The following is a 72089-nucleotide window of genomic DNA, read 5'->3' as shown; positions in this document are numbered from 1 at the left end:
GCCTGTTGGGCTGCAAATCTTTCAAGACGAGGAGAGCTTCATTCGGCTGGCCGAGAAAATGGCCTATCAGTAATGAGAAATGGGTGTACATTTTTAAAACACATCAAACCGGCAATTAGTTTCAAATTTCTTTTTTTCATTTCGAGATTTTAAATTGCATTGATTTTTATGCATGGAAAATTTGTTGGATTTTATATTGATATACATTTATTTTTAAAATTAGTTTGAATGTGACTCGAAATTTCGGGATTAAAAACAATTTGGACCGCACCGAAATATGCAAAATTTCGTATTATTTTTTAACCGTGGCCACAATATGGGCTGTAATGCTAACAAAAAGAATATGGGCTCTAAAAAAACCTTAAGAATTAGCAAATGGGCTGTAAATTATTAGAAATAATGGCAGATGGGTTGTATGATGTTTTCCATAGATTTGAGGCTTTCCTAAAAAAAGGTTGACGCATAAGCAGTGACTGTTGGATGTCCATCCAACGGCCGTTGTGCTTCTTCAATCTCTGCTGTTCCTGCTCCAGCCGCTCAAACAAACACCGGCGGGACTGCCTGCTCTCTCCTCCCCGCGGCCGGCTGTGCTGCCGCGCAGGCCTCACCGCCCCACCGTACTCCCATCACTGGCCTAGCCATCCCTCTACTCACCCACACCTGCTGTTATTCTCCGGCGATGGCAAACAAACCAGTAAACCCTCGTACAGTCGTACTCCCCTCCGCGTGGGAAACAACTGCCGAGTCTTCCCTGCCTCCGTGTCGTTCCCTTCCTAGGCCTCGCCGTCGTCCACCGCCCTAGTGCTCTCGGCGCGGCCTGGTCAACGTGGTCAACGACCGACATGCATCTGAAGTGGACTGTACGTGGAGAGGATGAGAACTGGGTCCACGGCCGCACGAAAGGAAATGCCTCCTTATTACGCGCAAAATAATGATTCCTCCACCTGACATCTGGGGCCCACCGAAAGGGCCTCTGTATTTCGCGAAAAAAACATTACCGACGCTGATAGCTTGGACCCACCAGCTATATCTTCGCACGCAAGGAAGTGCCTCCTTATTACGCACAAAAAAATGAATACTCCCCCTGCTAGCTGGGACCCAGTATAGTGGCAGGCTGACTTGTGGGCCTACTAAGTTGACGGGGACGGAGGGCTCTGTCAACTTAGTCAATATGCACAATTCTACCTCCAGTGACCGTACGATGTCCATCCAATGGTCGTAGTGCTTCTTCAACGTCTGGTCTTCTTGCTCCAGCCGCCCAAAGCAGCGTCGGTCGTGCCGCATGCTCCTGCCTCCCGTGGCCGGCTGTGCTGCCGCGGAGGCCTCACCGCCCCTACTATTCCCGCCGCTGGCCAGGCCCTGCGGCGACGGCAGCCTCACACCGCAGCCGAACCAGTGAACCCTCGTACTCCTCTCCACGCGGGCTTCCACTGCCGCGTCTTCCCCGGCTCCACGTCGTCCCCTTCCTAGGCCCCGCCGTCGTCCACCGCCCTGGTGCTCTCGGTGCGGCGTGGTCAAGGAATGACTTCCATTGAAAGAGTACTGTACGTGGAGAGGCTGACAGCTGGGTCCACGGCCGCAGCAAGGAAGTGCCTCCTTATTACGCGCAAAATAATTATTCCTCCACCTGACAGCGGGGACCCACCGGACGGACCACCGTATTTCATGAAAAAATGTTTCCCCCTGACTGCTGGGACCCACCAGCTACATCTTCGCACGCAAGGAAGTGCGTCCGGGCAAAAAAAACATGATTCGCCCCCCTGACTGCTGGGACCCACTAGCTACATCTTCGCAGGCAAGGAAGTGCCTGACAGTCAGGACCCACCTGGTCGAAGCGTACGTAGCGTTGTCATTCTGGTCGCGAACGTGTACGTACATACTGGTCGATGTAGAGGCGCGCACGTGTCGTAGTAGAGGCGCGCACGTCATGTACACGTATGTACAGCGGCCAGTGTGCAAGAAAGAAAATACGGCCACGTACGTACATACGGGCAGGGTCTCGAATGCCTACTCGCGCATACGTACAGCCAGGGCTCGTGTACATGGCTGGGTCGGAACGGAGAAACTGCGTCGTCGTCGTGTTTGTGGGGAGGCAACGAAGTGCGTCGTGTTCATCGGGAGGCAACGGAACGCGTGGGAGCCAACCGGCTTGGACGGAACAGCCGATGGAAACGAGGCCTGGCGTACCACAGAACGGAGGAAACGGCCTTGTGTTCGACCGTCCATGTTCGAAACGGGATCCTGTTCATCGGGAGGGGTCTGGCGTACCGCAAAACGGAGGAAACAAACCTCCTACGGTCGAAACGGGGGTCATGTTGATCGGGAGGGGTGTGGTGTACCGCAAAACGGAGGAAACGGACTTGTGTTGGAGTGCTACAGTCGAAACGGGGGTCCTGTTCATTGCGAGGGGTGTGGCGTACCGCAAAACGGGACTCCACGGGATACTGTTCATCTCCACCGTCGACCCCCTCCAGCCTCCACGGGCTACTGTTCATCCACCGTCGACCTCCTCCAGCCTCCACCTCCGACTGTTCATCCACGGGCTCATGTTCATCCAGCCTCCACCGCGTGCTACTCCACCGGCTACTGTTCAACCAGCCCTCTCCACGGGCTCCTGTTCAACCACCCCTCCACGGGCTACTGTTCATCCAGCCCTCCACCGTCTACTGTTCATCCAGCCCTCCACGGGGTGGTCCTGTTCATCCAGCCCTCCACGGGGTCCTGTTCATCCAGCCCCAACCGGCATGATCGATCGGGGTCCTGTTCATCCAGAGGCAACACCACGGGGTCCTTTTCATCCACCCCCATCGGGAACTGTTCATCCACCCCCCCCAGCAACGCTCACTGTTCATCCAGAGATAACATCGATCGGCTTCAGTTAGCAGCAGTAGCGAAGGAATCGCTCGATCGGGTTCAGTTAACAGCCATGGATCGATTGCTCGGGTTCAGTAACGCATAGCCTGCAGTGCAATCGCTCGGGTTCAGTTAGAGCCCAACGCCTCGCTTGGGTTTAGTTAGAGCCCAATGCCTCGCACCCACGCGCGTGTGTGTACAAGAGAAACGCGCATCGCTCGGCCCCGGCCACCCACCGTAACCGGGAACACCTCGATATTTTCCTCGCCCTCGCTTCTACCACAGTTTTTTCCGTCATGGACGGCCCAAAGAATGTCATGCAGCTGCATCTCCGGCCCGCCCAGGACGAAAAGCCCATTTTCTGTCATGATTTTTTGTCATAGAAGTAGGAGCCCACCACATCTATGATGATACCGGGTTTTGTCACAATTATCGTCATAGAAGTGTCATAAGTATGATAGAAAAAAAATTGTTCGGCCCAAAATGTCACGGATGTGTCTTTTTTTGTAGTGATTATAACTAACCATGTCAACAATTACTCTTAAAGATTATAATGACTCATATCAATGACATAATCAGCTAGCGAGCAATAATAAGATATCTCAAGCAGCAACACGTTGTCAAAACAACCATGATATAATATGACAATAATGGTATCTCGCTAGCCCTTTCTGAGACCGCAAAACATAAATGCAGAGCACCTCCAAAGTTCAAGTAGCGACTAAACATTGTAATTCATGGTAGAAAAGATCCAGTCATGATGCACCCAACATTAGCTATACACAATGCATGAATCATGACAACTGTGCTCTACTCAGTTTCTGGCGCTTGTTTGAGAAGGTGATGACACAACATAAAAGTAAATAGAAGGTCCCTTGGCAGAGGGAAGCAGTGATTTGCAGAGGTGCCAGAGCTCAATTTTTAAAGCAGAGATAAATGATATTTTGAGACATGCACCCTTCTCATTCACTTCACGACCATCAGTTATCAACATCTTCCATGCTAAGCACGCTAGTGGCGGTTCACAAGCGATAAAAGTAAAGGTTTACTCCCCCTCCACCATCAATCACACTCCACGGCTTGTCTGATACAACGGATGTCGTCCATACCAACATCAGTCCTGGGGGAGTTTTGTTTAGTTATTTGCATTTTTGAGTTCGGGACTGGGAATCCCTATTACCGCCCATTTTGTCATGCGATGGCGAGTGAATAAACACTCGACCTGAGAATAACCCGCTTAGCATGGAAGATACCGACCACCTATCCAGGCACACAAAAAAGGATAATTTTTAGAAGTTTTTAGAGGTGGCACATGCAAATTTACTTAGGACGGCAGGGTAATACCGCATATAGGTAGGTATGGTGGACTCATCTGGAATAACTTTGGGTTCAAGGTTTTTGATGTACAAGCAGAGTTCCCACTTAGTACAGGCGAAGGCTAGCAATTAAGATTGAGAAGCGGCCAGCTAGAGAGCAACAACGATCATAACCTGGCATGATGCATAAGTAACATTGGACACTAGCATGAGTAGGATACGAACACCATGAACATAAATATCATAGAGGCTATGTTGGTTTTGATTCAACTACATGCATGAACATGTGCCAAGTCAAGCCACTCGAACATTCAGAGGAGGATACCATATCATCATACTACATCACAATCATTTTAATGCTATGTTGATATCCAAGATAAATCATTATTCACTCCTAGCTACTTATGCATGGCATGAGAAACTATAATCTCTAATTGTCATTGCGAACATGTTTAATCATAACGGGCTGAATCATGGGCACTAGGTTAAACATATATACACAAACAGAACAAGTCGAGTTCATACCAGTTTCTCTCTGCCACGGCCAGTTCATCGAATATCATCATTATTGCCTTTCACTTGCACGACCGAATGATATGAAAATAATAATAGTGCAAGAGTGTCGTGGACTAAGCTGGAATCTGCAAAACATTTTATTCAACAGGAGAAGACAAGGTAAAATGGGCTCCTTATTAGTTCAACAGTTATTCATATGAGAGCCACTCAACATTTTCATCGTGGTCTTCTCCTTGGTACAACTCAGATAAAAAGAAAAGAAATTTAGAGAAACACACTCAAAGATTTTTGGAGTTTTTGGTTTTCTTCAACAAGCAAATAGAACCAGAAACGAGAAAAACTATTTACACGGGAAAGCTCCCAACAAGCAAAAGAAGAACAAGGAAATATTTTCGGGTTTTCTTTTTAGCGCTACTACTAAGCATGCATAGAAAATAAATTACTACAACTAATTTTTGGTTTTTCTAAAGTTTTTCAAACACACAAGAAGAAAGCAAGAAAATAAATCTAAGCATGGATGATACAATGAAAAAGTGTGAACACCGACAAATGGAATGATATGTGAACATGAATATAATGTCGGTGAGAAACATGTACTCGTGGCCTAACTTGGCAGTCGATCAGTAGCCTGGAGGGTAGTAGTCAGCGTGGTAGCTCACAGAGGCTCCCGGTGCAGATGCCTCGGCATGCTGTGCCGCCACCACTGCTACGTTATGAGCTCGGGCCTCGCTCTCAACAACAAAATATCTTCCCTTGCTGTTATAGTCAAAAAGAGCAGGTGTAGGCAAATATGTGTCCACAATAGATGATTGGTTAAACATCAGATTATAAGTGAAGTCATGAATCCTTCCTTTAAGGATTTTATGCTCTTTTAAAGCATCAAAATCTAAATACCGAGTGGGTAAGATAGGATCAAAGGGCAAAGGTGAAACACCCAGCCCTCGTGCTAGACATGTGGAATTAATTCCACCATAGAACCAGCCACTTTTGGTGTTATGCTGAAGTCTACGTGCAACAATCGCTCCAAGGTTATAATTCCTTTCACCAATGAGAGCGGTGTGAATGAGGCTCAAGTCTGGCGCACAAAGTATGCTACAGTCTTGCTTACCTACTATGCATTTCCCATTAAATAAAGCAAAATACTGAATTGTGGGAAAGTGAATGCTCTTTATTCTTCCTTATCTCACTCCCCTATTTTCACCATAACAAAGGCTAGTCAAGAAAGATTCATACTCAACCGTTGGTGGCTCATCAAGCGAACCCCAAAATGGAAGGTTGCAATGATAAGCAGAATTCTCTAATGGAATAGTATATGGATTATCATAAAGCATAAACGACACCCTAGACTCACGTGGAAAATATTTAAATCGTTTGACAAATGATTCAGTGAGAAGTTGGTGTTGTTCACACTTATCTGAAAGGTAGGGACCGAGACCGGCATTGTGAACATATTGCTCAAATTCCTCCTTAATGCCCACTCGCATCATATACTCATTGTAGGGCCATAAGCATGTTTTGGTAGCGGCACGTCGTGTGGAACTTTCACTTGGTTCAACATAAGACCGGCGGACATAACTATCACTAGAAGATGCCCCCGAGGATCGTCTCCTCGAAGAACTCCTTCCAGATAGGTTCATAATGTCCGCGTACAATTTTCTAAAAATAAAATTTTTGAGGTGACAAAAATTTGTCAACAAAACTTTATGAAATTGATAGCAACTACTCATAGGGATACATAGAGGCCATAGCAAGCATTCAAACTACCTAGAACACTAAGAATTCAACATGCAAGCACATCTATAGCAGCACCTAGAGTAGATAATTATTCAAAGTATAAACCACTGAAACAAAAACTAATTGGACAAATGGTGGAGTCACGTACCAAGTAACAATCCCCCGAAACAGTTTCGGAAACGGAGCTTCGAGCAAAGAGATCGAAATCCGCGGGATTGAGCTCAAGAACACGAGAGAGAGAGCAACGGGGATTTTTTTCTGGAGGTAAGTGACGATGTGGGATGAAGAGGTAAGTGAGGGGGCCCACGTGGGGACCACAACCCACCAGGGCACGCCTGGGGATCCTGGCGCGCCCAGGTGGGTTGTGCCCACCTGGTGCACCTCCCTCTGGTATTATTTGCACCAAAATTTTAGAAATATTCAGAAAAAAATCATGTTCAATTTTCAGGGCATTCTGAGAACTTTTATTTTTGGGTCATCTTTTATTCAACGGGAAATCCAGAAAATAGAAAAAACATGGCACTTTATTTTATTTAACTAATAAAAACAGAGAATAAAAAGGTAAGGACAGAAGGTACTGCTTACTAAATTCATCAACTTCATACCTCTCAAAAATGATTCATTAATAAGGTTGATCAGGTCTTATTAACAACCACTTTCGATTAGCATGAAACCGAAGAACTTCCGTAAATCACTAAGTTACCTCAATGGGGATATGAATTTCCCCAACAATAAGCATTTCATATTTCTCTTTGACAGTAGGTAGAGGTATTTGAAAACTTCCAATAGTGATTGTCGGAAATTTTTCAATAACATTAATACCATTCACTTGGAACTGTTTCTTCGGAAAGTGCACCGTATGCTCATTACCATTGATATGAAAAGTGATCTTGCTTTTATTGCAATCAATAACAGCCCCTGCAGTATTCAAGAAGGGTCTACCAAGGATAATCGACATGTTGTCGTCCTCGGGCATCTCAAGTATAACAAAGTCAGTCAAAATAGTAACATTAGCAACAACAACGGGCACATCCTCACAGATACCGATGGGTATGGAAGTTGACTTGTCAGCCATTTGCAAAGATATTTCAGTAGGTGTGAGTTTATTCAAGTCAAGTCTTTTATATAAAGAGAAAGGCATAACACTAACACCAGCTCCTAAATCACACAAAGCAGTTTTCACATAGTTCTTTTTGATAGAGCAAGGTATAGTTGGTATTCCCGGATCTGCAAGTTTTTTAGGTATTCCATCTTTGAAAGTATAATTAGCAAGCATAGTGGACATTTTAGCTTCCGGTATTTTTCTCTTATTTGTGATGATGTCTTTCATATACTTTGCATAGGGAGGCATTTTAAGGATATCAGTCAAGTGAGTACGCAAAAAGACTGGCCTCAGCATTTCAGCAAAGCGTTCAAATTCTTCATCATCTTTCTTTTTGCACCCACGGTTCTCTTTCTTTATCGTGTTTTCTAGCAACAAAGTCTCTTTTATCATACTTTTTATTCTTAGGTTGTGGGTTATCAAGATCAACAGGTGGTTCTATCTCAACATCATTATCTGGTTCTTTTTCATTATTTGGTTGAGTGTCTTCATGAACATCAGCATTATCTTTTTCATTATCACTAGGTGGATGTTCATTACCAAATTGAGTTTCGGCATCAGAGATAGAAGTTTCATTTTCATTATCAGGAGGTTTCTCTATTTCAGGTTCACCAGAAGTGTGCAAAGTCCAATCATTTTTCTTCTTCTTTTTCTTTCTAGAAGGACTAGGTGCACTAGTGTTATTTCTTTGTGAGTCTTGTTCAATTCTTTTTGGGTGTCCCTCAGGATAAAGTGGTTCCTGAGTCATTTTACCTCCTCTAGTTGCAACTCTAACAGCAAAGTCATGCATATTATGATTCATTTCATCAAGTAATTCTCTTTGTGATTTAGCAACTTGTTCTAACTGAGTTTGTACCATAGAAGCATGTTTTCCAACACCTCTAACATCATTTGAGATTCTAATTAACAATTCACTCAAGCGAGCAATCATATCAGAATTATATTTCAACTGTTTCATAACATTTGCATTGAAGTGATCTTGTTTTCTAATATAGTTTTCAAACTCATAAAGGCATTGACTAGGATGCATATTGTGAGGATTATCATTTTCGTTGAACTTCATAAGAGAATTTACCTCTAGCACCTTAGGCAGTGGTGGTGTATTAAGCCCATGTATTTCTTCAATAGGAGGCAATTTTTTAACATCCTCAGCTTTAATACCTTTTTCCTTCATAGATTTCTTTGCCTCTTGCATATCTTCAGGACTGAGATATAATATACCCCTCTACTTTGGAGTGGGTTTAGCCGGTGGTTCAGGAAGAGTCCAATCATCATAATTTTTCAATATGTTATTCAATAATTCTTCATCTTGTCCAACAGTTTGTTCCCTGAAAACACAACCAGCACAACTATCTAGGAAGTCCCTAGAAGCATCGGTTAGTCCATTATAGAAGATATCAAGTATTTCATTTTTCTTAAGAGGATGACCAGGCAAAGCATTAAGTAACTAGCAAAGCCTCCCCCAAGCTTGAGGGAGACTCTCTTCTTTAGTTTGCACAAAATTAAATATTTCATGTAAGGCAGCTTGTTTCTTATGAGCAGGAAAATATTTTTCAGAGAAGTAATAAATCATATCCTGGGGACTACGCACACAACCAGGAGAAAGAGTATTGTACCAAGCTTTAGCATCACCCTTTAATGAGAAAGGAAATAATTTGAGAATAAAGTAATACCGAGTTTTCTCATCATGAGTAAAAAGGGTGGCTATATCATACAACTTAGTAAGATGTGCCACAACAAATTCAGTTTCATAACCATGGAAAGGATCAGATTCAACCAAAGTAATTAACTCTGGGTCGATAGATAATTCATAATCTTTATCAGCAATAAATATAGGTGAAGTAGCAAACTTAGGATCACATTTCATTCTAGCATTCAAAGATTTTTCTTTATACTTGCATAGTAATTTCTCTAGATCATCTCTATCCTTACAAGCAAGAATATCTCTAGTTGTCTCCTCATTCATAACATAACCTTCTGGTACCTTCGGAAATTCATATCTAGAAAGGTTAGCTCTAGCAGGTGTTTCAGGAGATTCAGTTTCAAGCTCATCATCAGATTCAACAACATCATGTTGTATTACTCTAGCAATTTGTGCATCAAGAAAATCACCAAGTGGCACATCATCATTATCAAGCAAGGTACTAGCATCATCATAAGCATCATTCATAGCAGAAGTAGCATCATCAATAACTTGTGACATATTAGAATTGATAGCATGTGGTGGTGTTGCAAGTTTACTCATAACAGAGGGTGAATCTAAAGCAGAATTGGATGGCAGTTCCTTACCTCCCCTTGTCTTTGAGGGAAATATCTTAGTCTTTGGATCCTTCATATTCTTCATAGTGATAATATGATAATAATCCCAAGTAACTCAACAAATATTGCTATGCTCCCCGGCAACGGCGCCAGAAAAAGGTCTTGATAACCCACAAGTATAGGGGATCGCAACAGTTTTCGAGGGTAGAGTATTCACCCCAAATTTATATATTCGACACAAGGGGAGCCAAAGAATATTTGAAGGTATTAGCAGCTGAGTTGTCAATTTAACCACACCTGGAGATTAATTATCTGCAGCAAAGTGATCAGTAGCAAAGTAGTTTGATAGTTTTGATAATAGTAGCAGCAGCAACGGTAACAGTAACAGTGATAGCAGTAGTTTTGTAGCAAGTGTAACAGTGATGAAAGCAGTAGTAACTTAGCAGAAACAATATAGGATAAATTCGTAGGCATTGGATCAGTGACTTGTTGGATGATATTCATCATGTGACAGTTATAACCTAGGGCGATACGGCACTAGCTCCAGTTCATCGATATAATGTAGGCATGTATTCCGTAAATAGTCATACGTGCTTTATTAAAAGAACTTGCATGACATATTTTGTCCTACCCTCCCGTGGCAGCGGGGTCCATAGTGGAAACTAAGGAATATTAAGGCCTCCTTTTAATAGAGAACCGGAACAAAGCATTAACACATTGTGAATACATGAACTCCTCAAACTACGGTCATCACCGAGAGTGGGCCTGGTTGTCACACTACTAGAAAAAGGCTTACTAGTGGCGCACCAGTTTTGCCTACTAATGGCGCATTACTGGTGCGCCACTAGCATCACACCACTAGTAATTTTTACTAATGGCGCACCGCTGGTGCGCCATTAGTATCTGGTACTCTAATGGCGCACCGCTGGTGCGCCATTAGTATATGGTACTCTAATGGCGCACCGGGCAGTGCGCCATTAGTATAGGCCACGGTGCGCCATTAGTATGCCTCCCAGGGGGCCATATATACCCATGTGCTTTGCCATACTAATGGCGCACTGCAGTGTGATGCGCCATTAGTATCCTTCGGCATACTAATGGCGCACTGCTGGGTGATGCGCCATTAGTACCCTCTGGCATACTAATGGCGCACTGCTCTGGGATGCGCCATTAGTATCCTTTGGCATACTAATGGCGCACGTTGGCGTGATGCGCCATTAGTATGTATATTAGGGATTATTTTTTTTTCTTTTCTGATTTTTGCACAGATTACAAAATATATTATTGGACAGAAAATAAGCAGCAGGACACAGCAACAGCAGATTCATCGAATACAATAGAAGATTAGTCTCCGAATACAATTCATCGTATTAGTCTCCGAATTCAAAAGACCGAACGAAGATAGAACATTACAAGTCTCGAGACCGCGAGTAGCGAGTTTGTCTTCACATTACAAGTCGATATCGATCATCTAAACTACCATCACATAGAAGAGAGATGCGGTCATCACGATGAGCATCATCGCGATGAAACTGGTCTTCATCCGGTTACTCCAACGCTCCCTCCTCTCTCCCGCTAGATAGCGCGCGTATCTAGATTCCGCCTCCGCCCTAGTGGTGTACCCTTTGTAACTGTTACCGCTGAAACGGTGAACCTGTCTCCGACACTCCTCCCAGTCGTCATAGACTCCGGGAACCTTACCCTTGTACACGACATACGACGGCATCTCTATGCACTAGCCAAACAACAGACAATACATAAGCAATATATAAGTATGCAACAAAAGGATCGGAAGAGAAAAGCAAGACATTAATAGCACGATTCATGGTCCTACTAACAAATAGCATCGATTACATCTAAGTTGAACGACTGTCCAAACCAAAGAGACATACAAGTTCACTACAGTTTAATTACAACATGAGCTAATGAATGTTTCGGAACTACACATAGCATCACAACATTCGACTCGACTCATGGGATCGGAGCGTGGATGAAGCCGCCGTCTGTCGTGATGGTCATGAAGTCGCGGGCGTTGTCAGCCTGCATTTGTAGCGCTGTGTCTATCTCGCTGTTGGACGGTTGAAACTTGAGGTAGAACTGCCCCGAGGTACGAAGGACATCTTGATGGATGATTTCTGCAAACTCCGACTGGATGCGAAAGAATTCTTGTCGGATGTCCGCGTCCTGGATTGCCCCCAAGCTTGCAGCCCAATCTTTGAGATTATTTGGTAGCAGAAGGTGATTATGGTCCCGCACGATCGCCCGCATGTGATGGAGGGCGTAGTAGGCATCCTTCTGACTGCCAGGCGGCTGCTTGACGCAGGGGAATGTCGTATTGTGGGTGAACACGTGCCTGCCGTACCTACGAACTGGCCTCTTAAAGGTGCCTCCAGATGCGGCGTAGCCGGGGAGAGCATCATCAAGAACTTTCTTGATATTTGTGTAGTCTATCTTGGAGTCACGGTCCGGGTCGAGATACGTGGCCATGGAATATTTCAGGCTTAAGAGGATGAGTGTGCAATGTGTGTCACTGCACAGAACACGGAATGTTAGAAAAAAAGAACGATCGAAATCTAAGAAATCATATGTTACGGGGCGGTTAGGAGATGACTTACTCGGGAAAGTAAGGCACGAGGAAGTTATCCTTCTCTGGGTTTGCCAGAATGACGCCTTCGAGGTGTGAACTCGCGACTTGCCAGTCCCCAGCGCTGCCCAAGATCTTGGCACGCATGTAGAAGGGGTCGACTATCACAATGTCCGAGGTCTTGTCTCTAATGATCCGCATCTCCATACTCAGCGAAAACAGCCGAACGAAGGTGTAGTGCAGCGGATGAAGGTTAAGCATAGCAAAGATGTCATCAAATCGCAGGACGATCGTACCCCCGACGGCGCTATCCACAAAGCCCTTGCCCTCTGGCACCTTGGCCACGAAAACCGGGTATGCCACATCATTCTCTCTGAGACGCCGCTTCTCCAAAGAAAGAACACTGTCATGCAGACTCCGCATAGCACCGGTTGCAGCATTGAGCATATTTGTCGGTAGCATCGGCCTACCCGCCACATGCACCCTCCTCGAGATATCCTTAGGTGAAGGTGGTCCGTCCTGAGCACGGATCGTACTCGGTGCCGGTTGGCTCGCACTGGCACCCTTGTTAGTCTTTCATTTCCGTCCCTTCTTCTTGATCTGCTGTAATGGGATCGAGTTCTGCTCACAGACCGCCTTCTTGAGCGTGTTGGGGCTGATAATATTTGGCACCTCAGCTATCTGAGGCTCGGTGAAGGCGGCAGCTGGAGGCGTCTCCTGAGAACTGAACGCCAGACGACGCCTGTTGCAATTGGGTTTCTCCGCCGTACCAGCTAGATCGCGGTCGTCTTTTTGAGGGTTGGGTTCTTGAGAAGGAGGCCCGCAGAACTCGTCACCGTACCCATGTTCGGCAGAGTACTTATCGACGTTGGTAAATGTACCATCGTTGTCCGGATCCTGTGCCATATGCATGTTCGGATCCTGTGCCATAGGAATGTCCGGCAGGTCCGGTAGCGTTGCGGCGCTCTTGCCATGGCTTGGCGCTGGCATGACTGGCGGTCTTGTCTGTGGGGTGGTGTCCCCCGCCCCCAAACGAATCTGGCTCTTCGGCCAAAGCAGGGGCCAACTTACACAGGCGCTGAGGGTCATCACATCATCTTCGTCGGCCCCAGCGGGTCGAATCGGAGGTAACAACTCGTCGCAGCCTGGCAGTACCCGAACCAGTTCAACCATATAGAAGGTGGGTGGCATCGGATTACCGTGGAACACGCGGTTGCCCGGTTGAACGATTCTGCCCTTGGCGACATCGACCAACTCGCCGCCCACGAAGTGCAGGAGAGTGCAAGGAACATCGGTGGCGCCCTGCGAAAACATGTAGGGCGTCAGGGATGCCCAGTCAAAGGCAAGGAGATGAAGTCATCGGCCGAGAGGCTTAGTTACCGTGATGCCGTCGAGCTCGGCTAATGTCGAGGCACCGCCAACGGCGGGCGTGCGCGTGCAACTGACGGAGGGGCCGCTTGCTGGCGAGGTGCCGGCCGGCGTACACCCAGGTGCATTAAGCTCCAATGCCCGTGCCGGCGCCGGAGACACGAATACCGCCTCCGCCGGAGACACCAATGGCGCCGCCTGCGCGTTGTGCGAGTTGCTGGCCGTGAAGCTGGGAACCGGGGGAGGCCCCTGTTGGCCGCCCGCAATCCACGTCGTCAGCCCCTGAATCAAGGTAGGCACAATGGCGGTGAGCGTCGTTCCCAGTTGTTGTTGCACTTGCTCTTGGACAATCTCCGGAATCCGCGCCACTTGTGCCTTGAGTTCTTGAACCTCGCGCGACTGGCTTTCCGAGCTGGTCTTTTTCTCCTTTCGCCCACCAGCGGTATAGTATGACGACCATTTTGTGGACAAGCCTTTGCCGGCCACACGACCAGCTGACGACGGCTTTACTGAGCTTATCCTTGTTTTTCATTACGTTCAACGCCCTATTTAAAGGGGTGTCAAAAGGGGAGCTCTGAGATGACCCCGCGCTACTGCTTTCAGCCTCCTGCGGAAGGAATGTGAACCATTTAGAAATTTGGCTTCATTAACTAGAATGCAACCATATATGTAGCTAATTACGCGGGGGTGTATTCCTTACCAGAACTTTCTCAAGCGCCTTGGTCTTCGGATCCGTGGTAAGCTCCTTTGTTACCGGGTCCTCCTTGTACCGGGCCCTGACAAAGTTCCTGGTCTGCTTGTCAGGGAATTTCTCGAAGCGGGGCGGTAGGCCTTGCTCGGCACGCTCCGCGTCCTCCTTGTCCCATATAGGCTCCGCCACTCTATAACCGCCGGGACCGAGTTGGTGGACCCCTAAGTTCAACTGCCGCATTTCTTTCCCCCACTGACTTGATTCGGAGGTGCGCTGCTCTCGCACTTGATCTTGAACTCCTTGTAGTCATCTTCGCTCATCAAAGGATATTTCGCCTTGATCTTCTCATAACTATCACCTTTTTCAATCATTGCCTTCACCGTGCTTCTCCATGTAGACAGGGCCGTGCTCATCCTCGTGAGGGCGGCACTGTTCACTTTATTCCCTGAGAGGCGTGTGTTTGCAAACTCATTGGGGAACTTGTATCGTTCGTGCAACTTCGTGAAGAGGAGGCAGCGCAAATTCCCTCGGTCCTTATGCCTTAGGTTCTCGGTGTTGATCGAGACGGTGCTCCAGAGAATGCACCCGAGCTGAACCGAGTACCCCATGACTACATGTTTGGGCGCCGTTGGATGCCCGTCGGAGTTCACTTCAGTAAATTCCTCCTTGACGGTGCCGAGCACGTTCGGGCGCCGGTCCTTCCGTTGCCTCTTCGGTTGGCTGCCATCTGTGCGTGCGCCGCCATCATCAGTGGTGGCATCCTCGGCGGCACCATCAGTGGTGTCATCCCCGACGCCACTAGGGGTTGTGTAGTCAGGATCGGTGTCTTCCGCGGCGTCCTCATAGCGGTGAGGTTCTTCCTCCATCTCCTGGGACAGCTCCCAGAATTGCTTGCCGCCCGAACCGCCGGCCTCATCGTTGTGGGCCATGTTTCGCTCTAAATAGGAAAAAAGTTTGGTCAAAAAGTTGGTTATTGTCAAGGAACAAGATCTCTAAGTTGACCAAATAACCTAATTCTCGAGGAATGTCGCCAAAAAGATGGTTATTGTCAAGGAACAATTGAGAGATGTTTGTGATATTGCCTAGGTGTTTTGGGATGGAACCTGTTAGTGTGTTGTTGCTAGGTGTTGTGGGATGGAACCAGTAGCTTCCTTGCAACCCACAAAAGAGAAAGGAAAAGGGGTGAAAAGGGGGAGATGGTTAGCTTTGATGAGCAGGCAACATCTTCCTAACCCCCTTCTTCTTGTCTCCTCTCACTATCTCTCTCACACACATGGCAAGCAAGGGTGTCTGAGTGTGTGAAAAAATACTAAACTAATCCAACCACTAAAGCACTAGATCACTACTATTGGTTGATGTCAAGATACATGCTGATTAATTTTTGTTTCGGTTGAGAATCGGGCACCTTCTAGGTCAAGAAAATTGGGCATGACCTTTGCTAATTTTCTTGACCTAGGAGGGCCCCAATCTCAACCGAAACGGAAATTAATCAACATTTCAGGAGAAAGGGGTAACGAAGTGATGGGGCAAATGTGCCGGGCACCACAATGTGATCACAGAAACAAAGCAGCACCACTGGTGTTGGATTCACAGTGTAAATGATGGATGAAAAGGCCACAGACCATATGGTCCTCTGCTTTCATATGGACAAAATAAAAGTTCACATGAATGGCTACTTGACTGAATGGTGCCAGGTAAACAAACTCCCAAAGTCCACTAGCAGATCCAAGATCTAATTCTATTACACACAACATAGCAATTTAAGAGAATTAGAATAAGGATAGTAGGAAATGAAAAAGAATTATGCTCAAAGAACAATGGTAACAGCAAAATATTGAAACCTTTGGTAAGCATTATATTACAAAAAAACAAGATATGTAGTACTACACAATATCCATAACCAGAAAACAAGACATGCATATTCTTAGGCAGAGTAAAATAGTCCTGCATTCTTGGCAGTTGTCTGCTAGTGATGTGCCTCATCATCATATCATAAGTAAAATTCTTATTCTTATTCTTATTTACTCCTTGCATTTTCATTCTTCTTCTTACTGTCAAAATTCAGAGTAAATTCTAGCCTTATTTGTACTGCTTGTGCTTGTAGTAGTAAGATTCAGGAGTAGGAGATCACAAAAGTACAGTCCACAGGTTACTCCAAGTTTCTGAATTTTCAGTAAATTTTCTGTAAGAAAAGAACTAAAAGAAAAGAAATCCTAGGGTTAAAAAATCTGGAGCAAGTCCTAGCAGAACCACAAAATGTTCATCTACTCCTAGGATGTCCTGTTCATAATTCTAGTTCATGTCCTAGGATGTGCTATTCATAATTGTTAATCCAACAACAGCAGATACACAAGCACTGGATTTTACAAGTGTCCAAACAGTGTCATATCTGAAATGTCACATTTTCAGTAGCAGAGATTCAAAGTCATTAGTTTTGAGTGTACATCGTGAAAAACCTAGAGGACGCCGGCGGGGAGAGAAACCTAGGGGGAAGGAGGGGAGGAGAGAGGTGGAATCACCTAGAGGACGCCGGCGTCAAGGAGGCTGCGGGCGGCGATCCGGAGGAAGGGGCCCGTGATGTCGTCGGCGTCCTTGGCCGCCTTCTTGACCTTCCGAGCAGAAGAAGGCACGGGTGGTGAGAGGAGGAGGAGGAGAAGCTAGGGGGATGGGGGAAGGGAGGGAGGGGACGTACGTGCTGGGGCGGGGGTGGAGTCCGGCGGGGGTCGGGGCGGCGGCGTCGAGGCAGCGCAAGACCACAGCGGCGGACGACGTGCAGGCGCGGCGGACGGAGGGGGCGGAGCAAGGGGGCGGCGGCGTACCGTTGGGGTCGAGGAGTGGGGGATCTGGCGAGCGAGGGAGGAAGGGAGGCGACAGTGCGAGGGGAACAAGCGATTCTAATGGCGCACCTCCCCCTGGTGCGCCATAAGTACGTCGATTCTAATGGCGCACCTCCCCCTGGTGCGCCATTAGATTTTGTTTTACTTACTAGCCCGACTGGTCAGGTTATATTCCACCTAACCCTATCTCCATCAGAACACGCCCACTAGCCCGACTGGTCAGCACGCAGCACACACACTAGGAGGTCCTGAGTTCGATTCCTAGGCTCCCCAATTTTTGTTTTTATGCATTTAAAATGTTGTTTGATATTTATTTGTGTTTAAATATGTTCAAACTTGTTTAAATCATAACAGTAATATTTTTTTATAAAAACAGTAATGATTTTTTAAAAAAATATCATCAAATTTGTTATTTGAAAATATAATCAAATTTGCTTTTTTTGCAAATTTAGTTGCATTCATTTGTGACGGTGGAGCGGGCCGGGGAGGGTGCGGGGGAGAGGGTGCAGGGGGTCGTCGGCGACGGCCGGTGGAGCAGGGGAGGGTGCGGTGGGTCGTCGGTGGCGGTGGAGTGGGGGAGGGTGCGGGGGGTCGGCGGCGGCGGCCGGTGGAGCGGGGGAGATGGTGCCCATGAAATACAATCGAGAAATGAAGGCTACAATTTAAATACAATCGATCTTAGCTAGCTATCTGTTCACAATCTTCTTGCCCTTATTTTTCGTAAATGGAGTTCTTCTCTTGAACGTACGTCCTTTAGGTAGGCTGGTCCTGCTTCTTCTTGTGGTGTATGCTAATACTTCATCGTCGTCGTCATGTTCCATCTTCGAGTCGCCGTACTTGTCGAAGTCTTGCTCATTGGCGACTCCATCCATTCCGATGATCTTCCTTTTGCCTCTCCTCACGACAACACGACTGGTCTTTGATGGGTCGGTAATGAAGAAGCATTGGTCCACTTGGGAAGCCAGTACCCATGGCTCATTTTTCGCGGTGACGTTCGCGCCTGCGGTCTTGGACTTGGCTTCGGGTATAACCATGGTGGTGAAATACCGGTCTTCTTTTATGACGCTCTTGGCCCATCTGACACGGAACATCGGGACCTTCTCTCCAGCGTAGCTCAGCTCCCAGATCTCCTCGATCCTTCCGTAGTATCTATCCTTGTCGTTACCGGTGTAGGATTCCATCGTTACCCCGGAGTTCTGATAACCATCGCTCTTCATGTCCTTGTCCTCGGTGTAGAATGTGTAGCCGTTGATATCGTACGCCTCATACGTCATCAGGTTGTGCTCGGCGCCCTGTGACAAGGCGAATATGAGTTGTTCTTCCGCGGAAGAATCCTCATGTAAAGGGTACGACAGAAGCTTCTGCTTGAACCAACGCGTGAAACATGAGTTGTGCTCTTTGATTATATCTCCGTCTGTCCTCTGTTGGCCTCGGTCATTGTACGTCTTCTCAATAAACGTTTTGTGCTCTACCACCCAAGGATCGACCACGTCTATGTGTTGTAGCGCGACTAGGTTTGCTCTTTCAAAGTCGGCGAGTCGACCATCGAAGTCGACATGCATTTCGCGGCGACCCTCACGGTGACCCCATCCAGCGAGCCTGCCGAGGTGCCTGTTGACGGGCAGACCAACGGGGTTCTCGATGCCTAGATAATTCGTGCAGTAGGAGATGCACTCTTCGGTCAGAAAGCCCCTGGCTATGCTTCCCTCTGGACGTGACATGTTGCGAACGTATCCTTTGATGACACCATTCATCCTTTCGAACGGCATCATGCTGTGCAGGAACGTCGGCCCGAGTTGGATGATATCCTCCACGATATGGACCAGCAGATGCACCATAACGTCGAAGAATGCGGGAGGGAAGTACATCTCAAGCTCGCATAGTATCACCACGATCTCTTCCTGTAGCCTTCTGAGTTGCCTCACGCCAACCGACTTCCGAGAGATGACGTCGAAAAAGTTGCATAGGCCAAATAGCGTTTCACGGACGTGCGCGTCCATGATCCCACGGATTGCAACTGGAAGTATCTGCGTCATCAGCACGTGACAGTCGTGAGACTTCATCCCGCTGAACTTCTGCTTCACTGAGTCTAGGTATCTGCTTATCTTCCCCGCGTAACCGTAAGGAAGTTTTACTCCTACGAGGCAGGTGAAAAACTGATCGATCTCCTCCTGACTTAGAGTGAAGCACGCGGGAGGGAAGTCATTTCCGGTCTTCTTGGCCTTTTTGCCTTTGCGACGACTTTCCGTGTCCTGCTTCGCCTCATCATCATCATCATCATTAGCGTGAAGCTCCTCCCTGATGCCCATTGATTTCAAGTCTGCCCTTGCTTTCGGCCCATCTTTGGTCCTCTCTGGCATGTTGAGCAGGGTACCAAGCAGACTCTCGCACACGTTCTTCGTGATATGCATGACATCAAGGCTGTGAGGCACACGGTGGATCTTCCAGTACGGCAAGTCCCAGAAAACAGACCTCGTTTTCCATACCTTCAGCAGTGGCTCTGGCGCCTTTCGCTTCTTTCCCGGCTCTGGCGCCTTTTGCTTCTTTCCCGGCAGTGGGCAATCTTTCCAATTTTTCAACAGCTCGTCTATTTCCTCGCCGCTCCTCGTACGCGGGCGTCTTCGGGGTTCGGTTTCACCATCGAACAGATCCTTGCGTTTCCTCCACGGGTCATCGTCGCGAAGCCACCTTCGATGTCCCATGAACACGGTTTTCGAAGACCCGGGATCTCTATCTAGCTGGCGATACGTTGTGTCATCCATGCACCTGACACATCCAGAAAATCCGTGGACCACCTGCCCCGCGAGATATCCGAAACCGAGATAGTCGTGCACCGTCGTGAGCAGTGCGGCTCTCATAGGGAAATATTCTTTCTCTGCGGCGTCCCACGTATTGGCTGGCGTTTTCCACAGCGTGTCTAGCTCCTCTTCCAGCAGCCCCAGATACAGATTGATGTCGTTCCCTGGTTGTTTCGGCCCTTCAATTAGCATACTCATGTGAATGTACTTCCTCTTCATGCACAACCAGGGGGAAGGTTGTACATCCACACAAACACAGGCCAGGTGCTATGTGTGCTTCTCTGGCTGCCAAACGGATTGACTCCATCGGTGCTCGCGCCCAGCACGATGTTCCTTGGATCGTTCCCAAATTCTGGGTGTTCGAAGTTCAACGCTTGCCACTGGCTCCCATCCTTAGGGTGACTCAGCATCTTGTCTTTTTTATTTATCTCCGGATCATTTGCGTCATCTTCTCGCTTCTTCTCCTCCCTATCCGCGTGCCAACGCAGGAGCTTTGCTACCTTAGGGTCCGCAAAATACCGCTGCAGACGAGGAGTGATCGGAAAGTACCACACCACTTTTCGAGGAGCTTTCTTCCTCTTCTTGTATCGAGTGACGCCGCACACCGGACATATGGTAGACTCCGTGTGCTCGTCCCGATAAATGATGCAATTGTTCATGCACACATGGTATTTCACGTGCGGTAAATCCAGAGGACACACGATTTTCTTCGCCTCCTCGAAACTGGTCGGGCACTTGTTCCCCTTGGGAAGACGTTCGTGCCAGAATGACATGTTCTCGTCGAAGCATGCGTCGGTCATTTTGTGCTTTACCTTCATCTCCAGAGCCATGAGCGTTACTTTCAGGCGGGTATCCTCGGGCCTGCATCCTTCATACAATGGAGTAACCGCGTCTATCTCCAGTTGATCCAGCTTGGCTTTCTCTCGGGCGGCAGCTCTTGCGTTATCCGTCTGCTTGAGAAGCAGCTCTTGAATATGAGGGTCCTGCACCCAGCCCATCGATGGTCCATCGTCGTCTGCTCCGCCGGCATCTTCATCTTCATGATCATGCCCTTCGTCTGCTCCCGCATCTTCCTCATCATCATGTCCGGCATCTTCTACATGATGACTGTGTACAGCATCACCGTCGTGATCATGTCCTGGAGATTCTTCGTCTTCTCGCCCGCCCGAGCCGCGGTGGTTGTCTTGCTGCCCATCCTCATTTCTTGCCCGACCCCCATGGACGACTTCATAGTCATCTTCATCACCTTGCCACCGATAGCCATCCATGAAACCACGCAAGAGCAGGTGGTCCCGCACCTGCCCGGAATCCGGGTCCGCAATAAGGCTCTTCAGCTTGCATCTTCGACACGGACATCTTATCTCCGTCTCGTTCTTTTCAAGCATCTCGGCCTTCGCGGATCTCAAAAACCTATTCACGATGCCTTCGGTCATCGTGCGGACCATGGTCACCTGCGGGGTAGAGCAAAACGATATTTTAGAACCAAGAAAAAATTTGGCATGACTTTCCCTAAAAATAGGACCAAAAAGAATGCATAGTGCCAAAATTCTCGCCGAAACGGAAATGAATCAACATTCCGGCAAAATATTGGCAACTATCGCATTTCAAATACCGGTACCTGCAAACACAAACATATATGCAACACCACAAACATATGCAACACCACAAACATACATAGATCTAGCTAGGACATAAAAAGTGCATGTGCACGTTGTTGGAGGGAGAACAACATAAAGATAGCTTCCCCCTTACTTACCTATCAAAAAAAGGGGCTTTAACCACGTAATTTGGATGAATTTATGGTGCAAATGAGGTGAGGAGGAGGAGGCAGCCGAGACAAGCTTGGAGGAGGGAGGAGAGAATGAAGTGGGGAAAGTGAGTGGGTAGGTGTGGCTGTCCAAAATATCTAGCTCGTCCCAGGTTACTAATGGCGCACCACCACATAATGCGCCATTAGTAACCCTGGTTACTAATGGCGCACCTGCTGGTGGTGCGCCATTAGTAGTTTTGCAAAAAAACACTAATGGCGCACGGGGGAGCAGTGCGCCATTACTAGCTTAAACTAGTAATGGCGCACTGCCCCAGGTGCGCCATTAGTAGTTTTGCAAAAAAGTAAAATAAAAAATTTAGTGGCGCACTATGTTGCTGGTGCGCCATTACTAGTTACAACTAGTAATGGCGCACTATGTCCTGGTGCGCCATAAGTATGTCTGGCAAAATAAAAAATTGTTACTAATGGCGCACCGCGTGTCTGGTGCGCCATTAGTGTTTTTCACACTAATGGCGCACCAGCACACGGTGCGCCACTGCTACATAGCAATGGCGCACCACATGTCTGGTGCGCCATTAGTGGCCATTCCATCTATATCCCTTTTCCTAGTAGTGTCACTCCGGGGTTGTCGGATCATAACACATAGTAGGTGACTATAACTTGCAAGAGATCTAAAACATGGATATAATGATGAATTCATAAATGGTTCAGATCTGAGTTCATGGCACCCGGGCCCAAAGTGACAAGCATTAAGCATAGCAAAGTCATAGCAACATCAATCTAAGAACATAGTGGATACTAGGGATCAGGCCCTAACAAAACTAACTCGATTACATGATGAATCCCATCCAACTCCTCACCGACCAGCGAGCCTACGAAGGAATTACTCACTCCCGGTGGGGAGCATCATGGAATTGGCGATGGAGATGGGTTGGTGATGACAAAGAACGAAGATCCCCCTCTTTGGAGCCCCAAACGGACAACAGATCTGCCCTCTCGAGGAAGAACAGGGCTTGGCGGTGGCTCCGTCTTGTGGATCGTAATAATTCTTTCTCCCTCATTTTTTCTCCAGAAATAGGAATTTATAGTGTCAGGGTTGAGGTCTGCGGGGCCACCAGGTGGGTACAACCCACCTGGGCGTGCAAGGAGAGGGGGGGCGCCCTAGTGGGTTGTGCCCACCCAGAGGCCCCTCTCCGGTAGGTCTTGGCTCCAAAAATTGTCATTTATTCCATAAAAAATTCTCGTGAAGTTTCGTTCCATTCCGAGAACTTTTATTTCTGCACAAAAACAACACCATGGTAGTTCTGCTGAAAACAGTGTCAGTCCGGGGTTAGTTTCATTCAAATCATGCAAATTAGAGTCCAAAACAAGAGGAAAAGCGTCAGAAAAACTAGATATGTTGGAGACGTATCAACAGTTCTATCTCCAGCATGGTGTCCTCGTATGCCTCGGAGTGACACTTCCGTAGGATTTGTTCCTGTTCATGCTCGGGTATACAACGTCTAATAATACTATCTGCTCCTTCTTCATAAAGGTGTGGGTTGATAACCCACAAGTATAGGGGATCAATTGTAGCCTTTTTCGATAAGTAAGAGTGTCAAACCCAACGAGGAGCTAAAGGTAGAACAAATATTCCCTCAAGTTCTATCGACCACCGATACAACTCTACACACGCTTAATGTTCGCTTTACCTAGAACAAGTATGAAACTAGAAGTACTTTGTAGGTGTAACGGGATAGGTTTGCAAGAATATAAAGAGCACGTAAATAAAAAGTAGGGGCTGTTTAGATAAAGAAACAATAAAGTTAGTATAGCGAGTGTGGAAAAGCGGTGGTAGGAGTTGCGAAATTGTCCCTAAGCAATTGACTACTTTACTAGACCGATAGTGAGTTTTATGTGGGAGAGGCCACTGCTAGCATGTCATCGCTGACTTGGAATTCTATGCACCTATGATTGGAACTATTAGCAAGCATCCGCAACTACTAATGTTCATTAAGGTAAAACCCAACCATAGCATTAAGATATATCGGTCCCCCTTCAATCCCGTATGCATCAATTTCTATGCTAGGTTGAAGCTTCTGTCACTCTTGCCCTCCAATACATAGTCCTATCAACATACAACTAACCCTATGGTGTGATCCACACGCGCGCTCATATGATGGGCACCAAAGGATAGCAACATAACCACAAGCAAATTAAACCAATCATAGCAATTCACCAATTACCGATAGGACAACGAAAATCTACTCAGACATCATAGGATGGCAACACATAATTGGATAATAATATGAAGCATAAAGCACCATGTTCACGTAGAGGGTACAGCAGATTGCGGGAGAGTGGACCGCTGTAGATAGATGGGGGGAGGTGATGAAGATGTTGGTGAAGATGACGGAGGTGTTGGTGTAGATCGCGGTGACGATGATGGCCCCGACGGCGTTCCGGCGCCACCGGGAGAGAGGGGAAGAGGGCCCCCTTCTTCTTCTTCTTCCTTGACCTTCTCCCTAGATGGGAGAAGGGTTTCCCCTCTGGTCCTTGGCTTCCCTGCCATGGGAGGGGCGAGAGCCCCTCCGAGATTGGATCAGTCTCTCTGTCTCTCTATGTTTCTGCGCTCCCTGATTCTGGCCTTTCACCGTTTCTTATATTCCCGGAGATCCGTAACTCCGATTGGGTTGAAATTTGAACACGATTTCTATCCGAATATTGGCTTTCTTGTGGCGAAAGAAGGGCACCAACCGCCTTACGGGATGTCCACGAGGGTCAGGGGCGCGCCCCCTACCTCGTGGCCCCCTCGGGCATCGTCTCGCGTTGAATCTTCTTCCCAAAAATCACATATATTCCAAAAATAATCTCCGTAAGTTTTTATCCCATTTGGACTCTGTTTGATATGGATTTTCTGCGAAACAAAAAACATGCAACAAACAGGAACTGGCACTGGGCACTGGATCAATATGTTAGTCCCAAAAATAGTATAAAAAGTTGCCAAAAGTATGTAAAAGTTGTAGAATATTGGCATGGAACAATCAAAAATTATAGATACGACGGAGACATATCAGCATCCCCAAGCTTAATTTCTGCTCGTCCTCGAGTAGGTAAATGATAAAAAGGATAATTTTTGATGTGGAGTGCTACCTAGCATAATCTTGATCACATAATCTAATCATGGCATGAATATTAAGACACGAGTGATTCAAAGCAATAGTCTATCATTTGACATTAATACAATAATACTTCAAGCATACTAATAAAGCAATCATGTCTTTTCAAAATAACATGGCCAAAGAAAGTTATCCCTACAAAATCATATGGTCTAGCTATGCTCCATCTTCACCACACAAAATATTCAAATCATGCACAACCCCGATGACAAGCCAAGCAATTGTTTCATACTTTTGACATTCTCAAACCTTCTCAACTTTCATGCAATACATGAGCATGAGCCATGGACATAGCACTATAGGTGGAATAGAATATGATGGTGGAGGTTGTGTGGAGAAGACAAAAAGGAGAAAGTCTCACATCGACGCGGCTAATCAACGGGCTATGGAGATGCCCATCAATTGATGTTAATGTGAGGAGTAGGGATTGCCATGCAACGGATGCACTAGAGCTATAAGTGTATGAAAGCTCAAACTGAAACTAAGTGCGTGTGCATCCAACTTGCTTGCTCATGAAGACCTAGGGCGTTTGAGGAAGCCCATCATTGGAATATACAAGCCAAGTTCTATAATGAAAATTCCCACTAGTATATAAAAGTGATAACTCAAGAGACTCTCTATATGAAGAACATGGTGCTACTCTGAAGCACAAGTGTGGTAAAAGGATAGTAACATTGTCCCTTCTCTCTTTTTCTCTCATTTTTTCTCCCTTTTTTTGGTGGGCTTCTTTGGCCCCCTTTTTTTATTTTGGCTTCTTTGGCCTCTCTTTTTTTATAACCACACATGGGACAATGTTCTAATAATGATGATCATCACACTTTTATTTACTTACAGCTCAATATTACAACTTGATACTAGAACAAAATATGACTCTATATGAATGCATGTGACAATGTACCAGGATGTGCAATGATCTAGAATAGCAAAGATATCAAGAAAACAACATGCTAGCTATCTTACGATCATGCAAAGCAATATGACAATGAATGCTCAAGTCATGTATATGATGATGATGGAAGTTGCATGGCAATATATCTCGGAATGGCTATGGAAATGCCATAATAGGTAGGTATGGTGGCTATTTTGAGGAAGATATAAGGAGGCTTATGTGTGATAGAGAGTATCGTATCACGGGGTTTGGATGCACCGGCGAAGTTTGCACCAAATCTCGAGGTGAGAAAGGGCAATGCACGGTACTGAAGAGGCTAGCAATGATGGAAGGGTGAGAGTGCGTATAATCCATGGACTCGACATTAGTCATAAAGAACTCGCATATTTATTGCAAAAATCTATTAGTCATCGATACAAAGTACTACGCGCATGCTCCTAGGGGGATAGATTGGTAGGAAAAGACCATCGCTCGTCCCCGACTGCCACTCATAAGGAAGACAATCAATAAATACCTCATGCTCCAACTTCGTTACATAACGGTTCACCATACGTGCATGCTACGGGAATCACAAACTTCAAGACAAGTATTTCTACAATCCACAACTACCCACTAGCATTAATCTAATATCACCATCTTTATATCGCAAAACTATTGCAAGGAATCAAACATATCATATTCAATGATCTACAAGTTTTATGTAGGATTTTATGACTAACCATGTGAATGACCAATTCCTGTCATCTCTCTAAATAGATATAAGTGAAGCAAGGGAGTTTAATTCTTCTACAAAAGATATGCCCACGCTCTAACAAATATAAGTGAAGCAAAAGAGCATTCTACAAATGGCGGTTTTCTATGTGAAGAGAAACAGGCAATCCAAACTTAAAATGATATAAGTGAAGCACATGAAGCATTCTATAAAGCCATGCTCAAAAGATATAAGTGAAGTGCAAAGAGCATTCTAGAAATCAACCATGGACTATCTCATACCAGCATGGTGCATCAAAGAAAAGTGAAAACTAAATGCAAAAGACGCTCCAAGATTTGCACATATCGCATGAACGAAACGAAACCAAAAACATACGATACTTGTTGAAGAAAGATGGGATGCCTTCCGGGGCATCCCCAAGCTTAGACGCTTGAGTCTCCTTGAATATTTACTTGGGGTGCCTTGGGAATCCCCAAGCTTGAGCTCTTGCCTCTCCTCCTTCTCCTCACATCGAGACCTCCTCAATCTTCGAACACTTCATCCACACAAAACTCAACAGAAAGCTCGGTAAGATCCGTTAGTATAATAAAGCAAATCACTACTCTAAGTACTGTTGCAAACCAATTCATATTTTGTTTTGCATTGTAGCTACTGTAATATAACTTTTGCATGGTTTAATCCACTGATAGAAATCGATAGTTTCATCAGAACAAGCAAACTATGCATCAAAAACAGAATCTGTCTTAAACAGGACAGTCTGTAGTAATCTGAACATTCACCATACCTATGGTAATCCAAAAAACTGAAAAATTAGAAGAAAAAAATAAACAATTTGTATATAAAGACAGTGCAAAAATTTTCAATACCATTTGATGTTCCAGTAAAAAAATGTAAAATCGCGCACTACAGCCAAAGTTTCTGTTTTGCACCGCACAAACCAACAAGCAATGTAAACATCCTAAAGGCAAATATTGGCACATTATTTTTGTTTTTAAACTTTATAATAGCACATAACAGAAATAAATGACTCTCTAAAACTTCCAGGTTGTCTCCCTGGCAGCATTTTCTTTAAAGCCATTAAGCTAGGCATAAAGTGCTCAAGTAATGGATCCACCCGGATCCCAAGGTATGTCAAAGCCAATTTGAATTAGCAATGATTTGGCATTTAGTAGTGAGAACAAAGTAACATATATCATGCAAAAATGAAGTCTAACTCTCTTCCTATGCATCAGCATGTCATAAAAGAACAATTCATGCACAAATAGTAAAGGCCAATGTATATTATGAGCAGTTTCTTGCAATTTTATCATATTGGAAACATGGAGAGGAGGAGATGTAGTTCCTCTATCATAATAATTGCAAGTAGGAGAAGCAAGCACATGCATATTATATCTATCAAAATCATCATGTGTAGTAGTAAAACGCAACCCATCAATATAATCCTTAATAAGGGCAAACTTCTCCGATATAGTGTAGTCGGGAGAAATCAAAAAGATAATAGGACTATCATGCGTGGGTGCAATCGCAACAATTTCATGTTTAACATAAGGAACTATAGCAAGTTCATCTCCATAAGCATAATTCATATTGGCATCTTGGCCACAAGAATAGCAAGCATCAAGTTCATCAAAAAGGGATATTTCAAACGAATCAACTGGATCATAGCAATTATCATGGCATTCATCCTTCGGTAAGCACGAAGGGAAATTAAACAATGTATGAGTTAAAGAGTTACTCTCATTAGAAGGTGGGAACGGGTAGCTAATCCGCTCTTCCTCCTTTTGTTCTTCGCTCTCCTCGTCATCTTTTTCATCCAATGAGCCCATAGTTTCATCAATTCCTTCTTCTATAGGCTCCTGCAAAATATTAGTCTCTTCTTGGACAGCGGAGACTTTCTCAATAAATTCATCAATGTCATAATTGTATTTATAATTCTCATAGCAATATTTAAGGATAGCTAAATTTTCAGGTCTATAAACTGAATCATCAAAATCTTCAAACTCTTTAAACAAAGATTCAATTTCACATGCACCCTTAAAAGCAACAAATTATTCTATTTGTTCCACATCATAGTAATCATATATACCATTAGCATAAGAAGCCAAGGTTTTATTATCATTAAATCTGCATGAAAAGGGAAGGTGTGGAGCCTTCATCCTAGAGCAACAAGTATAATCATATCTCAAGCATAGTTGCCGAGCATACCAATGCAACATATGAATTTGATCCCATAATAGTTTCCCTTTTTGAGTCAAGCGATAATCCCTAAAGTATTCACATTGATCCAACGTGTCTCCCAATATATAATTGAATGGGGTTTTCTCAGGATTATTAAAGTAGGGCATAATATCTTTCACATAATGAGCATCGAGGATTTTAGGAGGTTCCCCGTCTCCATGAGTACCAAGTACACCTATATTTTTTGGTATTTCATGTTCCATATCCATAACTAAAGATAGAGAACAACTTAGAACAGAAAATAAAAACTACTTAGTGATAAAGCAAACAAGCACACACGAGAATATTCACCCCACGCTATAACTCCCGGGCAACGGCGCCAGAAAAAGGTCTTGATTGTAGCCTCTTTCGATAAGTAAGAGTCTTGAACCCAACGAGGAGCTAAAGGTAGAACTTATATTCCCTCAAGTTCTATCGACCACCGATACAACTCTACGCATGCTTAACGTTCGCGTTACCTAGAACAAGTATGAAACTAGAAGTACTTTGTAGGTGTAACGGGATAGGTTTGCAAGAATATAAAGAGCACGTAAATAAAAATTAGGGGTTGTTTAGATAAAGAAACAATAAAGTTAGTATAGCGAGTGTGGAAAAGTGATGGTAGGAGTTGTGAAATTGTCCCTAAGCAATTGACTACTTTACTGGACCGATAGCAAGTTTTATGTGGGAGAGGCCACTGCTAGTATGTCATCCCTGACTTGGAATTCTATGCACTTATGATTGGAACTATTAGCAAAGCATCCGCAACTACTAACGTTCATTAAGGTAAAACCCAACCATAGCATTAAGATATATTGATCCCCCTTCAATCCCGTATGCATCAATTTCTATGCTAGGTTGAAGCTTCTGTCACTCTTGCCCTCCAATACATAGTCCTATCAACATACAACTAACCCTATGGTGTGATCCACGCGCACGCTCATATGATGGTAACCAAAGGACAGCAACATAACCACAAGCAAATTAAACCAATCATAGCAATTCACCAATTACCGATAGGACAACGAAAATCGACTCAGACATCATAGGATGGCAACACATCATTGGATAATAATATGAAGCATCAAGCACCATGTTCAAGTAGAGGGTACAGCGGGTTGCAGGAGAGTGGACCGCTGTAGATAGATGGGGGAAGGTGGTGAATATGTTGGTGAAGATGACGGAGGTGTTGGTGTAGATCGCAGTGACGATGATGGCCCCGGCGGCGTTCCGGCACCACCGGGAGAGAGGGGGAGAGGGCCCCCCTTCTTCTTCTTCTTCCTTTCCCTTCTCCCTAGATGGGAGAAGGGTTTCCCCTCTGGTCCTTGGCTTCCATGGCATGGGAGGGGCCAGAGGCCCTCCGAGATTGGATCTGTCTCTCTGTCTCTCTCTGTTTCTGCGTTCCTGATTCTGGCATTTCACCGTTTCTTATATACCCAGAGATCCGTAACTCCGATTGGGTTGAAATTTGAACACGATTTCTATCCGGATATTGGCTTTCTTGCGGCGAAAGAAGCACACCAACCGCCTTACGGGGGAGCCATGAGGGTCAGGGGCGCGCCCCCTGCCTCGTGGCCCCCTCGGGCATCGTCTCGCGTTGATTCTTCTTCCCAAAAATCACATATATTCCAAAAAAATCTCCGTCAGTTTTTATCCCTTTGGACTCCGTTTGATATGGATTTTCTGTGAAACAAAAAACATGCGACAAACAGAACTGGCACTGGGCACTGGATCAATATGTTAGTCCCAAAAATAGTATAAAAAGTTGCCAAAAGTATGTAAAAGTTGTAGAATATTGGCATGGAATAATCAAAAATTATAGATACGACGGAGACGTATCATGGGTCATCCCAGAAGTAGTGTCTCAAATCAAAGAAAATCTTTTTCTTTTGTTGGTATGTAAATCTAGGTGGTATATATTTAGCAACAATGTAATTAGCATAGTCTGCATACCAAGGAGTATTATGAGAAGCATTTATAACAGCTAGTTGCTCATAAGGAAAACTATCATCAATAGGTAGTGGGTCATCAAGAACATTTTCTAACCTAGACAAGTTATCAGCTATGGGATTCTCAACTCCCTTCCTATCAGTAATATGCAACTCAAACTCTTGTAGCAAAAGAACCCACCTAATGAGTCTAGGTTTAGCATCTTTATTTTCCATAAGGTATTCAATAGTAGCATGATCGGTGTGAACAATTACTTTAGAATCAACAATGTGAGATCTGAATATATCACAAGCAAACAGAACTGCTAAAAATTATTTCTCCGTAGTAGCATAATTTCTTTGAGCATTGTCTAGAGTTTTACTAGCATAATGGATAATATTTAATTTCTTATCAACTGTTTGTCCTAGAATAGCACCAACAGCATAATCAGTAGCATCACACATAATTCAAAAGGCAAGTTCCAATCAGGTGGTTGAACGATATGTGCAGAAGTTAAGGCTTTCTTAAGTGTTTCAAAAGCTCCTACACGATCATCAAATGAACGGAACATCTTTTTGCAAGAGATTAGTAAGAGGCCTAGAAATTTTATAGAAGTCATTAATAAACCTCCTAAAAAACCAGCATGACCAAGTAAACTTCTTATACCTTTAATATCTTTAGGGCATGGCATTTTCTCATTTGAATCAACTTTAGCCTTATCTACTTCAATACCTCGTTCAGAAATTTTATGCCCCAAGACAATACCTTCATTAACCATAAAGTGGCACTTCTCCCAATTCAAGACAAGATTAGTTTCTTCACATCTTTGCAAAACTCGATCAAGGTTGCCTAAGCAATCATCAAAAGAAGTTCCGTAAACGGAAAAATCATCTATGAAAACCTCAAGAATCTTTTCACAAAAGTCAGAGAATATAGTAGTCATACATCTTTTAAAGGTAACAGGTGCATTACATAAGACAAAAGGCATACATCTATAAGCATAAGTTTCAAAAGGACAAGTGAAAGTAGTTTTCTCTTGGTCGGATTATGATATGGGTATTTGAGAGAAACCAGAATATCCATCAAGAAAGAAAAAGTGTGTGTACTTGGACAATCTTTCTAACATCTGATCAATAAAGGCAAGGGGTAATGATCTTTTCAAGTAGCTTTATTTAATTTTCTAAAATTGATTACGATCCTATAACCAGTTATAATTCTTTGTGTGATAAGCTCATTTTTATCATGAGGAACAATGGTAATGCCTCCTTTCTTAGGGACACAATGAACAGGACTTACCCATCTACTATCGGCTATGGGATAGATTATGCCTGCTTCAAGGAGCTTTAATATTTCAGTTCTTACCACCTCCTTCTTCTTAGGATTTAATCATCGTTAATGATCGACAACTGGTTTAGCATCAGGCTCCATATTAATCTTGTGCTGACATAAAGTGGGACTAATGCCCTTAATATCATCAAAAGTATATCCAATAGCAGCACGGTGCTTCCTCAGTTTTTAGTAATCTCTTTTATTCATGCTCTAAAAGGTTAGCACTAATAATAGCAGGATATATCTTTCCTCAAGATAAGCATATTTCAATGTATCAGGCAATTGTTTAATTCAAACAAAGGATCACCCTTAGATGGAGGAGGGCCTCCAAGAGTTTCAACGGGAAAATTATGTTTAAGGATAGGTCGTTGATTAAAGAACATCTTATCTATTTCATTTCTTTCATTCAAATGCATATCGTTTTCATGGTCTAGCAAATATTGTTCTAACGGATCAGTATGAGGTATAGCAATAGAAGCAACACCAATAATTTCATCTTTACTAGGCAACTCTTTATCATGAGGTTGTCTATGAAACTTAGAGAAATTAAACTCATGAAATATGTCACCAAAGTTAACACTGACAGTTTCTTTAGTGCAATCAACCTTAGCATTAACGATGTGCAAGAAAGGTCTACCAAATATTATGGGACAAAAATCATCTTGTGGAGAACCAAGAACTAGAAAATCAGTAGGGTATTTTATTTTTCCACACAAGACTTCAACATCTCTAACAATCCCAAGTGGTGTAATAGTATCTATATTTGCAAGCTTAATAGTAACATCAATGTCTTCTATTTCAACAGGAGCAATATCATTCATAATTTCTTGAAAGAAGGTAAATGGAATAGCACTCATGCTAGCACCCAAATCACATAAGCCATGATAATAATGATCTCCTATCTTAACTGAGACAACAGGCATGCAAACAATAGGTTTATTCTTATCTTTATCATCGGGCTTAGCAATTCTAGCAGCTTCACCACAAAAATAAATAACATGCCCATCTATATTATCGACCAAGAGATCTTTAACCATAGCAATATTAGGTTCTACTTTAATTTTTCTAGAGGGTCTAGGTGCTCTAATATTACTTTTGTTAACCACAGTTGAAACCTTATCATGTTTCTTTATCCTAACAGGGAAAGGTGGTTTCCCAATATAAACAGTAGGAACAACTGGATCAACATTGTAAATGATAGTTTCATATTTAACTGTAACAGGCTCCTCAATCTTTTCTTTAATAGGGGGTGATACTTAAACCACTTCTCCTTAGGGAGATCAACATGAGTAGCAAATGATTCACAAAAATAAGCAACTATCTCAGAGTCAAGTCCATATTTAGTGCTAAGCTTATGAAAAGCATCGGTATCTGTCGGGTGGTAGGTGCGACATATGCCAACGGGTGGCTTATCATTGTGGGAGCCAGTAAGACGTCGCCGGTGCCTGGAAACGGGATGAGGCGAAGACATGCACGCCGACGGATCTTACCCAGGTTCGGGGCTCTCCGTGGAGATAACACCCCTAGTCCTGCTCTGCGGGGTCTCCGCATGATCACTAGATCAATACAAGTAGCTACAAGTGCTCCTTGAGATGTCTGGCTAGAGGAAGAAGAAGGGCAAGGCTAGCTCTCCTTTTCTCTCTATGTGGTGTGTGTAACTCTATGAGATCAACCCTTTGCATGGGTGTCCCGGGGGGTTTATATAGGCCTACCCCCAGGGGTACAATGGTAATCTGGCTGGGCGCGGGTCCCAGCCGTCAGTGTCTATGCTCGCCGGCTTCTCCGCCGGTCATTGGGGCCCGCCGACTGGTGGGTCCCGCCGGCTGCCGGCTTCTTGGCCGGCACGCCGGCCCCACCGCTTGGGGGCTTTGTCGGCGGCTGGTTACTGTTGCCTCGCCTCTGATGACGAGGGCTTTGTCGAGGTAAGCGTGGCTACAGTGTCGCCGCCTTGCGAGCTCTCACTGTAGCCTTACCTCGTCTTGTCTCCTTAATGGGGCGCATGCTTCGAGGGAGGGAGGTAGCCGGCTATTGGGAGCCGGCCGCATCCCTGGCCGACTAGAGGAGGCCGGGCCGTCTTCAGATGTCTCTCTGGCAAAGGGGCCTGCCACCCACGGGCCGTACTGGCGCCTGTCGTGGGTGACATCGAGGCCAACATGGCTACAGTGTCGCGCCGGACGGGGGATGGCTGGCCCGTACGGCGCCCTGTGGCCATACCTGTTCCGGGATTCGGGGGTAGTGGGCTGTACTGCAGCCACGCCCCATCCTATCACCGTTATGTGGGTACAGTCTTTGTGGGTGCAGTCTTGGCCGGCTTCTGGGAGCCGACTTTCTTCATGGCCGGCTTCCGGGAGTCGGCTTTCTTCATGGCCGGCTTCTGGGAGTCAGTCCTCTTGGGGGAGGTTTCTGAGACTAGGTCGCCTTCTGGGAGTCGGCCCTGGGGATAGCCGGCCGGGGGAAGGCGGCCCTATGCTTTGTATGCTTGAAGGCTTGAATGGCCTGGTAATTTTTCGAAGAGCCAGGGGGAGTCGGTTAGGCTACCCGTGGCCATTTACTCCGACAGTAGTCCCCGAAGCTGGTTGGGCTTCGAGGCTGAGTGGAGGTCAAGAAGCTCGGTCAGCTTCTTATCTTGACGAGCCAGCAGCTAGGAGCCGGCTTCGGATGGGTGCGCCGTCTCGGCAAAAAATTTAAAGTCGGAAGGCAGGAGTCTGTTGGCGCGCGCGCCGGGCTGCGGGCCGGCCGCTCGCCGCCTGCGAACCACATGGCGTCCCCTGGCTGAAGAGAGCCTGCCAACCCACGCGCACGACAAGACGTCGCCGCAGGCCAAGGGCCCATCACTCCTACGCCTAGGCCCTGGCGCAGATCCTTTGCGGCCCAAAGCCGTCCGCACGTCTTCCGGCGGCGGTTTCCGCACGCTGTTAGGGTGCAATAATCGCGGGACGTGGGGGAGTGGGCGCAGTTAATCCCACGTTCCTCCCCACGCCTCGCCTCCTCGGCTTCGCCGCACGAGGCTATAAGTAGGGGGAGGAGGGGGAAGCAGCAGACGCTCGCACGCTCCTCCCCTCTCCGCCATCTTCTTCCTCCTGCTTTCCCTTGCAGCAGCGCCTCGCCGCCGCGCCGTCCCACCATTCTTCACTCCGCCCCGCAGCTCTGCCGCCGCAGGGCCGTGCTTTCTCCGCCGCCGCACTCTTCCTCGCTAGCTTCTCGCCACCATGCAGTACGGCGGGGACTGGGACGGCTCCAACGTCCACATGGACCACATCGAGTTCCTCCGCAAGACGCGGCGGTTGCCCGGCGCGGACCAGGTGCGGGTCCGTCTCGCGCCTGCGAGGGAGATCACGCCGGAGCCGGAGGAAGGCGAGCGGGTAGTCTTCCGCTCGCATTTCCTGCGCGGCATCGGCTTGCCGGCGAGCGCTTTCTTCCGCTCCTTCCTCGACTTCTATCAACTCCAGCCGCACCACCTCACTCCAAACACGGTGGTGCTGCTGTCCGCCTTCGTCACCTTGTGCGAAGGCTTCCTTGGCGTTCTCCCCACCCTCGAGCTCTGGGGGGAGTTCTTCCAATCTAAGCTGGGCACCCGCATGCAGGGCGTGCCGGCCCAGAGCGGCGCCTTCATCGCGATGCGGAGGCCGGCGGCCGACAACCCCTTCCCCGTCATCACGTTAATCCAGTCGGTGAAGCGCTGGCAGAAGTCCTATTTCTACGTGAAGAACGTCGCCCCGCAAGGCGACTACGTCAACTTGCCGGCTTACGTAGCCGGCCCGCCGGCTGGGAGGCGGCCCCACTGGTCCTATCGGGCCGCGTCGCTGACGCCGGCTGGAGCCGCGGCCGTCGCCCGACTGCGGGTGATGATCCAGTCGGAGGGCCTGACTGGGCCCGACTTGCTGGCCGCCTTCGTCGTGCGCCGGGTGCTTCCGCTTCAGAGCCGCCCTCACCTGATCTGTCAGATGAGCGGCCAGCTCGATCCGAGCCGGATGTGCACCAAGGACATGCCGCATGACGAGGTGGCCCACATGGTGAATTACCTTGCGAACTGCAAGCTCTCCGCAGAGTGGCGGTTTGGCAAGGAGCCATATTCCCGTGTGCATCCTCCGCCCACGGTATGTTTTCTCTCTCCTTTTCTTTCCTTAGTTTTGTTGCCGAATTCCTTCTGGCCGTCTCTGACCAGTCGGGGTGCCTTGGCAGAGCTCTCTCCTTCGACCTGCAGCCGGGTCGGAGACGGAGCGCCGATTCCTCCCCGACCGGGCGAAACATGACCTGGAGGACTACGACTTGAGGGCGGCGGGCATGGAGGACAACACCGAGACGGGTGGCGGCGAAGCAGGCGGCTCCGGTCTTGGAGCCAGCTTCGACGACTGGCCGGATGACGACGAGGCGGAGGTCGTCCCACGCTGCCAGCCGGCGTCTGGCCACGGCCCGGGTTCCTCCGCCGCGCCGCCTGCTCGGGGCGGCGGGCAGAAGCGTCGTGCCGCGTCGGGCTTGTTCGGCAGTCGGCCGAAGAAGCCCAAGGGCGGGGCGGCGGCGACCAGGCGGGATGAGGCGGCCGCGAAGGCGGCCCGCTTCCGCAAGGTGGTGAAGCAGCCGCAGACGGTGTCGGCGTAAGTGTATACTCCTTTGTGCATTCTTTCTTCTTTTCTTTGGTAGTTTCTGAATCCTTGTCCTTTCTCAAAAAATCAGGGCTCCGCTGTCGCTCGAGCGGGTTGCTGCCGCCTCCGTCGTTGGATTGCCGGGAGGATCCGGGAGCACCCGCCGCATGGACCCCCGCGCCGAGCTTCAGGCGGCGACGGAGCGAAACGCACGGGAGGCGCGGGAGGAGCGGGAGGCGGAGGAGTTGAGGGCGGCTGCCGCCAAGGCGGCACAAGAAGAGGAGGCGGCGAAGGCACACACCGACGCAGCGGCCAAGGCCCAAGCGGAGGCTGCGGCCGCGGCGATGGTGGAGGGGGCCTTGCTCGTCAGCCCTCTGCGCGTCGCGGCGCCTGAGGTCCCAGAGCCCCCGCCAGAGGAAACCGGTGGCGACCAGCCGGGATTGGAGAGGGAGGACGACATCGTCATCCTGGAGAGGGAGGCGGCACCGGCCCCGCCGACTTGGGCGACCCAAGGCGGCCGGCCTAACTTGCCGCCTGCGCAATCGGCCGGGGGCGAGCCGGCCGCAAGGACGGATCTGGTGGTCCAGTCGCCCTCGCGCCAGTGCGCGGGGAAGGCCGCATCGGAGCCGCAGAAGGCCGCGGGCTACAGCTCGTCGGCCCAGGACATGGAGGCGGCCAGCGCCAGCTCGGGGTGGACGCCGGGTGGAGGGACGGCTGTGGTGAACGTGGCAGCGCAGGACGTCCGGAACCGGCTTCAGGCCCAGGCTGCGGCGCTGAGGAAATATAATGACGAGTTCCTTGCGACGCGGGCGACCATTCGGGTTAGTCTTCTTATTTTTGCTTTTTTGATCTTGGTTTCTTCCGTGGGGGCGCGTCAGCGCACCCACTGGGTGTGGTCCCCGAGTTCTGAGTCGGCTGCTGAGCAGGCGGCTTGGAACTTCTTAGCGGGCCTTGTTTTTCTATTCTTGTTCTCATTCGCTCCTCTGCCTGGCTTGCAGGACTACCACAACCTTCGTGCGGCTGCCTTCAACTCCCAGGCTCGGGAGCTGACCCAGAAGACTGCTGACCTATCTGAGAGCCGGGGTAAGTGCTTCGTCTTTTATCTCACGTGGGGGCGCGTCAGCGCACCCACTAGGTGTAGTCCCCGAGATTCGGGCCAACTGCTGAGCAGTCGGGTCGGATCTTCCTTGACGACTTCTTCCTTATTGCTTCTTTCTTTTCTGCCCTGCAGCGGCCAACGCCAGTCTGCGGGAACAGCTGGGCGGGGCTCAGGCCGCCCTCCGCGCTAAGGAGGCCGAGTTTGCCGCCTTGGCACAGGAGCGTGACCGCCTGGCCAAGAGGTTGGCCGACCAGGAGAAGAGCCACAAGGCGGTGCAGGACAGCGAGGCCACCGTCCAAGCCGAGTATGAGACAGAGGCGGCCAGCTGGGCCGAAGCGAAGCAGATGCTGATCAATGGCTATGGCTAGATTGAAGACTTGGTTGACGGTAGGCCGCCTTCCTCTTCGTCCTTGCTTGCCGCTTGCCATTTTAGCTCATTTTCTGACTTGGTGTTTTTCTCTTCTTTCTCTTTCTTCCTTGCGCAGAGTACTTCCCTGGCTATTCTACCGCCGCCAACCAGGTCTTCGAGGCCCACCGCAAGGCACGAAGGCAGGCTGGCACCGAGATCGCGCCAAACGCTCGCCGGTCGCTGGAGGAGCAGCTCTTGGCGATTCAGGCCCACCTCCAGCCGGCTCATCGCATGCTCCGCCGGCTTCAGCGCGTTGGGGCGCAGGTGTTGGCCGCTCTCTAGCCTGGTGAGGTGATTCCCCGCACCCCCAGTCGGACTGCCGACTGGCTAGAGGTGGCGGTCGGCCGCTTCGAGGCTGGCTTCTGCGGCTCGGTCCGGCGCCAGGCGGGCGTTGGAGTTCGCCAAGGCCTGGTATCCCGAGCTGAGTCTGGACCAGCTGGCCACCTGGCGGCGGGAGGCCGACACAGAGCTAGAGCCGGCGTGGCCGGCTATCATCCAGCGGGCTTCGGCGATTGCCGACTACATCGACACCAGCGCCTTCGCTCCTGAGGTGGACGACAACGGCGTTGCCCAGCCGGAGGAGTGGTTCGGGCTGAACCCGGCAGACGGCGAGAACTCGGCGGAGGAGATCGACTCCAGCGACGAGGGCAAGGAGGAGGAGGAGGAGGGTGAAGACGCCATGCTAGATGGTGGAGCGGTTGGTCAGCCTCAGCTTGACCGTGCCTCCAGCAACAAGGCACGCGTGGGTGCACCGTCTACAGCTGGCGATGATCAAGCCGAGACCCGCCAGCCGGCCACTCCTCCAGCCGGCGGCGCCGTCTCGCCCGACCAGCCCGGCTCCCCTGCTGCGCCCTTAGTCTAGTCTGCTGCCTCTACTTTCCTGTTTTACCATTCTCGGAACAGTGTTTTGTTAAGTTTGCACAATTCCACCCACTGGGGGTTTATTCAAACTATATTGACTGCCGGCCTGTTTGGGGCCTTATGTGTAAATATAATTATGCATGCGTTTGGCTTTCCCTTGTTCTTTGCTTTTCATCCTTTGGTTGTTTCCTTTGCCGCCCTCCCTTGGTTGTCGCCTCCCCAGCCGGACAGTTGCTCTGCAATCTGTGGCTGGAGAAGTGCTTGGCCAGTTGGGAGGGCAAGTACTCTAGCTTTGTTGGATTTTAGCGAAGTGACTGGGAGGCCGGCCAGCCGGCTGTTTTGACAGCCGGTAGGCGTGGTTAGAGGCCGTCTTTGTGTTATATAAGTTCGTTAGTCCTTAGCCGTTTTTCGTGTGGGCATCCTTTCCTGCCTTTGGCTCTTGCCAGTCGGACAGTCGGTTCTTCGAGCTGGGACTTTCAACAAGAGAGGGCTCGGGTGCCGGCAAACTACTCGTCTGACTTCAGGTGGAACTTTTAATATAACTTAAGGCGGCCAGTCCCCGGGCCGACTAGTCGAACCCGGTGCCAGACATAAAATCAAATGTAATAATACATTCATGAATATGACACTCGTCATTCATAGATAAAGGAGGGCCGTCCCCGAGTGCGCCTCGGGGGGGCCGTTTGTCTCGTACTTAATACAAAAAAGGGTAGCATGATACATACTGCTTTCAACTGTAAAATCTTCTCAAGAGGTTGGCGTTCCATGGTCGTTCCGACTCCTTGCCGGAATCATCCCTCTTGCGTGCTCTTGGTTTTTGTGCGTCGATCAAGTAGTAGGAGTCGTTGCCTAGTGCCTTGCTGATGACGAAAGGGCCTTCCCAAGGGGCCGAGAGCTTGTGTTGGCCGGCTGTTCGCTGGATCAGCCGAAGCACAAGGTCGCCCTCTTGAAAAGATCTTGGCTTGACCTTTCGGTTGTGGTAACGGCGCAAACCCTGCTGGTAGATGGCGGACCAGCTGAGTGCTAACAGCCGGCCTTCTTCCAGCAGATCGACACCGTCTTCTCGCGCTTCCTTGGCCTCCACCTCCGTGTACATGGTGACCCGAGGCGAGTCGAACTCGATGTCAGTTGGGATGACAGCCTCGGCACCATATACAAGGAAGGACGGAGTGAAGCCGGTTGACTTGTTTGGGGTAGTACGCAGACTCCAGAGGACAGCCGGCAGCTCATCGAGCCAGCAGCCGGCCGATCGCTCCAGTGGTACGACCAGTCGGGGCTTGATGCCGGAGAGGATGAGTCCGTTTGCTCGCTCGACCTGGCCGTTTGACTGCGGGTGGGCAATGGACGCTAAGTCCAGTCGGATGCCCTGTGTCGCGCAGAAACGTGCCAGTGCTCCTTTGGCAAAGTTTGTGCCGTTGTCGGTGATGATGCTGTGCGGCACGCCATACCGAGTAGTGATGTCGGCAATGAATGTCACGGCAGTCGGCCCGTTCAGCTTCTTGATCGGCTTCGCTTCAATCCACTTGGTAAATTTGTCCACAGCAACTAGCAGATGTGTCAAGCTGCTGCGGGCTGTCTTGAATGGGCCCACCATGTCCAGCCCCCAGACAGCAAAGGGCCGGGTGAGGGGGATGGTCTTGAGTGCAGAAGCCGGCAGGTGTTGCTTGGAACTGAAGACTTGGCATCCTTTGCAGCTTTTGACTATCTCTTTGGCATCTTCCAAAGCAGTCGGCCAAAAGAAACCATGGCGGAAAGCTTTGGCCACAAGTGATCTTGAGGCTGTGTGGTGGCCGCATTTGCCTTGGTGGATATCCTTGAGGATTGCTACACCTTTCTCTGGCTCGACGCAGCGCTGGAAGACTCCAGTGACGTTGTGCTTGACGAGTTCTGTGTTTATTATTGCATATGCTCCGGCTCGGTGTTGCACTAGTCTTGCCGAGTTCTCATCAGTCGGCAGCTCTCTGTTGACTAGGAAGTTGAGGATGGGCTGGGCCCATGATGGAGCTGTGACTTCTTCTACTGTTAGCACGGCCACTGTGACTCGGGTGGGTGGGTTGGGTGGTGGGGAGCTGGAGTTGGCCACCGCTTCTTGTGTCGCTGCAGTCCCCGGGCCGACTGATGCAGTCCCCGGGCCGGGTTCTGAAGTCCCCAAGCCGGGTGCGACTACGGCAGTCCCCGGGCCGCTTGTCGAAGTCCCCAAGCCGCCTGCTGGGTTCCTCCAGTCGGATCCGGCTGCATCGGGGGCAGGCGGTACGAAGATAGAGTCTGACTCTGGAGACGGCTTGATAGACGGTTTGAGGAGGCGCTGGAGAGAGACACCGGTTGGTATAGCCTGTCGGGTGGAGCCGATCCGTGCCAGGGCATCTGCTTGGTCATTCCACTCGAAATGAGTGGATTTCTTCATGAGTCGGTACAGGGGGAGAGCCTTCTCTCCTAGCCGGATGATAAAGCGGTTTAGGGAGGCCAGGCACCCGGTGAACTTTTGAACGTCTCGCAACTTGGTGGGAATCTCCATTCTCTCAATGGCCTTGATCTTCACAGGGTTGCACTCCATGCCGCGTTCGGAGACCAGAAAGCCTAGAAGTTGGTCGGCTGGTACTCCGAACACGCATTTCTCGGGGTTGAGCTTGATCTGGAATCGGCGCAAGTTGGCAAATGTTTGTTTGAGGTCTTCCAGCAGGGTGCCGCGCTTCTCCATCTTCACCACAATATCGTCTATGTAGACGTGGGCATTTCTGCCGAGTTGCTTGAGGAGGCATTTCTGCATGCAACGCTGAAAAGTGGCACCGGCATTCCTCAAGCCGAATGTCATAGTCAGGTAACAGAAAGCTCCGAATGGTGTGATGAAGGCGGTCTTCAGGCGGTCTGCCGGGTCCAACTTAATCTGGTGGTATCCTGAGTAGGCATCCAAGAAACTCAACAGCTCGCATCCGGCTGTGGAGTCTATCACTTGATCAATCCGTAGCAAAGCAAACGGATCTTTGGGGCAGGCCTTGTTGAGGCTAGTGTAGTCTATACACATACGCCATTTGTTTCTTCTTCAACACCAAGACTGGGTTGGCAAGCCACTCTGGGAAAAACACTTCCATAATAAAGCCGGCGGCAAGGAGCCGGGCTATCTCTTCTCCTACGATTCTTCTCTTCTCTTCTGACAGTCGGCAGAGAGGCTGCTTGACTGGCTTCGCGTCGGCTCGAACGTGTAACTTGTGCTCGGCGAAATCCTTCGAAACACCCGGCATGTCCTTTGGGGACCATGCAAAGATGTCTTGATTCTCATGGAGGAAGTCGACGAGCTCGCCTTCCTATTTACTGTCTAGGTTTGCACCAATGACTGCAAACCTCTCCGGGTTCTCCGGGTCCAGAGGTATCTTCTTCGTCTCCTTGGCCGGCTGGAAGGAGCCTTGCGCATCATAATCCTTGGGGTTGGGGGACAAGGTCGGCTGCTTGCCGGCCATAGCCACAACCCAATCCAGCATCTTCTTCTCTTCTGCCACTACGAGGGACTCGGCCAGTCGGCTGCTGGCTGCAGCGCACTCGATGGACTTCTTGTAGTCGCCGGCCACAGTGATGATCCCCTTCGAGCTCGGCATCTTCATCTTCAGGTAGGCGTAGTGGGGCACAGCCATGAACTTGGCCAGAGCAGGTCGGCCAAGCAAGGTGTGGTAAGGGCTTTCCAAATCCACTACCTCGAACGAGATTGCTTCTCGGCGAAAGTGATCCTTGTCTTCGAAGAGGACATCCATCTTGATCTTGCCGATTGGGGAACAGGACAAGCTGGGTACGATGCCATGGAAAATGGTCCGGCTTGGCATGAGCTGCTTCGCCTTGAGGTTCAACTTCTCCATGGTGTCGCGGTACAGTATGTTGATACTGCTTCCGCCATCAATCAGAACGCGGGATAATCGGGCAGCCCGCCTCTCTGTTGCGAGGGTGACATCCAGCACCAATGCGTAGGAGCTAGGGGACGGCATCACCTCTGGGTGATCGGCCCGGCTCCAGCTGATAGGCCTTTCGGACCAATGCATGAACTCGGGGTTGCTGGAGGCGACTGCGTTGACCTCTTGGTGCTGTCGGCCCCGGCTGCGCTTGTCTTCAACCTGGCTTGTGAAGACGACGTAGGCGGCGTGCTCATCAGGGAACTCATCTTGAATGGCTCCGACTGCTGGTCGAGCAGCCGGCTGCTGGGGGGCTGGAGGCGGCGGGCCGGGAGGCGGAGGCGGCACCAGCCCCTCGCCCTTGGAGATCCGGGTGAGCCAGTGGCACTTTCGGGTCATGTGGTTGGATGGATTCGCACCGCTGTGGAACTTGCAGGGGGCATCGAGAGTCTGCTCGTAGGAGAAGGCCGGCTGCCAAGCCGGCCTGCCGCCCTTCTTCTTGGGAGCGGGCCGCTCTTCGGGCTGCTCGTCTTCGACCGTGGCCACCTGCCGACTGGTGGAAGGCGGCATTGGGGCCTTGCGCTTGTGGTCGTTCTGGTAGGGGCGCCGATTGGAGTCGCCAGCCGGCGTCTTAGGAGCCGGAGCGAGCACCTTCCCAGAGGCGCCTACTCGGAGCTCGGTCTTCATCGAGGAGTCGGCTGTGGCGTACTTGTCTGCAATGACCAGCAGCTCGTCGAGGGTAGCCGGCTCATCGCAGAGGAGTCGGTGCTTGAGGAGGGTGCCCTCTCGGCACCCGGCGGTGAAGTATTCGATGGCTTGCACCTCGTGCACCCCCTCGCAGGAGTTGCGGAGCTCGGCCCACCGCGTGAGGTAGTCGCGGGTCGACTCGTGGGGCCCTTGGACGCATAGGGAGAGCTGGCGGGGCTTGGGAGGCCGCTTGTACGTGCTGGTGAAGTTGCGGACGAAGACTTCCGTGAAGTCCAGCCAGCTGTTGACGCTGTAGGGCTTGAGGCTGTTGAGCCAGGTGCGTGCGTGCCTTGCAGCATGAGAGGGACGTACTTCACGGCTACGCGCCTGTTGCCGTTCGCTATGCTGACAGCGGTGGAGTAGTCGATGAGCCAATCTTCCGGCTTCACAGAGCCGTTGTACTTGGGCGTGTCTCTGGGGAGCGAAAACCCTTTGGGGAAGGGCTCGTCGCGGATGCGGGGGCCAAAGCACGGCGGGCCGACATCGGCTTCTTCTTCTAGCGCCAGGGATCGAGCTAGGCGGTCGATCCGGTGGCGGGCGTCGTTCTCGCCGACTCCTTCGCGGCGGCCTAGTCGGCCACCGAGAGTCGGATGTGTGACAGGCGGCGGGGTGGGATATCTCTCCCCTCGAGTCGGGGGAGGAGGCGGATTGCCTTGGCGCTCCACCACTCAAGGGCGGCCTTCCACGTCGCGCTCGATGGTGATCTGAGTCCGGCTGCGGCTAGCACCCGGCTCCTTGTCTTTTCTTGCGCGGGCGCCGCTCGTAGTCGGCGACCGGGATGTCGCGGCATGCTCTTGGTGTGGGGGAGGACTCTCAGCTTGGGCGCCGGCTTCATGCCGTTCTGCGGCCGCGTCGATCAGCTGCTGGATGCGCCTTGTCATGTAGGGGAGCTCATCAGCCCCCAGCCCATTTAGCTCTTTAGCGGCCGCCTGAGCGGCTCGCAGATTCTCGAGTGGGGTGGCGTAGACGGGGTGGTCTGCCCCTAGCATGCTGGCGATGGCCGCGCCGCGCTTTATGACGAAGCCAGCTCAGCTCGGCCCGCCATGAGGCGGCGCGGTCGACTTCGCGCTGGTGGGCCTCGGTGAGGCGTCTCATGGAGGCTATCTTCTGGCCCTCCGCGATGAGGGCCAGGCGGCGTGCCTCCAGGGTCTCGGCGTCGGCGTCGGCCGGGATGGGGACGGACAAGTCATGCATCGCCGTTTGCAGGGCGTCGTGGGCGTTCTCGCCCGAGTCGGCGACGTGGCTGATGACCAGCACCTCAGTGACAGCGCTGATGACGCTGTCAGCTCGAGGGAGAGGGTCGTTGAAGACTACCACGTCGGAGGGGTAGGCGTCGAGCGATGCCGTGTCGGAGTCGACAAGCATCGGGTCGGTGGAGCCGACCGACTCCAAGTCTACAGCAAGCTCGCTGGAGACGTGAAGTTGGTCGAGGAGGCTGACGAGGCGACTCTCGGGGTAGTCCGTGCCTGCGTCGGACGCGGTCTCGTCGGAGATGCGAGTCTCGCCAAGAAGATCGGCGAGGTAGCTCGCTGCGCAGGCGTCGTCAACGCCTTGCAGCGCGTCGGGGCAAGCGCCATCGGGTGCAGCAGGCTGGCTGCGCTCGCGGGGGAGAAAAAGGGTTCCCGTCCAGAACAGGTCTCCGGATGACGGTGCACCTGGCCCCATGGTGGGCGCCAAATGTCGGGTGGTAGGTGCGACATATGCCAACGGGTGGCTTATCATTGTGGGAGCCAGTAAGACGTTGCCGATGCCTGGAAACGGGATGAGGCGAAGACATGCACGCCGGCGGATCTTACCCAGGTTCGGGGCTCTCCGTGGAGATAACACCCCTAGTCCTGCTCTGCGGGGTCTCCGCATGATCACTAGATCAATACAAGTAGCTACAAGTGCTCCTTGAGCTGTCTGGCTAGAGGAAGAAGAAGGGCAAGGCTAGCTCTCCTTTTCTCTCTACGTGGTGTGTGTCACTCTACGAGCTCAACCCTTTGCATGGGTGTCCCGTGGGGTTTATATAGGCCTACCCCCCAGGGGTACAATGGTTCCGGCTGGGTGCGGGTCCCAGCCGTCAGTGTCTATGCTCGTCGGCTTCTCCGCCGGTCATTGGGGCACGCCGACTGGTGGGTCCCGCCGGCGGCCGGCTTCTTGGCCGGCACGCCGGCCCCACCGCTTGGGGGCTTTGTCGGCGGCTGGTTACTGTTGCCTCGCCTCTGATGACGAGGGCTTTGTCGAGGTAAGCGTGGCTACAGTGTCGCCGCCTTGCGAGCTCTCACTGTAGCCTTACCTCGTCTTGTCTCCTTAATGGGGCGCATGCTTCGAGGGAGGGAGGTAGCCGGCTATTGGGAGCCGGCCGCATCCCTGGCCGACTAGAGGAGGCCGGGCCATCTTCAGATGTCTCTCTGGCAAAGGGGCCCGCCGCCCACGGGCCGTACTGGCACCTGTCGTGGGTGACATCGAGGCCAACATGGCTACAGTGCCGCGCCAGACGGGGGATGGCTGGCCCATACGGCGCCCTGTGGCCATACCTATTCCGGGATTCGGGGGTAGTGGGCTGTACTGTGGCCACGCCCCATCCTATCACCGTTATGTGGGTACAGTCTTTGTGGGTGCAGTCTTGGCCGGCTTCTGGGAGCCGACTTTCTTCATGGCCGGCTTCCGAGAGTCGGCTTTCTTCATGGCCGGCTTCTGGGAGTCGGTCCTCTTGGGGGAGGTTTCTGAGACTGGGTCGCCTTCTGGGAGTCGGCCCTGGGGATAGCCGGCGGGGGAAGGCGGCCCTATGCTTTGTATGCTTGAAGGCTTGAACGGCCTGGTAATTTTTCGAAGAGCCAGGGGGAGTCGGTTAGGCTACCCGTGGCCATTTACTCCGACAGTATCCATAGAAGATTTAACACAATCGAACTTAAGTATTATACCTGACTCATTACCTTTGTTGAGTTTCCAATCTTCAGAGCATTTAATTCTTTCCAAAAGATTCCACCTGAATTCAATAGCTCTCTTCATAAAGGAGCCAGGCGAAGAAGAATCAAGCATGGTTTGATCATCATGAGAAAGCCGAGCATAAAAATTATGTAAGATGATTTCGTTTGGGAGCTCATGATTGGAGCATGTGTATATCATGTACTTAAGCCTCCCCCAAGCTTGAGCGATGTTTTCTCCTTCACAGGGCCAAAAATTATATATATAATTCCGATCACGATGAACCATATGCATAGGATAAAACATTTGGTGAAATTCAAATCTCAATTGGTTCCAATCCCAAGCTCCAATATCATCACCTAGCCTATATGATGCCAATGCCTTTTCCTTCAAAGATAAAGGAAAAACCTTCTTCTTAACTTCATCTCCGGGTAAACCTCCAAGCTTAAATAATCCACAAACTTCATCCACATAGATTAGGTGCATGTCAGGATATAGTGTTCCATCTCCTGCATAAGGATTAGCTAGCAGTTTCTCTATCATACCCGAAGGAACTCATAATAAATATTTTTAGTCGGTGCAGTAGGTTGAGGAGCAACTCTTTGTGCCTCCGGTCGAGGTGAAGATACCCCGAACAAACCCCTCAAAGGATGGTTTTCCATAGTACCAAGTAACAGTAAATTTCAGCACGTGATATAAATGTTTCCTTACCAAATTCCTGTTGGGGAATGTAGTATTTCAAAATTTTCCTACGATCATGCAAGATCTATCTAGGAGAAGCATAGCAACGAGCAGCGAGAGTGTGTCCACGTACCCTCGTAGACTGAAAGCGTAAGCATTTAGTAACGCGGTTGATGTAGTCGAACGTCTTCGCGATCCAACTAATCAAGTACTGAACGCCCGGCACCTCCGCGATCTGCACACGTACAGCTCGGTGACGTCCCTCGAACTCTTGATCCAGCTGAAGCCGAGGGAGAGTTTCATCAGCACGACGGCGTGGTGACGGTGATGATGAAGTTACCGACGCAGGGCTTCGCCTAAGCACTACGACAATATGACCGAGGTGGAAATCTATGGAGGGGGGCACCGCACACGGCTAAGAAATCAACTTGTGTGTCTATGGGGTGCCCCCTTCCCCATATATAAAGGAGTGGAGGAGGGGCTGGCTGGCCTCATGGGGCGCGCCCCAAGGGGGAAATCCTACTCCTACAAGGAGTAGGTTCCCCCCTTTCCTAGTCCAACTAGGAGGGGAGGGAAAGAGGAAGAGGGAGAGAAGTAAAGGGGGGCCGGGCCCCCTCCCCAATTCGGGTTGTGCTTCGGGGGGCGTGTGCCTCCACCTGGCCGCCTCCTCCTCTCTTCCACTAAGGCCCATGAAGGCCCATTAACCCCCGGGGGGGTTCCGGTAACCCCCCCAGTACTCCGGAAAATGCCCGAACCTATCCGAAACCTTTCCGGTGTCCAAACATAACCTTCTAATATATCAATCTTTATGTCTCGGCCATTTCGAGACTCCTCGTCATGTCCGTGATCACATTCGGGACTCTGAACAACCTTTGGTACATCAAAACACATAAACTCATAATACCGATCGTCATCGAACGTTAAGCGTGCGGACCCTACGGATTCGAGAACTATGTAGACATGACCGATACTCATCTCCGGTCAATAACCAATAGCGGAACCTGGATGCTCATATTGGCTCCCACATATTCTACGAAGATCTTTATCGGTCAAACCGCATAACAACATACGTTGTTCCCTTTGTCATCGGTATGTTACTTGCCCGAGATTCAATCATCGATATCATCATATCTAGTTCAATATCGTTATTGGCAAGTCTCTTTACTCGTTGCGTAATGCATCATCCCGCAACTAACTCATTATTCACATTGCTTGCAAGGCTTATAGTGATGTGCATTGCCGAGAGGGCCCAGAGATGCCTCTCCGACAATCGGAGTGACAAATCCTAATCTCGATCTATGCCAACTCAACAAACACCATCGGAGACACCTGTAGAGCATCTTTATAATGACCCAGTTACGTTGTGACATTTGATAGCACACTAAGTGTTCCTTCGGTATTCGGGAGTTGCATAATCTCATAGTCATAGGAACATGTATAAGTCATGAAGAAAGCAATAGCAATAAACTAAACGATCATAGTGCTAAGCTAACGGATGGATCATGTCAATCACATCATTCTCTAATGATGTGATCCTGTTCATCAAATGACAACTCATGTCTATGGCTAGGAAACTTAACCATCTTTGATCAACGAGCTAGTCAAGTAGAGGCATACTAGTGACACTCTGTTTGTCTATGTATTCACACATGTACTAAGTTTCCGGTTAATACAATTCTAGCATGAATAATAAACATTTATCATGGTATAAGGAAATATAAATAACAACTTTATTATTGCCTCTAGGGCATATTTCCTTCAGTCTCCCACTTGCACTAGTAATCTAGATTACATAGTAATGATTCTAAGACCCATGGAGTCTTGGTGCTGATCATGTTTTGCCCGTGAGAGAGGCTTAGTCAACGGGTCTGCAACATTCAGATCCGTATGTATTTTGCAAATCTCTATGTCTCCCTCCTTGACTAGATCGCGGATGGAATTGAAGCGTCTCTTGATGTGCTTGGTTCTCTTGTGAAATCTGGATTCCTTTGCCAAGGCAATTGCACCAGTATTGTCACAAAAGTTTTTCATTTGACCCGATGCACTAGGTATGACACCTAGATCAGATATGAACTCCTTCATCCAGACTCCTTCATTTGCTGCTTCCGAAGCAGCTATGTACTCCGCTTCACACGTAGATCCCGCCACGACGCTTTGCTTGGAACTGCACCAACTAACAGCTCCACCGTTCAATATAAATACCTATCCGGTTTGAGACTTAGAGTCATCCAGATCAGTGTCAAAGCTTGCATCGACGTAACCATTTACGACGAGCTCTTTGTCACCTCCATAAACGAGAAACATATCCTTAGCCCTCTTCAGGTATTTCAGGATGTTCTTGACCGCTGTACAGTGATCCACTCCTGGATTACTTTGGTACCTCCCTGCTAAGCTAATAGCAAGGAACACATCAGGTCTGGTACACAGCATTGCATACATGATAGAACCTATGGCTGAAGCATAGGGAATGACTTTCATTTTCTCTCTATCTTCTGCAGTGGTCAGGCATTGAGTCTGACTCAACTTCACACATTGTAACACAGGCAAGAACCCTTTCTTTGCTTGATCCATTTTGAACTTCTTCAAAACTTTATCAAGGTATGTGCTTTGTGAAAGTCCAATTAAGCGTCTTGATCTTTCTCTATAGATCTTTATGCCCAATATATAAGCAGCTTCACCGAGGTCTTTCATAGAAAAACATTTATTCAAGTATCCTTTTATGCTATCCAGAAATTTTGTATCATTTCCAATCAACAATATGTCATCCGCATATAATATTAGAAATGCTACAGAGCTCCCACTCACTTTCTTGTAAATATAGGCTTCTCCAAAAGTCTATATAAAACCATATGCTTTGATCACACTATCAAAATGTTTATTCCAACTCTGAGATGATTGCACCAGTCCATAGATGGATTGCTGGAGCTTGCACACTTTGTTAGCATCCTTTGGATCGATAAAACCTCCGGGTTGCATCATATACAACTCTTCTTCCAGAAATCCATTCGGGAATGCAGTTTTGACATCCATTTGCCAAATTTCATAATCATAAAATGTGGCAATTGCTAACATGGCTCGGACGGACTTAAGCATCGCTACGGGTGAGAAGGTCTCATCATAGTCAACTCCTTGAACTTGTCGAAAACCTTCCACAACAAGTCGAGCTTTGTAGACAATAAAATTACCGTCAGCGTCAGTCTTCTTCTTGAAGATCCATTTATTCTCTATGGCTTGCCGATCAACGGGCAAGTCAACCAAAGTCCACACTTTGTTCTCATACATGGATCCCATCTCAGATTTCATGGCCTCAAGCCATTTCACGGAATCTGGGCTCATCATCGTTTCCTCATAGTTCGTAGGTTCGTCATGGTCAAGTAACATGACCTCCAGAACAGGATTACCGTACCACTCTGGTGTGGATCTTACTCTGGTTGACCTACGAGGTTTGATAGTAACATGATCAGAAGTTTCATGATCATTGTCATTAGTTTCCTCACTAATTGGTGTAGGAATCACAGGAACTGATTCCTGCGATGAACTACTTTCCAATATGTAGCGATCCGACCTCAGACGGCCAAATCTCTGTGTATAAGTGTCATCCCTGGATCGGTAATGCTGACACACACAGTACTCGAAGGATTTATAACATAGTGCAATCACACACTTATTACATCGAATGTCTCAAAAGAGAACTTATTACAATAATATGGCTTAAGGGCATCTAAATAAGATAATTGCGGAAGCATCAAAGTAAATGAGTCCATCAACTCCAATGGCATAGCTGAGTGCACGACAACGACCTAGCGCACCTTACTCTTCGCCTGAAAAGTCTGCAACATAATACGTTGCAGCCCGGAACGGGTCAGCACATGGAATATGCTGGCAAAGTAACACAGTAGAGCAATGAACAGGTAAATGCTATCACTACATGCATGTATGGCTGGTGGAGGCTCTATGGTTATCATGTTTTTGCGAAAAGCCAATTTTTCCCTACAACAAAGGAATATATTTTGTTTAACTATCATGGTGGTTGAAACATTGAGAGGGTTCCTCCAACTCAATCCCAATTAATAGTATTAAGAACCCAACAAATTAATTTAGCGTGATGAGATCATCATGATAATCCAAGAACCAGATACTCAAGTTGTCCATAACCGGGGACACGGCTAACCATGATTAGTTTGTACACTCTGCAGAGGTTTGTGCACTTTTCCCCACAAGACTCGATCTCCTGTGTTGAATTTCTCGCACTACATGGTGTTTGAGAAACGGATGACCGAGACATAGTCTTTCAGAGGCATTAACTCTTCACTCTGGGTAGACAGTTACACCTACTTTCCCCTACATCTACTAGCCTACCACTGAAAGAGGTCACGCAACATACTCAACTATGCCAGAGCCCATAATGGCTTGTGGCTGCACACGGAAGTTTCTAGCATGAATAATCTTATGATCCCTTTGAGCCTGGGTGGCGAACCATAGAATGATCACACGGGTACTCCGGGATATCCTAGGACAAACTGGATTCTCTAGGTGCCCGCAACCAATCCACCCAGATGTGTATTTAAGTAGCCACCTTAAGTTAACCATTAATTAACAATCTCACATCTGTCATGGATACACTCAAACCAAACCACGTCTACTAGCATAGCATAGCGATATAAGCATAACGTTGAAGTAACTCCCGGGGTTTTATAATAAAAGGGCAATAGGTTCTACCTCATCATCTACTTCCCAGACCCACATGTTAAGATATCCTACTCATGCAATGTTTGAGGGTTGTAACTAATGCATAAAAACTGGGTATGAAAGAAGTATGTTCAAAGTGCTACTTGCCTTGTTGACGATCTGCAAACCCTAGAGACTCGTAGTAGCACGCTTCGCACTCCGAAAATTCTATCGCAAACAAACAATAGCATACATAAGCACTCAAGCATAGATGCAAGGGTAAAACTCGGATAAGAAAGTTAAAACTGAAAATTCAACTGAAGAGCTTCGATTTGCAAAAAGAATCAACCGAATCGGAGCTACGGAACTGAAACTACGATCAAAAGAAATTCGAATTCAAATCTGCTTGAAACCAAATTTTAAATTCTTAAAACCATGTTTAAGTTGATTAACTGGAAAGAGGGGTTCGAGACGAAGATTTTGGTGTTGGTTTCACTGGATTTGGACGAACAGTTAAAAAGTTGCAAGGGTTTGAAGATCAGGGGCTAATCTGCGATAAAAATAATCGTGGATAGGTCCCTGGCCGAAAAATAAAATAAAAAGAAAAAGACTACAGCGCGAACGTCCGCTAACAGAGACAAACGACGAATTCGTTCGTTATAAGAACTAAACAAATGAACGTTCGTAAAATAGAACTAACCGAAGAAAACCGAGAAAACCGATCTAATATATGGCTGGTGGAGGCTCTATGGTTATCATGTTTTTGCGAAAAGCCAATTTTTCCCTACAACAAAGGAATATATTTTGTGGGACTATCATGGTGGTTGAAACATTGAGAAGGTTCCTCCAACTCAATCCCAATTAATAGTATTAAGAACCCAACAAATTAATTTAGCGTGATGAGATCAACATGATAATTCAAGAACCGGATACTCAAGTTGTCCATAACCAGTTTGAGAAACGGATGACCGAGACACAGTCTTTCAGAGGCATTAACTCTTTACTCTGGGTAGACAGTTACACCTACTTTCCCCTACATCTGCTAGCCTACCACTGAAAGAGGTCACGCAACATACTCAACTATGCCAGAGCCCATAATGGCTTGTGGCTGCACATGGAAGTTTCTAGCATGAATAATCTTATGATCCCTTTGAGCCTGGGTGGCGAACCATAGGATGATCACATGGGTACTCCGGGATATCCTACGACAACACTGGATTCTCCAGGTGCCCGCAACCAATCCACCCATATGTGTATTTAAGTAGCCACCTAAAGTTGACCATTAATTAACAATCTCACATCTGTCATGGATACACTCAAACCAAACCACGTCTACTAGCATAGCATAGCGATATAAGCATAACGTTGAAGTAACTCCCGGGGTTTTATAATAAAAGGGCAATAGGTTCTACCTCATCATCTACTTCCCAAACCCACATGTTAAGAGATCCTACTCATGCAATGTTTCAGGGTTGTAACTAATGCATAAAAAATGGGTATGAAAGAAGTATGATCAAAGTGTTACTTGCCTTGCTGACGATCTGCAAACCCTAGAGACTTATAGTAGCACGCTTCGCACTCCGGAAATTCTATCGCAAACAAACAATAGCATACATAAGCACTCAAGCATAGATGCAAGGTTAAAACTCAGATAAGAAAGTTCAAACTGAAAATTCAACTGAAGAGCTTCGATTTGCAAAAAGAATCAGCCGAATCAGAGTTACGGAACTAAAACTACGATCAAAAGAAATTTGAATTCAAATCTGCTTGAAACCAAATTTTAAATTGTCAAAAACATGTTCAAGTTGATTAACTGGAAAGAGGGGTTCGATATGAAGATTTTGGCGTTGGTTTCACTGGATTTGGACGAACGGTTAAAAAGTTGTGAGGGTTTGAAGATCAGGGGCTAATCTGCGATAAAAATAATCGCGGATAGGTCCCTAGCCGAAAAATAAAAGAAAAAGACTACGGCGCGAACATCCGCTTACAGAGACAAACGAACGAATTCGTTCGTTATAAGAACTAAACGAACGAACGTTCGTAAAATAGAACTAACCGAAGAAAACTGAGAAAACCGATCTAACACAAAAAAGATCTAGGGTTTTAAAAAAACGGCGGCGGCTTTTATCGGTTGCTCAAAAAAAAGGCGGCAGGATCCGGCGGCGGCGCGGCACAAAGAGGCGGTGGGGCGGCTGGGCGGCGGCGGGGCTGCGGGGTTGGGGCGCGGGGTGCGGCGGCGCGGCACGGCGGGGTGCGGCGGCGCAAGGCAGTGGCGGCGACGGCGCTGGTGGCGGGCTGCGGGGCGGCGGTGGTGGGTGGAGGAGGCGGCGGCCTTGGGGCGGGTTATAAAGGCTCCCCCTGGGGTCCCGACTTGGAGAGGGGGTCGAGGCCATGGCGGCGGCGGCTCGAACTCCGGCGGGAGTCCGGCTCGGCCACGCGCTGGGAGGCGGCGGCGCTGACGGGCCGGCTGAGCCTTTGGCCCAGTTCGGTCCAAAACCTTTTTTTAATAAATTCTGCCGAAAAGGAAAAATCCTAATAAAATATTAAAAATTTCTAAAAATGCCAAGAACAATTTTCACCATCTAAATAAAATATTTAGAACAAAGTGAACATTTTTTTGGCCTAAAAATGCAATTTTGAAAAATGCATATTTTTCTAATTCAAATAAAATAGCAGTAAAAATCCAATTAAAATATTTATTTGATTTTAACATTTTTCCTCTAGTATTTCTTTTATTTTGGAGAAGTCATTTTATCTCCTCTCTTTTATTTTTATATTGGAAATATTTCGGAGAGAAAAATTATTAAAACCAAAATGATCCTCTTTTCAATTTGAGAAAAAATCAAATATGAAAATAATGAAATCCCCAACTCTCTCCGTGGGTCCTTGAGTTGCTTAGGATTTTCTAGGATCGCAAACGGGATGCAAATAAAATATGATATGAATATGATTACCTATGTATAACATTCCATATTGAAAATTTGGGATGTTACAAACCTACCCCCCTTAAGATGAATCTCGCCCTCGAGATTCGGGTTGGCTAGAAAATAGGTGCGGGTGGTCTTTGCGTAGGTCTTCCTCTCGTTCCCAGGTGGCTTCATCCTGGCTCCACTGAACTTTGCAAAACTTGATAACCTTGCTGCGGGTAACTCGGCTGGCAAACTCGAGAATCTTGACGGGTTTCTCCTTGTAGGTCAAATCACTATCCAACTGAATTGCTTCCAGGGGCACTGTATCTCTCAGAGGAATATCGGCCATCTCAGCATGACACTTCTTCAACTCGGAAACGTGAAACACATCATGAACTCCTGACAGCCCTTCGGGTAACTCCAACTTGTAGGCCACTTCTCCCATACGTTCCAAAACTCGGTATGGTCCTACAAATCTTGGGGCTAACTTTCCCTTAACTCCAAAACATGTAACTCCTCGGAGAGGTGACACTCGAAGATATGCTCTGTCTCCGATTTCATAGACTACCTCCTTGCATTTTGAATCTGCATAACTCTTTTGCCTGGACTGAGCTACCTTCAGTCTATCTTGAATCAACTTGACCTTCTCTTCTGACTCTTTGATCAAATCTGGTCCAAACAACTGACAGTCTCCAACTTCAACCCACATCAACGGTGTCCTGCACCTTCTCCCGTACAAGGCTTCGAAAGGTGCCATCTTCAAACTGGCTTGGTAATTGTTGTTGTATGAGAACTCTACGTACGGCAAATTATCATACCAACTAGATCCATAATCTAGCGCACAGGCTCTCAACATGTCTTCCAGAATCTGATTGACTCTCTCGGTTTGTCCATTTGTCTGCGGATGAAAGGTTGTACTAAACTCTAGCCTGGTACCCAAAGTCTGGTGCAGCTGATGCCAGAACTTCGAGGTAAACTGAGTCCCTCTATCTGATACGATGGTCCTCGGAACTCCGTGCAGACATACGATCCTGGTCATATATATCTTGGCCAACTTCGCACTCATATAGGTGGTTTTCACAGGGATAAAGTGAGCTACTTTGGTCAAACGATCCACTACTACCCAGATAGAATCATATCCCGATCGTGTCCTGGGTAATCCGGTGATCAAACCCATGCCAAGCTTATCCCACTTCCATTCGGGTATCGGCATAGGTTGCAGTAATCTTGCTGGCTTCTGATGCTCTGCCTTCACTCTCTAACATACATCACATATGGCTACATACTCGGCAATATCCTTCTTCATACCAGTCCACCAGAAATGCTCCTTTAAATCCAAATACATCTTGGTGTTTCCGGGGTGTATCGAGTATGGCGAGTCATGGGCCTCCTGAAGTATTAACTTCCTGATCTCTGCATTATTGGGTACATATACTCGGTCCTCAAACCATGAAGTGTCATGCTCATCCTCACGAAAACCTTTGGCTTTTCCTTCACTCATCTTTTCCTTTATCTCAGCAATCTCTTTGTCATCCTTTTGAGCTTCTCGAATCTTTCCCAATAATGTTGACTGAACCTCCATTGCTGCGACAAAACCTCTAGGGACTATCTCCAAGCAAAGCTCCCTGAGATGTTCGGCTAACTCCTTTGGTAATCCTCCGCTTATGAGGGTATTGGCATAACTCTTCCGGCTCAAAGCGTCTGCTACGACATTGGCCTTGCCTGGATGATAGTGTAGCTTCATATCATAATCCTTTATAAGCTCCAACCATCTCCTTTTCCTGAGATTCAGCTCCTTCTATGTGAAAATGTACTTCAAACTCGTGTGATCCGTGTACACATCACAATGGTTTCCAATAAGAAAGTGTCTCTAGGTCTTGAGCGCATGAACTACAGCTGCTAACTCCAAATCATGTGTGGCATAATTCAATTCATGCGGTCGAAGCTGTCGTGACGCATATGAAACAACTCTTCCGTCTTGCATAAGTACACCTCCAAGTCCTAAGCGAGAAGCATCGCAATACACTTGGAAATCCTTGCATATATCCGGCAAAATCAGCACTGGGGCTGTAACCAAACGTTTCTTCAGCTCCTGGAAACTTGCCTCACATTCATCTGTCCATTTAAACTTAGTGTCTTTCTTCAACAAATCCATCATAGGTTTCGCAATCTTGGAAAAATTCTCAATAAATCTCCGATAATATCCCGCGAGTCCAAGAAAACTGCGGATCTCTCCTAGGGAGGTGGGTGCTAGCCAATCAGTGACTGACTGAATCTTGGTAGGGTCTACTGCTATACCTTCTCCTGATATAACATGTCCAAGAAATCCAACTTCCTTCAACCAAAACTCACATTTGCTAAACTTGGCATATAACTGATGTTCCCTGAGCTTCTCTAGAACTAAACGCAAATGCTCCTTGTGTTCCTCTTCATTCTTCGAGTACACCAAAATATCATCAATGAACACCACAACAAACTTATCCAAGAACTCCATGAACACCTTGTTCATCATACTCATGAAATAGGCAGGGCATTAGTCAATCCAAATGACATAACCGTGTACTCATATAGCCCATACCTTGTGGTGAAAGTTGTCTTAGGTATATCCTGTTCTTGAATCTTCAACTGGTGATATCTTGATCGCAGATCGATCTTGGAGAATACTTTAGCTCCTTGCAGCTGGTCAAACAAATCAATGATCATCGGCAGCGGGTACTTGTTTTTTATCGTCACTTCATTCAACGCATGATAATCAACAACCATTCTCAAAGATCCATCCTTCTTCTCAACTAAGAGCACTGGGGCTCCCCACGGTGACGAACTTCGTCGAATGTAACCTTTCTCCAATAACTCCTTAATATGTTTCTTAATCTCCTCCAGATCATTTGCGGGCATCCGGTATGGTCTCTTTGATATCGGTCCGGTGCCTGGCAACAGATCTATCAAAAACTCAATGTCTCGATCTGGCGGCATGCTTGGTAGTTCCTCTGGAAATACATCTGGGTAATCCTTCACTACAGGCACTTCCTCCTGAACAACTCCTGAGAGGGAATTTACTTGGGTTCTCCTTGGCGCATGCCTGGATACGTACTTAATCCTTTTTCCCTCCGGGGTGGTGAGCAAAATTAACTTACTGGCGCAATCGATGTTTCCCCCATACATCGATAGCCGGTCCATGCCTAGTATCACATCCAATCCTTGCAACTCCAGAATTATCAGGCCTGAGGGGAAAACATGCCTACCTATGGTCAATGGCATCTGAAAACATCCTTGGCTTGCCATATACTCCGCTCCTGGCGAGCTTACTAGCATAGGTGTCCTAAGAACTGTGGTGGGCAATTTATACTTATCCATAAATCCCCTTCAAAATGTATGAATGCGATGCACTACTATCAAAAAGAACGATTGTAGTAAATGACTTAACCAAAAACTTACATATAACTGCGTCTGGCTGCTCTTCAACTTCCTCCACATTGACATGGTTCACTTGTCCCCTGTTGAAAGGGTTGGTTTCTTCCCAGAGCTTCCATTGCCATTTCCATTCTTTGCTTCAGAACACTCGGTGGTGTAGTGTCCAGTCTTCCCGCACTTGAAACAAGTAATGTGACTTAGATCCTTCTTGGCGGGCGTTGCTGGGTTGGAACGGTTCTGGTTGCTGCTTGCTCCATTTCCATTCCCATTCATGGGGCCACTATGATTATGTGAACTTCCTCCATTGTGAGTGTGGCCTCCATGGTTGTGGTGAGTGTGTCCTCCCGAGTTCGGGGCAAAACGAGGTCTCTGCTGAGCTCCTGAATTGTACTACCCTTGTCCATACTTCCTTTTGCGGCTCTCAATCTGTTGCTGCTTCCCTTCAATCATAAGTGCCCTGTCTACTAGCTCCTGGTAGTTAGCAAATGTTGCTACCATCAACTGCATACTCAGCTCATCATTCAGCCCTTCCATAAATTTCTCCTGCTTCGCGGCATCTGTGGCCACATCATCCGGGGCATAGTGTGCTAACTTACTGAACTCATCCACGTACTGCCCCACAGTACGATTTCCCTGGCGTAAGTTGCGAAACTCACGCTTCTTCATGCTCATAACTCCAGTTGAGACATGTGCAGTGCGGAACGCCTGCTGAAACTGATCCCAAGTGACATTGGCTATAGGGAAAGTGGTTGTGTAATTCTCCCACCATGAGGCTGCGGGTCCATCCAATTGATGTGCAGCAAAACACACCTTCTCAGCATCTGTGCAACCTGCGGTGGTCAACTCCCTTCCAATCCTGCGTAGCCAGTCATCAGCAACTATTGGCTCGGTGCTACTGGAAAACACCGGCGAATTCAACCTCAGAAAACTGGCTAAGTTGTCAACTGGAGGTGGTGGCGGTGGGTTGTTGTTATTGTTGTTGCCTTGGTTCTGGACTAATAGCTGCATCAAGGCATTCTGCTGTTGGATCAACTGAGTGAGCTCCGGTGGGAAGACAAATCCGGTGTCGCGTCTCGGAGGCATCTGATGGGTTTTAGAGGGGAGAGATTAGAATAGAGTGAGGTCTAGTGAGAAAGCACTACCCATATATACATGAGACAAACACATTCATATCACTCCACTCAATTCAAACAAGGGCATACAATCGATCTAACTACCGTTACAAGATACTCGGACTACTACTATATACATGGGGGAAAATACTACTGATAATATGGTGGTCATCTAGAAATTTTGATCGGTGGAAGACTCCATGATATCCGCTCCAGCTTCGTCTTCGTAATCATCATCATTACTGTCGGGGTCGGAGTCGGTGTCGTCGATGATGATGTAGTCCTTGGGATGGTCATCATCTCCTCCTGGCGTGGGGTCTGCCATGAATACTCCTAGCTTCCTCGTCAGGTCGTCATTCTTTTCTACTAGTATTGCGATTTCCTCCTCATATTCATCACGCGTAGACTTGTGTTCCTCTTCAAGCTCCATGTTCCTGGTCATCACCTTCTTCAGATCTATCATGCTTGCGCACATTTGGTTCTCCTAGCGACGAATGTGCTGGTTTAACTCCTTGATGAAGGCTGCAATGGACATGTCCCTCCTGGTGCTAATCATCTCCCATTGCTCGTCTCGGTGCCCACATATCTGGTAGATGGTGTCCTTAAGATCCTTGTGATAAACTTCGCCGATGCGTCCCAAGGCGATGTGAGCTGCCATGCTCTTTCCTAGACTCCAGGTTGGTGCATCAAAGGAAAACTCTATGGGCTCAGTAATTGGCGTGAATGTCCTTCCTGGAACTTGAACTCGAATCATCCATCGCTCTTCTTCTGGTAAAGTGGCGGTGTAGGTCCCGGTGAAGCTTGGTATTCCGATGTTCAGGTACCTAGTGACTTCCTTCAAGTGTCTCCCAAAAGGTGTGTCTTCATCCGGTTGTGCAAACTTGTTCCTTGGGTCCGCCATCTATAGAGTGGAAAATGGAGAGGAGTCAGAAATGAGTAGAGAATAGTGACCTATGGCTTATCTTAGTGGTCGTGTCCTACAATCAGCGTGTGCTCTGATACCATCTTGTAGTGATCCGACCTCAGATGGTAAAATCTCTGTGTATAAGTGTCATCCCTGGATCGGTAATGCTGACACACACAGTACTCGAAGGATTAATAACACAATCACACACTTATTACATCGAATGTCTCAAAAGAGAACTTATTACAATAATATGGCTTAAGGCCATCTAAATAAGATAATTGCGGAAGCATCGAAGGTAAATGAGTCCACCAACTTCAACGGCATAGTTGAGTGCATGACAACGACCTAGCGCACCTTACTCTTCGCCTGAAAAGTCTGCAACATAATACGTTGCAGCCCGGAACGGGTCAGCACATGGAATATGCTGGCAAAATAACACAGTAGAGCAATGAACAGGTAAATGCTATAACTACATGCATGTATGGCTGGTGGAGGCTCTATGGTTATCATGTTTTTGCGAAAAGCCAATTTTTCCCTACAACAAAGGAATATATTTTGTTTAACTATCATGGTGGTTGAAACATTGAGAGGGTTCCTCCAACTCAATCCCAATTAATAGTATTAAGAACCCAACAAATTAATTTAGCGTGATGAGATCATCATGATAATCCAAGAACCAGATACTCAAGTTGTCCATAACCGGGGACACGGCTAACCATGATTAGTTTGTACACTCTGCAGAGGTTTGTGCACTTTTCCCACAAGACTCGATCTCCTGTGTTGAATTTCTCGCACTACATGGTGTTTGAGAAACGGATGACCGAGACACAGTCTTTCAGAGGCATTAACTCTTCACTCTGGGTAGACAGTTACACCTACTTTCCCCTACATCTACTAGCCTACCACTGAAAGAGGTCACGCAACATACTCAACTATGCCAGAGCCCATAATGGCTTGTGGCTGCACACGGAAGTTTCTAGCATGAATAATCTTATGATCCCTTTGAGCCTGGGTGGCGAACCATAGAATGATCACATGGGTACTCCGGGATATCCTAGGACAAACTGGATTCTCTAGGTGCCCGCAACCAATCCACCCAGATGTGTATTTAAGTAGCCACCTTAAGTTAACCATTAATTAACAATCTCACATATGTCATGGATACACTCAAACCAAACCACGTCTACTAGCATAGCATAGCGATATAAGCATAACGTTGAAGTAACTCCCGGGGTTTTATAATAAAAGGGCAATAGGTTCTACCTCATCATCTACTTCCCAAACCCACATGTTAAGATATCCTACTCATGCAATGTTTGAGGGTTGTAACTAATGCATAAAAACTGGGTATGAAAGAAGTATGTTCAAAGTGCTACTTGCCTTGTTGACGATCTGCAAACCCTAGAGACTCGTAGTAGCATGCTTCGCACTCCGAAAATTCTATCGCAAACAAACAATAGCATACATAAGCACTCAAGCATATATGCAAGGGTAAAACTCGGATAAGAAAGTTCAAACTGAAAATTCAACTGAAGAGCTTCGATTTGCAAAAAGAATCAACCGAATCGGAGCTACGGAACTGAAACTACGATCAAAAGAAATTCGAATTCAAATCTGCCTGAAACCAAATTTTAAATTCTTAAAACCATGTTTAAGTTGATTAACTGGAAAGAGGGGTTCGAGACGAAGATTTTGGTGTTGGTTTCACTGGATTTGGACGAACAGTTAAAAAGTTGCGAGGGTTTGAAGATCAGGGGCTAATCTGCGATAAAAATAATCGTGGATAGGTCCCTGGCCGAAAAATAAAATAAAAAGAAAAAGACTACGGCGTGAACGTCCGCTAACAGAGACAAACGACGAATTCGTTCGTTATAAGAACTAAACAAATGAACGTTCGTAAAATAGAACTAACCGAAGAAAACCGAGAAAACCGATCTAATACAAAAAAACCGATCTAGGGTTTTAAAAAAAACGGCGGCGGCTTTTACCGGTTCCTCAAAAAAGCGGCGGCGGCGCGACGTCGGGATCCGGCGGCAGCGCGGCACAAAGAGGCGGCGCGGCGTCGGCGCGGGCGGCAGCGCGGCACAAAAGGCGGCGGGGCGTCGGCGCGGGCGCGGAGTGCGGCGGCGCAAGGCAGCGGCGGCGGCGGCGCTGGTGGCGGGCTGCGGGGCGGCGGTGGTGGGTGGAGGAGGCGGCGGCCTCGGGGCGGATTATAAAGGCTCCCCCCTAGGGTCCCGACTTGGACAGGGGGTCGAGGCCATGGCGGCGGCGGCTCGGACTCCGGCGGGAGTCCGGCTTGGCCACGCGCTGGGAGGCGGCGGCGTTGACGGGCCCGCTGGGCCTTTGGCCCAGTTTGGTCCAAAACCTTATTTTTTTAAATAAATTCCGCCGAAAATGAAAAAGCCTAAAAAATAAAATAAATTCTAAAAATGCCAAAAACAATTTTAGCTGTCTAAATAAAATATTTAGAACAAAGTGAACATTTTTCTGGCCTAAAAATGCAATTTTTAAAAATGCATATTTTTCTAATTCAAATAAAATAGCAGTAAAAATACAATTAAAATATTTATTTGATTTTAACATTTTTCCTCCAATATTTCTTTTATTTTGGAGATGTCATTTTATCTCCTCTCTTTTATTTTTATATTGGAAATATTTCGGAGAGAAAAATTATTAAAACCAAAATGATCCTCTTTTCAATTTGAGAAAAAATTCAAATATGAAAATAATGAAATCCCCAACTCTCTCCGTGGGTACTTGAGTTGCTTAGGATTTTCTAGGATCGCAAACGGGATGCAAATAAAATATGATATGAATATGATGACCTATGTATAACATTCCAAATTGAAAATTTGGGATGTTACACAATAAGGGAGTACGTACAGTTACCTCATCAAGTTCTACTTTCCTTCCACTCACTTCTTTCGAGAGAAACTCCTTCTCTAGAAAGGATCTGTTCTTAGAAACGAATATCTTGCCTTCGGATCTGTGATAGAAGGTGTACCCAACAGTCTCTTTTGGGTATCCTATGAAGACACATTTCTCTGATTTGGGATCGAGCTTATCAGGTTGAAGTTTTTTCACATAAGCATCGCAGCCCCAAACTTTAAGAAACGACAACTTGGGTTTCTTGCCAAACCACAGTTCATATGGCTTCGTCTCAACGGATTTAGATGGTGCCCTATTTACCATGAATGCAGCCGTCTCTAAAGCATAACCCCAAAACGATAGCGGTAAATCAGTAAGAGACATCATAGACCGCACCATATCTAATAAAGTGCGGTTACGACGTTTGGACACACCATTACGCTGTGGTGTTTCGGGTGGCGTGAGTTGCGAAACTATTCCGCATTGTTTCAAATGAAGACCAAACTCGTAACTCAAATATTCTCCTCCACGATCAGATCGTAGAAATTTTATTTTCTTGTTATGATGATTTTCCACTTCACTCTGAAATTCTTTGAACTTTTCAAATGTTTTAGACTTATGTTTCATCAAGTAGATATACCCATATCTACTCAAATCATCTGTGAAGGTCAGAAAATAACGATACCCGCCGCGAACCTCAACACTCATCGGACCTCATACATCAGTATGTATTATTTCCAATAAGTCCATTGCTCGCTCCATTGTTCCAGAGAACGGAGTCTTAGTCATCTTACCCATGAGGCATGGTTCGCAAGCATCAAGTGATTCCAAAAGCCCATCAGCATGGAGTTTCTTCATGCGCTTTACACCAATATGACCTAAACGACAGTGCCACAAATAAGTTGCACTATCGTTATTAAACTTATATCTTTTGGCTTCAATACTATGAATATGTGTGTCACTACTATCGAGATTCAATAAAAATTGACCACTCATCAAGGCTGCATGACCATAAAAGATATTATTCATATAAATAGAACAACCATTATTCTCTTATTTAAATGAATAACTGCCTTGCATCAAACAAGATCCAGATACAATGTTCATGCTTAACGCTGGCACCAAATAACAATTATTCAGGTCTAAAACTAATCCCAAAGGTAGATGTAGAGGTAGCGTGCCGACGGCGATCACATTGACTTTGGAACCATTTCCCACGCGCATCGTGACCTCGTCCTTCGCCAATCTTCGCTTAATCTATAGTCCATGTTTCGAGTTGCAAATGTGAGCAACAGAACCAGTATCAAATACCCAGGCACTACTGCGAGCATTAGTAAGGTACACATCAATAACATGTATATCAAATATACCTTTCACTTTGCCATCCTTCTTATCCGCCAAATACTTGGGGCAGTTCCGCTTCCAGTGACCAGTCCCTTTGTAGTAGAAGCACTCAGTCTCAGGCTTAGGTCCAGACTTGGGCTTCTGCTTGCCGTTCTTCTTGAAGTTCCCCTTCTTCCCTTTACCCTTTTTCTTGAAACTGGTGTTCTTGTTGACCATCAACACTTGATGCTCCTTCTTGATTTCTACCTCTGCAGCGTTTAGCATCGCGAAGAGCTCGGGAATTGTCTTATCCATCCCTTGCATATTATAGTTCATCATGAAGCTTTTGTAGCTTGGTGGCAGTGATTGAAGAACTCTGTCAATGACACTATCATCAGGAAGATTAACTCCTAGTTGAGTCAAGTGGTTGTGGTACCCAGACATTCTGAGTATATGTTCACTGACAGAACTATTCTCCTCCATTTTGCAGCTGTAGAACTTATTGGAGACTTCATATCTCTCAATCCGGGCATTTGCTTGAAATATTAACTTCAACTCCTGAAACATCTCATATGCTCCATGACGTTCAAAACATCGTTGAAGTCCCGGTTCTAAGCCGTAAAGCATGGCACACTGAACTATCGAGTAGTCATCAGCTTTACTCCGCCAGACGTTCTTAACGTCATCAGCAGCATCTGCAGCAGGCCTGGCACCTAGCGGTGCTTCCTGGACGTAATTCTTTTGTGCAACAATGAGGATAATCCTCAAGTTACGGACCTAGACCGTGTAGTTGCTACCATCATCTTTCAACTTAGCTTTCTCTAGGAATGCATTAAAATTCAAAGGAACAGTAGCACGGGCCATTGATCTACAACAACATAGACATGCAAAATACTATCAGGTACTAAGTTCATGATAAATTAAAGTTCAATTAATCATATTACTTAAGAACTCCCACTTAGATAGACATCCCTTTAATCTTCTAAGTGATCACGTGATCCAAATCAACTAAACCATGTCCGATCATCACATGAGATGGAGTAGTTTTCAATGGTGAACATCACTATGTTGATCATATCTACTATATGATTCACGCTCGACCTTTCAGTCTCAGTGTTCCGAGGCCATATATGCATATGCTAGGCTCGTCAAGTTTAACCCGAGTATTCTGCGTGTGCAAAACTGGCTTGCACCCGTTGTATGTGAACGTAGAGCTTATCACACCTGATCATCATGTGGTGTCTCGGCACGACAAACTGTCGCAACGGTGCATACTCAGGGAGAACACTTGTACCTTGAAATTTAGTGAGAGATCATCTTATAATGCTACCGTCGTACTAAGCAAAATAAGATGCATAAAGGATAAACATCACATGCAATCAATATAAGTGATATGATATGGCCATCATCATCTTGTGCCTTTGATCTCCATCTCCAAAGCACTGTCATGATCACCATCGTCACCGGCTTGACACCTTGATCTCCATCGAAGCATCGTTGTCGTCTCGCCAACTATTGCTTCTACGACTATCGCTACCGCTTAGTGATAAAGTAAAGCAATTACATGGCGATTGCATTTCATACAATAAAGCAACAGCCATATGGCTCCTTCCAGTTGCCGGTAACTGTTACAAAACATGATCATCTCATACAACAATTTATATATATCATCACGTCTTGACCATATCACATCACAACATGCCCTGCAAAAACAAGTTAGACGTCCTCTACTTTATTGTTGCAAGTTTTACGTGGCTGCTACGGGCTTAGCAAGAACCGTTCTTATCTATGCATCAAAAACCACAACGATTTTTCGTCAAGTGTGCTGTTTTAACCTTCAACAAGGACCGGGCGTAGTCACACTCGATTCAACTAAAGTTGGAGAAACAGACACCCACTAGCCACCTGTGTGCGAAGCACGGCGGTAGAACCAGTCTCATGAACGCGGTCATGTAATGTCAGTCTGGGCCGCTTCATCCCACAATACCGCCGAATCAAAATATGACATGCTGGTAAGCAGTATGACTATTATCGCCCACAAATCTTTGTGTTCTACTCATGCATATAACATCTACACATAGACCTGGCTCGGATGCCACTGTTGGGGAATGTAGTATTTCAAAATTTTCCTACGATCACGCAAGATCTATCTTGGAGAAGCATAGCAACGAGCGGGGAGAGTGTGTCCACGTACCCTCGTAGACCGAAAGCGGAAGCATTTAGTAACGCGGTTGATGTAGTCGAACGTCTACGCGATCCAACCAATCAAGTACCAAACGCACGGCACCTCCGCGATCTGCACACGTACAACTCGGTGACGTCCCTCGAACTCTTGATCCAGCTGAGGCCGAGGGAGAGTTTCGATAGCACGACAGGCGTGGTGATGGTGATGATGAAGTTACCGACGCATGGCCTCGCCAAAGCACTACGACAATATGACCGAGGTGGAAATCTGTGGAGGGGGGCACCGCACACGGCTAAGAAATCAACTTGTGTGTCTATGGGGTGCCCCCTCCCCGTATATAAAGGAGTGGAGGAGGGGGCGGCCGTATATAAAGGAGTAGGAGTAGGATTCCCTCCTTTCCTAGTCCAACTAGGCGGGGAAGGAAAGAGGAAGAGGGAGAGAAGGAAAGGGGGGCCGGCCCCCCTCCCCAATTCGAATTGGGCTTGGGGGGCGCACGCCTCCACCTGGCCGCCTCCTCCTCTCTTCCACTAAGGCTCATGAAGGTCCATTAACCCCCCGGTGGGTTCCGGTAACCCCCAGGTACTCCGGAAAATGCCTGAACCTATCTGAAACCTTTCCGGTGTCCAAACATAACCTTCCAATATATCAATCTTTATGTCTCGACCATTTCGAGACTCCTCGTCATGACTGTGATCACATACGGGACTCCGAACAACCTTCGGTACATCAAAACACATAAACTCATAATACCGATCGTCATCGAACGTTAAGCGTGCGGACCCTACGGGTTCGAGAACTATGTAGACATGACCGAGACTCATCTTCGGTCAATAACCAATAGCGGAACCTAGATGCTCATATTGGCTCCCACATATTCTACGGAGATCTTTATCGGTCAAACCGCATAACAACATACATTGTTCCCTTTGTCATCGGTATGTTACTTGCCTGAGATTCGATCGTCGGTATGATCATACCCAGTTCAATCTCGTTACTGGCAAGTCTCTTTATTCATTCCGTAATGCATCATCCCGCAACTAACTCATTAGTCACATTGGGTGTGTGTACCCTGAATGAAAAAAAATTGAACTACTACTAGCCTGGGTCTCCTAGTGGTGTCTCGAGGCATTTCGCCCCAGCTAGCTTCCAGCCGTTCGTGTCTCTCCTAACAGCTGCGATCACACTGTTGATCTGGTTTGTTGTATGCCTGGAGGTGTGATTGTTGCGTTCTGTCCAGATGTGCCATCTAGTCACTTTCATCATGTTTGTTGATTCGCGTTTGTTACTTTGAGAATTCGATATGTGGGTGGACCGGGGCTTGGGTGTTGTTCTTACTTGAACAAGCCTCCCTCTTATGATTACCCCCCCCCCCTCGCAAGCATCTGCAACTATGAAAGAAGAATTAAGATAAATCTAACCATAGCATGAAACATATGGATCCAAATCAGTCCCTTACGGAATAGCGCATACACTAGGGTTTAAGCTTCTGTCACTCTAGCAACCCATCATATAATAATGACTCCACAATGCTTTCCCTTAGGCCCAAAGATGGTGAAGTGTCATGTAGTCGACATTCACATAACACCACTAAGGCAAACAACAACATACATATCATCAAAATACCGAACGAATACCAAATTCACATTATTACTTATGAGAAGACTTCTCACATGTCCTCAAGAACAAACGTAACTACTCACAGAACATATTTATGCTCAAGATCAGAGGGGGTATTGAATAGCATAATGGATCTGAACATATGATCTTCCACCGAATAAACCAACAAGCATCAACTACAAGATGTAATCAACACTATTAGCAACCCACAGGTACCAATCTGAGGTTTTGAGACAAAGATTTAATACAAGAGATGAACTAGGGTTTGAGATGAGATGGTGCTGGTGAAGATGTTGATGAAGATTGGTCCTCCCACAATGAGAGGATCGTTGGTGATGACGATGGCTTCGATTTCCCCCTCCCGGAGGGAAGTTTCCCCGACGGAATTGCTCCGCCAGAGAGCAAAAGTGCTCCTGCACAGGTTCTGCCTCGAGACGGCGGCGCTTCGTCCCGAAACCTTCCTTCTGATTATTTTTAGGGCAAATGGGGTTATATACCAAAAGATGGGCCTGGGAGGCCTGCCAGGTTCACCACAAGCTTAGGGGCACGCCCATGGGGTGGGGCTCGCCCCCAGTCTTGTGGGTACCTGGTGGGTCCCCCTATGGTACTTCTTTTGCCAATAATTTTAATATATTTCAAAATAATTCCCCGTCAATTTTCAGCTCATTTGGAGATGTTCAGAAAAATGCCTCCGATATAGCCCTTTCCGGTCCAGAATTCCAGCTTCTGGCAACCTCCCTCTTTATGTGAAACTTGCAAAATAAGAGAGAAAAGGCATAAGAACTGTATCATAAAGTGAAATAACGGACCATAATGCAATATATATGAACATAAAAACATGATGCAAAATGGACGTATCACCTGCCTGGCGTGTATATAAGCCATGGGGTTTAGCCCGTAGAGGGGACATCAACGCAATATCATTCACCTAGCCCTAAAGTTAAACCACATCTTACGATCTTGAGGTAGATCAACGCTGTACTCAATACATATACATCAATATAAACAAGAGCAGGATGTAGGGTTTTACCTCCATCAAGAGGGCCCGAACCTGGGTAAAACATCGTCTCTCTGTTCCTGTTACCATCTGTCTAAGATCCACAGCTCGAGACACCCTACCCCGAGGTTTGCCGGTTTTCGCACCGACACTGGCCAAGTCAAAGGCCCGCATGACTTAGTCAAAAGTTAGCGATAGAACCATTAGCGACATGCTTGTAGATAGTCCAATTACAGCTGAGTCCATACGGTCCATAAGGGACTATGCCAATTCGGCCCATAAGGACTTGTGCTAATTCGGCCCGTTACCAGCCAGTGGGACATTTGGCATCATTACACCCCTTTGATAGTTCCGGCCCATTAACAATTTGTGGTATCTTTGGGCCCAATCACGACCTGATGTGTCTTCGGGCCTGTTAAAGGCCCATGGTATCCTTGGACCCATTTGTATCTCGATGTTTCTTTCGGCTTGTTAGCGGATCGTGATGGACTTTGACACATTTGATGTGACTAACGCCGGCGAGTTTGTCCAGCGACTAGATGTGTCGCTTCCATGGCGGCTCCGTGTTGAGATCTGGAGAGGCCAGATCTGACATGGGCACGGGATGTTGCTCTCTTTGGAGGTGTTGCCCGCAGGTGGCTGGCGTCACGGGTCCGGGTGTGGACGGGCTTTCTCCCATCTCGCGGTCTAGTGCTTGTTCACTGGGCAGCCGTGGCGACGTTGCTGCCCGGCTATGCCCCCCCTCAGTCTGGCCTTATGGCGGAACCCTGAAGATTGTTGGGGGTATCTACTTCCCTCCGATCAATGGCCTCCGTGTGTTATGCCGTCGGGAGAGGTTCAGAAAGGTAGTCAGGGTGGCGGACTCGGGTGGCGAGCTACTCAGTTGGCTCTCTGACAGGTCGTCGGGTGGCGGTGGTGGCTGCATTTCTCGGTAGTGTGGGTGGCGAGAGGTTTTGTGTTAGGTGGCCTTGGTGTCTTCTCTATCATGGCAGGGGAGGTGCCTGGATCTAGTTCTGGAAGTCCTGGCTTCGCCGTGGCAGTCGGCTTAGCTCATGTGTGGCTCGGGGAAGCAGTTGCACAAAAGCTTTGCGCTTCCGTGCCGCCGCCGATGGCGCATGTGGGTGCCACTCTCCTCTTAAGGATTCGATGGTTTGCTTCCCATGTCAGAGTTCCGGGTGGAAACCTTGGTCCGCCCCGTTGGACACGGCGATGTCGATGTTTAGTGTTGTTTCCCTCTTGAGGGCATTGCTGGGGAGCCCAGGTGTCGTTGGTCGTGGCTGGTGTAGTCTTTAGTTCCTCCTATACTCTTGATTGACGGCGTAGTCGTGTTCCGGCTGATGTATGTTGCCCATTTTTTCTAAGTTTTGTTTTGTCCGAGGGCTTTGTCACCACCTTGTATCAATCGGCTGTGTATTGTGATCTTTGCTTTATCTATCATGCAGGGCGGAAGCCTTTTTCGTGAAGGTCAAGAGTTCAATTCTCACATCAAATATTCGATCACGGTGTAACGACGAGCGAAGCTTGCCACTCGGAAAGGGCTTCTTCACAAGATTCATGGATGGGGAGCTCGGGTCAGAATCTACCTCTATGCGGACGACGCTGCCGTCTTCCTGGCGCCCAGAATGAGGGACGTGGATAATCTTGCTACCATCCTAAAGGGGTTCAGTGAGGTCACGGGACTTTGTACCAACTTTCAAAAAAGCTCAGTCGTGCCCATTCGATGCAACCAGCTAAATCTGGGCCACATTCTGCATGGCCTACCGGCAATGAGGGCTTCCTTTCCCTTGAGATATTTAGGCCTGTCGCTATCTGTTTGGCAGCTAAAAAAGGTGGACCTACAAATTCTTGGAAGACAAGGTGGCCGGGAAATTGGTCATGTGGGAGGGTCAAAAAATCACCACCATTGGACGCACGACACTAGTCAAGTCTGTCATCACCTCCCATGCGGTCTACTTTATCACACCACTTGTCATCCCACAGAGCACCCTCCACCGTGTCAACAAGCTCGAACGGGCCTTTCTTTGGGCCGGCTCGGACAAAACTACCGGTGCCAAATGTAATGTCAAATGGGAGACGGTTTGTCGGCCTATCAATTATGGAGGCCTAGGGGTACTAAACACTGACAAATTTGCTAGGGGCTTGAGGTTACGATGGCCATGGTTCGAGTGGAAGGAGCCGAGTAAGTTGTGGGTTGGCATGGGGGAACCCATGTGACGGGGATGACCTTAAGTTCTTCTATGCCTCCACCACCACCATCGTTGGAAATGGCGCAAAAACACCTTTCTGGGACTCTCCGTGGTTGCTTGGTCGGAAGCCAAAAGAGATTGCACCGCTCATTTTCGAGGCTTCTTCGAGAAAGAATTGGAAGGTGCGGGGGGCACTCAAAGAGAATGCATGGATTTTCAAGATTAACACAGCCACCGTGATATCCGTCGCTCATATCATGGAGTTCTTCACGCTTTGGATGCTCATCCACGAATTCAACCTCATTGACAACGCTGAAGATGACATTGTCTAGAAGCACTCTGCGGATGGGCACTACACCGCAGCTTCTGCCTACAAAGCGCAATTCTTGGGAATGACTCTCCCCCATGGACCAAATGGTCTGGAAAGTTTGGGCGCCACCTAAAGTCAAGTTCTTTGCTTGGTTAGCCATCCAACAAAACCGCATCTGGACCGCTGGTCGATTGGCCAACCGAGGTTGGCCAAATTGTGGCCTTTGCACGGTATTCAAAAGAGAGCAAGAAACGGGTGGGCGTCTATTCTACAAGTGTCGCTTTACCATTAGAATATGGAAGTTAGTCATCGAGAAACTTGGTCTACACTACATGTACACCTCTTCACGGCACTTGGAGGACACCGTT

This window comes from Triticum aestivum, chromosome 3D (genome assembly GCF_018294505.1).
Source record: "Triticum aestivum cultivar Chinese Spring chromosome 3D, IWGSC CS RefSeq v2.1, whole genome shotgun sequence".
In the NCBI taxonomy this organism is placed as follows: domain Eukaryota; kingdom Viridiplantae; phylum Streptophyta; class Magnoliopsida; order Poales; family Poaceae; genus Triticum; species Triticum aestivum.
The sequence above is the reverse complement of the archived record's forward strand: the minus strand, read 5'-3'. Positions refer to the sequence as shown.